The sequence below is a fragment of the Centruroides vittatus genome, unplaced genomic scaffold (assembly GCF_030686945.1).
Source record: "Centruroides vittatus isolate TY-2023 unplaced genomic scaffold, ASM3068694v2 contig_753, whole genome shotgun sequence".
NCBI classification, from domain to species: domain Eukaryota; kingdom Metazoa; phylum Arthropoda; class Arachnida; order Scorpiones; family Buthidae; genus Centruroides; species Centruroides vittatus.
The window spans coordinates 600170-672258 of NW_027122489.1; the positions used below are offsets into that span (position 1 = coordinate 600170).

Here is a 72089-nt window from a genome sequence, read left to right on the forward strand (position 1 = left end):
TTTTATCTGTGATTATGGCTCTGTCGTAGTACATTTCGTGCGTGTCTGTCTGTGGAATGTATTTGTATTATGGTTTGTGGATATCTAATAATTTGTTTGTTTGCAAGCTCTTGGTATATTATATTTGCTACATGATTATGTCTGTGTAAATAAGCTGTCTGTGCCAAGAGCTTGCAACCAGAAGTGATGTGTTGAATAGTTTCTGGCATGATGTGATATTTTCTTCATGTGTCATTTGTGAGCAGCGCCGTAAATAGCCTTTTATGCGCCCAATGCGAGCTTCTGTAACTACGCCCTTGAAAAATGCTATAATCTTACTCCGCTCTGACAATAAAATAGAAATGTCTATAAAAATAAATCTAAAAACTAAATTTTTATCTATAGGTACTGTACCTACTTAGTAGAATTTAGAACATATTTAGTAAAAAAAAAAAACGTTTATTTGAAAATATTTGCCAAAATACACAATAATACAATACAAAAATGACACCAGACATTCGTTAGTAGTGATAGTAATGATCCAAGGTTAAGGCAAAATGTAAATGCAAACAAAAAAATAGCGTCCCTCACCACCCGGTCGCCCCATTGTGGGCCTGGACGAACCCATAATGGGCCTACTATAAGAGGCCCTCTTAGTGCCCACAGGGCGGAAAGAGTTAAAAGAAAAAAAAAATATGTCGGAAGCCGTGCTGTGTAGCGTTCAATCGACAAAATTGCTAGCCCAGACAATCTTTCTTGGTCCATCGTCGAGCGCAGGTACTGTACGTCTTTATCAATTTCACCTTTCTAAATGACCTCTCGCAGGAAGCTACAGTCACTGCATCGTTAAAAAAAATCTTTATAGCTACTAATAAGTTGGGAAACATTTTTTAAATCCAGTTCTACTATAACTTTAAGAAGACCCAGACTTCACTGACATTCACATTTATCAAATATGCGGTCGCTTCAACTTGACTCTTCAAAGTTTCTAATTCGGTCCAAAATTCTGTGGCATTTATATCTGTAGAATATTTGATACTCAAGTCAGCAGCACGTCTTTTTAGGTCTTCAACTGAATATGTAGTTATGTCTTGTACCGTCAAAAAATTGAAAAAGTGGTGGATGTTGTGTAGTTTTTCGAATCTCCATTTGGATTCAGAAATTATTCTATCTATTCATTCATTTATCTGAATTTTGAAACTTTGTTGTTGGGTAATGTCATAGCAAGCGTCTAACCTTTCTCTTAAATGGTGTCTTTTTATTCGCTTTCGTCGCTTTTCAGGAAAATTGTCTTCAATGTCACATTCTTCACAAACTTTTTTTGCCTTTTCGAAAACATTGTCTACAGTCTCGCAGAATATTTTGAATCTGCCTTGTTAATCCCTTGATTAATTCAGAGGCTTTGTCGATAGTAATGGTTTTCGAGTGTAGAGCTACATTCACTCTGTCAATAGATTCTAAAACTTGATCCCATATTTGCAAAGTACATATGAATTTGTAGTTTATTAGATCCATTATGCTTTTAGCTGTAGCGATTGTTTTCGCATTATAATCGTTAGTAGTTAGAACCTTTAGCACACACCAGATTTGGGGAATTTGCATGTTTAAAGCTTTGACGGCCCTAGCTTTAGAGGCCCATCTAGTGTCGGTGTGTTTTTTCAAAGAAATATTTAAATGTTTTATTAAAGTCTCCCATCTGACTGTAGAACTCGAAAAAAACACAAATATTTTCTGGATTACTCCAAAAAAAGTGATCGTATCGGGTGTCACACTAGTAGCGTGTACGCCAGATAAATTCAAAGAATGCACTGCACACGGCACGTAATCAGCATTATCATTAATTTGTTTTATTTTGGCTTGGACACTTATATTTACCGGCCATATTACTATCATTGTCGTAGCCTTGGCCACGAACATCTTGAATGTTCAATCCGTCAACTTCTAATTTCTCTAAAATTTCTTTGGATAAACCCTCGCCCGTTTTTTTCATGAGACTTGATAAAATCTATGAAACGTTCTTCGATTGTAACCTTTTGCTCGGATATTTTTACGAATCTCAATATTTGTGATATCTGTTCTTCAGGCGATACGTCTGGCGTACAATCAAAAAGCATAGAAAAGTATTTTGCCGCACGAACGTCGTCTAAAATTTGTTTTTTGACCTCAGACGCAATAATATCCACTAGCTCGTTTTGAATATATGGTGTAAAATATGAAATATTTTCTTTATCAAGCGATTCGATGTGCGCTCTAAGTTCAGGATCGAATTTTGAAATCATATCCACGGAACTTAGAAAAACTCCAGATCCTTATTTTCCAATATGCTCATGAGAACCTCTGAGAGGTAAATTATTTTCTGCGCAGAACAAAAGTGTGCTAGTACAGACTTTTAAAATACGTCTTCACTTTTTGTTTCTTGATTAATAGTTTTTTGTAAAAATGCATCTATTGTGGTCTTACTTTTTAATTCCTGTTCAAGCATTTTCCACTTAATAAAATTTTCTCTATGAAATGTAGAGTTTTCATGCTCAGGGATACGTGGACTTAAATGACGCCAATCATTAAATCCTTTTTGTGCATCAGCAAGTGCTGGCCTTATCTGGTTAGTCGAAAAAGAACCGAAAAGTATACATGGAAAACAAAATATTGCGTCTCTTTTTTTACTGTACATCAACCATCGCCTGGGTATCATCTCGCCATTGCTCATCTTTTTTGTAAACCAATGCATATGAAATTTTCGAACTGTGTCTTCAGTTGAAGAAATGTTTTTACTACCTTTTCCTTGATCAGGTCCTTTCTCGACAAGGAAACAACGAATGAGGTCAGTTAAGGGTAACCATGAAACGGGATCGTTTGTGTGTACAAACTGACCCAAAACTTGGTCCAGGTCATTTTTGCGCTCCCCTCGGGTCTACGCCCTGTGCCTGGGCACCGCTGGAACCGCCCTAGTTACGGCACTTTTGTGAGTGTTGTATCTTTGAGTATTCATGAGCTGATCCTTTGAGTATGGTAATCATGAATCCTTCCGTCTTCCCAAAGAGCTGTTTGACGCAGTTTTATCTACAAAATACTGGGCCAGGTCTTAGAAATGCCTGCCATAAAGTGCCATTCAAGCCCACGATTGTTTAATGGTGTCCATGCTTTTTAAATGTTGTGTGTTGTCTATATGATGTGTGTAAGTCTAATGGTGTGTTATTTTAGTCTGCTAGAGTTACTGCTTTATTTAAGTTTTTTTTTTTTTTTGTAGAAAAACTTAAACTTAAAAAACCTATATATATATCGCATTCTTTACATAATTTTTTCTGTAAACTGTCGTAATGTTTGAAAAAATTGAAATTTTAATACATGTAAGAAGTATTTCTGAAATATTAGAATATAATATATGTCTAGAATAAAATGTTTCTAGGTTTTATATTAAGTGATGTATAAGGAAAATAATTAAACCGTTCGTTCTTTATATATATATATATATATTATATATAACTTCGTTCATAATATAGAATCAAATTTCAGAAAATTCTGAAATCACAACATTTTCTTGCGTATTATCTCAAAGTTAAGAGTATTCAAATCAACATATCTCAACTTAGTATTTGTTGATATAAAATAAGTGTATAAATATGTAGCTTAATCGTTATTACTAACAAAACAAACAACAAACGATCACACGTAACTGGAGGATTATTAATAATCACTCCTGAAAAACTTGACCATTGAAACTGAAAAATACGATGCATAAAGCGTGATTAACTAGAATTTACAATTTTCAAGCGTGAAAGGCCCTTAAGACTATGACAATACATCAATGACATAACGTAATGATAAAAATATTAATTAACGTTTATTCTACACACGACACAAAACAGCTGACATGGCTTTTAGCCCTTGGAAAGTTTGATATAAAAGTTATACACGAGAATGCCGTGGGTACACAAACACATGCGTTATCAAGTTCTGAAATTTCCGAGCTTATCAGGCAGGATTAAGGAGTAGGGAGGTGGCAGTATAGAGAGAGAATTTTCTTTCCGTAGCTATTCTCAATCATGCAGTTTTTCATGGTTACCAGCGGCGGACTATAGTACAGGTGTAAGAAGCGTGTGCTTCGGGCCTCCGAAAGATAGCAGCATCAGAAAAAGCGAACCTCAGGCACAAATATCGTCTTCATCTAGACAAATTGCCGTTCGTCATATCACAAACAGCTCCGTAAAAAGTTTCAATACTTAATAACTAACCAACAAAATTTCCTTTTCGACTGTAAGAAATTATCTTAAATTATAAATAATGTTTAAAATTACAGTATTTGTGCCTTTACGTACAGTATCTACTATCCAGTCAAATAAGTGTTGGATCTCTTCCCTACTGCAAACGAAAAAAATGTTCTTATCTGCTTGCGTTTGACATAACTGGTATTTTCAGTATCGATATTTTATATAGAAAATATTATATATTATCGAGTATGTATCCATTAGGGTTTTCAAACGAGATCCCGAGATTTCTTAAAAGTTCATTTTTTTCTTATTTTGTCTTAAAGTTGAGGAAATTTTGCTAATAGAAAGTATAATTAATTCATAAACTGTTAGAATACATTTGTATTTATTAATTTTAAGCCTGCTTATTAGTTTTTTAAATTTTTGCTTATTATGATATTTCACAGATTGTCAATAATCAATATGTATTTGTGGTAGGACTCTAAAAATTCTTTACTTGTACAGAACCTGTAACGTGGTTATCTTGTAATTTTATATCCTATCAAAACTTCCTATTTAAGATAAAAATAAATCTTCATAAATCATTGAAGTCGAATTTTTTTAATTTAAAAAAATGAACAAATAAAAGTCAAAAATATGCGATTTTTTTATTATTGTTAAAAATATATCTCTTAATAATACGAAAGAGCCTATTGTTGGTTTATTGTTGCTGTGCGTTATTGGAAGTCGAGTAACAGCACTTAGAAAAAGAAATTTTGCTTATTTCATTAATATTGCGATAACTTCAATAGAATATTGTAAGTATTTCGATCTTCATTAATGTATTAATTCCTGAATATATAAATACAAGAAAGATGTTGAGAATATAAATGAATATTTTTTAATATTCGCTAAATATAGTAAAAATAATTTTTTTAATTCATTGTTTGCCATAATTTATTATTATCCATTAACTTATTTATATTATTTTAATTTTTTATTTATTATAAGAAATAAATAATGTTTATTTTAAATATTATACATTTTATTTTATTCTTTCGTAAAGAATAAATAATCAAACAGTATTATAATTAATTGATTTTTAAAATTTTTTTAAAGATTACAATGCTACTTTGTGAATACCGCCGATTAATCGTTATCGGAGCCATATTGTTTCTATGTATATGGCGTTTATCAAGTTTTGTACACAGTCTGATTGGGATTGTTGTATATATTTCGAGAATAATATATATTCTGCGAAAGAGTCGCCAATTAGACTTAGATCGATCTCACAAAAGGTCGAGACAGAACTTTTCTCACTATCAAAATGTGGATCTAAATCACTCAAATTCCAGTGATTATTATAATCAAACAGAAATATACGATAAAGTAAATAATTGGTTGAGGAATTGTGAAAAATTTGGTTCAACTAAACCAAAATATTCATTTAATAATATTAGTTATAAAGTATCAGCATTAGACTATGTATTAATAACTGCAGGAAGAAAAACAGTTAAAATAGATCCAGATAATTTTAAATCATCTTTATCTAATGATAGATGTGAATTTATATGTTCATTGTTACATAAAGAGAAAGCAAAATATAATCCTTGTGAAGCCAGTACAAGAAACAAGGAAGAGATCTTTAAGAGAAATTAACGGTGCTGAACCAAACAATTCGAAACGTAGGCGAGTAATGGAAAAAATGCAAACGAACAGTTTCATTAATCAGTTTGCTAAACAAAAGTCTCCTACGAATGTGGAAAAAATATCTGAAAGCAATTCTTCAATGACTATTCCAACAGCATTAAAAAAGGTTATATCATACCGAAGAAATCTTCCTCTATATACCTCTCTTCAAACAAATATACAAATTGCACCTATACCTGCTCATTTTCCTACATTAGAAGAACGTAATAAAGATAGGAAAATGGAAGAAAAACGATTGAAATGGTTGTTATCTGGAGTAAAAGAAGCCTGCGAGATGAAAGATTACAGAAAGAAGAATGCACCAACAGAAATTGCAACCAATACTGCTATGACCACAACTTCATTTTCAATTGCGAACTCAGTTCTGTGATTTCTGTTACTGGCAGCTCCAGTGTACCAACGGTTTCATCATCTTGGTTGGTAACAGAAAGAACCATAGTATATATCATGTCTATTTTTACTGTGCCCTCACTAAGAAAGTATGGTTATTTTAATTAATACCAAAACAAAACAATGAACGGTCACTATTCTGAAGGATTACTAATGATCATGCATGAAACTGAAAAACACGACGCATAGAAATCGTGTGATTAGCTTGAATTTACCACTTTCAAGCGTGAAAGACTCTCGGGACTATGAACAACGCATAAATGAAGTAACGCGTGACTCATCTTTCAATCATTCAGTTTTAACACTGAATATTTTTATCAGTTTTTACTGAATACGGCAAAAATTGAATTCGGGAGTATGTACTGCATATAAATAACGTAACGTATTCGTGTTCATTGGTCTAGTTTTAAAAATTTATATTGTTATCAATTTTTACGAAATTCAATAAAATCGAATACGGTGGATATTTGTATTTTATCAATTGCTACGTACATTCAAACAGTAATAATATTCATAACTTTTATCGATGCTTTTGAAAATTACTATTACATATCAATGATTTATTTATGGTGTATATTTTATAATTTTTGAAATTATTCCGCACATCTTTTTAATACGCTTCCTTAGGGGAATCCGTTTCTGTACTTTGGAAAATACTAACTTAATTTAAACAATTTACCGTATTTCCTCGATTCTAAGACGTTTAAAATCGAATTTTAATGTCTTTTAAGCAAAGAAAAATATACTTGATAATCAATTTTATTGAGTAACAAGTTAGAAAAATAAGACGGAATTTTTTATTCATTTTTATTTGTCTTGGAGTCCAGAAAATGCATAAAGTCAGATGAAATGTGTTAGGCACAAAGATGTAGAATCTGTAATAGATAATAATACTTGAATATATTCAGTTTTTCGGCTATTGTTATTTTATTAACCGCATTCAAAAAGTTGTATATTATAGACTGTATAATGCGTATTCGAAGAATTGTTATTTAGATATAAATCAATTAGCCGATACTGCTACACGTTCGTTTATAATTCTTGATTTTAAATAAAGATAATTCTTACTGAATAATAATATTTTATCTATTTTTCCCCTGTATGATTATTACATTTAGACATTTTTAAAACATTTATAAATGAACTGTTATATGTAAAATTAATATAATTTAGTTCATAATAGTAAAAAAAATATATATTATTTTGTTTCGTCTTGTTTTCAAAAATACGTTTAAATTATTTTATTTTAAGTCATTCTATTTACACTGTCACACACAAGATACACTAAAATCAGTAATACCAATACATAATTTCATACAACCTCTGCCTCAGAAGTTGATTATCTGAAGTAGTGTATTAAAAATATATTGAGAAATACAAAACAATACAAATTGAAGAATTAAAACAAATAGTTCATTAAAAATGAAATATTTGTTTTAATTTATGGTATCGTCACCAGAAGACGTTTTTAAAACTAATTTGAATTTTTTTTTACAGAGGCATAGCCTCAAATAGAAAGTCATCTCTGTAAGTGAAGATTGCTGGTGTTGTGTAGCGACTGATTATGAAAACAAAGCTTTTGTTTCTCAATATATTTTTAATATGTAAATTACTGTCGACCATTTACAGGAGTGTAATAATTATTACAGAAATATTTGATCCCTCTTACTTCATTTCTTTAAGCCAATCTGACAACGAATTCCATCATCCCTTTTATAAGTCATGTTCATTTTGTAAGGAAAATGAATTCAAAAACTATAACACTCATAGTAAAAGATCGTGTTTGTAAAATATGTCTCATAGTGCAATGTCTGACTGCCACTCTTGCTCATGACTAGAGATCCCGTCGCAACAAGCCTTCGGCACTTTGCCGCACAGTAGTGCTGTGCGATGCATCGATGATCGATGACAATGAACATCGATTCCAAAATGGCGCCATATATAATTCATGGATCTCTTTTCATAACAGACTACGCAGAATCCTTAGTAGTGTCTTTTTCTACGTTCTAATATTTACTCGTAAATCGTAAATTTCTAAATGTAATGGCAATAACATAAACAACTAAAAATATTAAAGATACACATTTAAATTACAATATCGTACCCACAGCCTATGTGTATTTACATTTATTTAATTAATTAATTTGTTTTTGTAATGTTTTGCCATCTTTTGCAGATAGAACCAAAGCTTTGTACCAAAACTTGTTTCTGGGCTCTATTACTCATAAAATGAGAAAACTCTGTAATAACAGAAAAACGATTATCTAAACAACAGATTAAAGTATGAATACAAAAGAAAAGTGAAAAAATGTAGATAGAACACTCTGGTTCTTACCTCACGATATGTAAATATAATTTATTAAAAAAATTCACATGGATACGTATTAACTTAACTTTGTAAATATAAATGAATAGATGAACAGTTAAAAATACATTTCTATAAATATATAACAATTTATTTTTAATTTTCACAATAATATTCGATAGTGAGAATTATACACATTAATGTCGATATTACGAAAGAATATAATTATGAATATATTTGTATGGTATTCAAATATTTATTTATTTTTTCTACATTAGTAATATCATAGATTGTAAAGGGAAGCCATCGAGCATCAAATCCTGAAACACTAAAACTATAATCTGTTCGTAAAAATCAAATAAATCAATATAAATTATAACAATAAAAAATTTTATTTTAATTTATACTGTATATTATAAAATAAATTATTAAATATAACAAGATACAGTTTACTGTACTATTCAGAGAAAATACAATATAGTATATTGATGCAATATAGTTTTAAATAATTACATAAATATTAATTAATACTCACGTTATTAAAAGTTTAAATCTCTTTATTAAAAACAAATATTTTTGATATTTTCAAGTTTGAATTAAATGATCAATTAAATAAACACAGGAACATTGAATCATTGTTTTGCAATTTTAATTTCATTTAAAATTTGCTTATTCAAATCCTTTTATCTTCTCCATTACTTCCGCCGGTCAATGGCATTAATAGCGAATCATCTGAAAAATATTTAAATAAAAATTGATAATTTTGAAGGAATATATACATTTTAATCAAAACATAAATATAGTATTTGAAATATATTTTTTAAATATTGATTTTTAAATAATGTCTTTGTAGAAAAAGAATCATTCGATATACTGTATGTGGCTTAACATTATACAACAAATCGTGGAAGCTGATGGAATGAAATATATTTTTCTTGCTTAATTAAACGAAAAAATCATTTTTTGGATTACTAAATAAAATCAAATTGTATAAGAAAATTGTACATAATTATGGTGTATAATATGAAATTATTTATTTATTTAAAATTAAATTGTGGATTTGTATTTATATTTTAATCGCTATTTTTTTATATTAAAGATTTTTTAAAAGAAATAACATATAAGTTTCGTTTTTCGTTTAGTGTGTCAAAATAAATTTGTAAGGTTCCAGACGAGGTTTAAAATAATTATACGCTATAAGAGGAAAAGGGAAGTTGCTGTTAAATCGGAACAAAGGTCGTCTAAGCTATGTTAAAGAGAAAGAAGGAAAAAGCTTAGTTGTCAAACAAATTTAACGCGGGGATAAACGACGTGATAGAATGTCGACCCGGAAAGATAGAACTCTGTCAGAACGCTCGTATACAAGCGGTCTAAGTTGAAAAATTGGAAAAAGGGCAAAGGTTGAAGGCAATAACGGAGTAAGACACGAGCGCAGGTTTCATAGTTTCATCATCTCCCGGTCAGAGTCGACGGATGGTATCAAGTAAACTCCCCGAAGCGGACCTTTTTTCTTTCTTTCTTCTTCTTCTTCTTCTTCTTCTTCTTCTTTCTTCTTTTTTTTTTTTTTTTTTTTTTTTTTTTTTTTTTTTTTTTTTTTTTTTTGTTAATATAGAGCCTGTTGGCTTTTTCTCCGAGGCGCACCGCTTAGTTATTAGGCGAAGCAGTTAGATCGGTACGCAAAACGTTCCAAGGCCTTCATGTGTTGACGGGAAAAACGGTCGGCTCGTGGCGAGTATATGGGAGTTAAGTTGCGAAAGATGGACAGGTCCAAGGTCAAGGAACGACCCAATTCTTGGCGGGCCCCCTCGTACTGCGGGCAAACTAGCCAATAGTGAGAAGTTTCAGACAAGCCACAGTGGGGACAATCAGGCGAGACGCGCAGGCGTCGAGAGTAAAGAAACCCGTTCAACCGGGCTGTATCAGTGCGATGACGGGCCAATAGAGTTTCAGTGTGACGTGACAATGCGTGATGATAGATCCAAGAGGAGAAAGGACGGAGATGGTCGCGACCTTTACTACGGAGAATATGGACCAAGTGTCAGTGTAAGTACGAATTATCGATTCCCGCAAATTACGGATGAGGTCACGTGCCATGAGAGGCCTCCACCAGGAGCCGGTGGGAGTGTTATTGCTCGCTGCCTGGTCTGCGACTTCGTTAATATGGATACCGACGTGAAACCTTTCTCGCGACCCGAACAGGTCTCGGTTTTCACCTGGAGACAGGCGAGTGACCAATTGGGAAGCAAGATGAGGGACACAGAGCCAATCAAAAAGGCGGACGGAGAGAGAGAAAACTATCAAAACCCCTAAATCTAATTTCGAAGCGCAATCTTTCGCCAATTGTGTCTTGCAGTAAATCTGTACCGTCCAGAAGACCGACGTCGCAACCGATTCGGATAACATCATAGCCTCCGCAAACAACTACCTAGAGCTTCCACTTCTCCAGTCAGGCCACTGCCCCCAGGCCATCATCTGCTGTCCACCTGGTGATCTCACTATCTACTGTCAAGTGACTCTTTAAATCACGTCTAGCCGCACAACCTCGGAGTCGAACTGTTCATTTAATATTGTGTAAATTACTTTTCAATCACAATAAACTTTTTTCTTTTTTTGTAAGGATATGTGTCATCTCTGCCTACAACTCCACCACTCACATGCGAACAGATCCTAGATCATTACTGACGCAGGATTAACTGACCTTCCCTCCTCCAAAGTCGGCGAACTCACAGAATTTAGTGAATTTATTTTAAAAATTTAAAATAAAAATATCAAAAAGTAATTTCCTAGTATCAATAATATTTTTATTACATCATAATTCAGGCGATTAACGAGATAAATATGATACGTGTTAATTCTTAATTTTATATAATATTATCTTACATTTTTACCGCAGATTTTTAAAATTTATTTCTTAATTTATCTAATATATTTCATTACATAAAAATGTCATTTTAATGTAACTGGTCAATGGCATTTAAAGTTTTAATGATTGAAAATTAGAATGTGGTTTTTTAATGACATAACTTTCTAAAAGTAATATTTATAAGACATGCAGTATTTTATTTTATATATGTGCAGGAATGTATCCAGAAATTTCAGTATGTAGATATTCGCATTCATTCGCATGGCTTATAACTTGTGTAGAGTAGGTAGGTAGCCTATCTACTTACGCTTAGTAAAACGTAATAATCCACAATCACTAGTAACATATTATTGTGTAAGGAACCGCAATGTCGGAATGGTAGCTCCTTTCACATCATATGCAAGCTATATGAAAACCAATATTGGCCCGATGCTCAATAAAAAAAAATTAACAAGAAAAAATTATTAAATTTTATTCTGTACCTAGTGGATGTTTATGTAACCTAGTATTTGAGTCTTATGCGTCTGTTTTACTGTTTCATTTATTTATACATTGCTCATGACGTTCTTTTTACGCTGTTTACCTCTAAACTTGAATGGGATAGCAATCAGCAAAGTGAGAGGTGGAAGACCTAATGTGGGAAACGCTTCCCCATTTACCTCGATTTGGCTACATCCCTGTATTATGCAAAATGAAAATAAAAATCCAGTCTAGTAGAGCGTCGATTATCCGAATAATCGAGGCGGAACAATTTCGGATAACCGATAATTGATGTCACCGTAGGAAAAGAATAAAAAGATAAACCTTAAATAAAATAAAAATATTAATTTTTAATTCTAGTATTTTAGTAAAAACGGTTAAGTCGTAGAAATTTAACACAAACTGAGAAATAACGAAACAAGTAAACGATAAGAAATAATGTAAAAAATGATTTAATTTATTAAAAATAAGCACTAGTCTCATTACTATCTACAGCGTACTGACAAACGTTAAAATTCAAAGTTAAAAATAATTCAGCAATGAGTTGCATAACTTTTTCGGCAAAAAGTTATAATTATGTGTAGCGACACCTGTTATGATATTGTATTTAAAAACTTTTTATATGATTAATTATTATAACACGGTAAAACGCTTAATTTTGAGTGTAGAGATGAATTTTATAAAAAATTGTAAATGCCAATGAGTAAAATCTTCATTAAGTCCGACACCACTCGAGATATGACATACGATCTCCCTCTGTCTCTTCACTCCCTAGACCTTTAACCACCAACATTTAATAGCATAAACGCCCCAATACAGAAATCCCTGCAAAAGTTCAGAAATTTTCGACAAAAGGCAAAGGAGTTATTAAGCTTCAAAGTGGATGAACAAATTCGTTCTTCCTCTCCATACACACAAACTAATATCTATACATACAGAAACCCCCCCCCGACTTTTTGCATTTCTCGACGTTTGACGAATGTCCCACGAGTCCAAAAATATAGAAATCTTAGGAATCATTTTTTGACTGATCATCATACTTCCCCTCTTATAAATCAGTGGTCTCCAAAATGGGGTACGCAAAGTAATACTTGGAGGTACACCAAGTTTCCCTTCAAAATACTGTATTTGTGTCCTGTCCGTAGTCTGTCGAATCTTAATCATCTTCCCAAAAAAGTAGACTCACGATCACTTGCGATCATACACGGGAAGAATTCAAATTGCGGGTAGAGGAAAGTTTAGCAGGAATTACGTATTTATAGTGGAAATTTAGCAAATTTTACTATATTATAGAGGTACAACTTATAATTGTTTTCGTCTTAGGGGTACGCGATTAAAAAAGTTTGGAGATCACTGTTATAAATAACAGACAGGAAAGTAAAATACGTAACAGTAAAATTAATACTGTATTAAATTATAGTACTCATTTAAAAATTATTTACTACAGTTCTTTTGAATACGTCACTTATTTTGCTTTGTTTTGTTGTTGTAGACGGTTTATTTATTTAAAAATCTTTTTTAACTCCGCTAAATCCCATGATCGTCACTAGAGTTGAAAACTCTGCTTCAGGTTGCATTTCTATTATCAACGCTGTTTCCGACGTATCAAATGTTTCACTGTGTCTCCACACAATGAAGAATTTGATGCATTAGAAGCACGTGATTCATTAATTATGAATACAGGTACTGTACTCCTCACTTTACGACCGAGTTCCGTTCCGACGACTACGTCGTTAAGCGAATTGGTCGATAAGCGAGGAGCTTGCGCCGGGAATATAGGATCGTTGTAAAATTATACAAATTATGCAACAAACTTTAACTTTATTCATAAAAAGACTATTATAGTACGCTTAGTGCGCATGTCACCATTTGCCACTGACTGACACAAGCTGAGAAAGGGGATTCCCCAAATTGCAGGTCGAAACTCGATTGGTCGTAAGTGCGAGTGGTCGTTAAGCAGATAGGTCGTAAAGTGAGGAGTACCTGTAGTTTTTCTATTTACACTTAATAAATACAACCTAACTCTAGTGTTGATAACGATATAGCTCAAGAAGATGGTGACAATCGGTATAACGTACAAACTTTGCAATTTCTGGAATTACTTCTCTCTGAAGTCGATTTCGGTTAATCGATTTACGGATAATTAATTTTCGGATAAGACGCTCTACTGTATTTTAATTTAAAATGATTGTAACTTAATTTGAATTTACATTTTACAATTTTATTAACATTTATCAGTAAAAATTGATATTCAAATACTTTACCGTCCATTAATAATACTCGAATAAGATGATTAACATCGGACAAATCAATTGAATTGGACGTTTTGACTTTTTCTTTCATTTGTTTTGCAATTTCCCTCAATGATGATAACGTTACTAACAATTGAGAAAGACGTCCTCTTGAACCACATTGATGATTATATAGGACATAATCTTCTAAACTGCAGATAATTTGATAGCGTATATCCTTAACTGTTTCTACATCAGTTAAATCTTTTGCATCTATAATAAGTTATGGAACAAACTTTAATTAATTCATTCTTACATGTTTTTATATTTTCTTTTGAAAAATTATTTTTAAAAAATGTTTTATTTTTTACATTAAACTATTGACTATTTAAAAGAAATACATTTAATATATAACATAAAGGCATATTTATCATATTAAAGGCTTTATAGTTATAGCCTACACCTGCTTTTATTTTTAAAAATATGATTAAAAATTGCAGCCCGTCATTGTGACGATGTCACAATAAATAGTTTCTCGTTTTTGAAATAGTTTGAAGAAATATTTATTAATCTTTTACGAACTAAGAAAATTTATAGAAGATAGTTTTCTTAAAAAACAGATATAACAACAGTGACCAGAATGGCTCTCGAACGTTAGTAGGGTGGTTTGCGCATAATATTTGATCACCATAAGAGTTTTAAATAAAATCTTTGTACAAGTAACATCATTCAATCTAATACACTGACGTGTATGCAGTTAATAAATCTAATAAGCTAAAACTGACGAAAACAATGGCATTATCTTCTTGGCATCGCCATTATCTCTATGCTATATTAACTTAATATTTATTTTTTGCCATTTGTCTCAATTTGTGTATTGTCGTATTTATGCATGTATGCATGCATATAATTCTAATATTCTTTCCTCGGTTCTTACTAATTTTAACTCAAATGAGGCCATCGAAACACGTCTAGCTGTCTATTATTGGTTTATAATAATAATGATGAAAAGAACTAGTATGACCATTTAGAAATTGTTGATACACGATATAATTATATTACAGTACTGTACATTCTGGATTATATAATAAAATATTGTAATGGATAAACATGGTACTTACGAGGATTGAAGAAGTCAATTGCTTTGAGGAAAGCAATTTCTGTATTGTCTACTTCTAATTCTCTAAAAACATTGACTAGTTCATCCAAAATTCTGCATTTTATTTCGCTAACAGCCAGATCAGTAGTATCTCTGGCTATGACAAAATTATTACCTAATAAAAGAGTATCTTTCATATTCAAAGATCTGACAGATAATCCAAGTATCAAATTTGCTCCAGCATGGAAACGTAATAAAATTAGCTATTTAAAATTAATTTAAAAAAATTAAGACAAAAAATAAACATATTTCGAAATATTCTTTAATTTAAAATCTACATACTTGGTCTTTTTTGGATAATTTCGTAAAAGGAGGGAGTTCCAATGCCCAGTTAACCATGTTGCACAACTGATAAGAAATAGATTCGTGGATTTTTTGTAACGTTGCAAAATTCTGTACGGCTTCAATTTTCTCGTCAAACTTTAATTTCTGAAAATAACAAATTTTAAAAAGGACTAATTAGAACAAAAGTTCTTTAATATGATACATATAATAGTAAACTACGTAAAAAATCAATAAAAATGATATACTGTTTTAATATGGATGTGAATCGAATAAACCTAAGATTAACCGGCTAGTGTTAACTTTATCCGAGTATTTTAGTTAAAGCAAATAACAATATATTAATTTTAAACTTTGTCTGTGTAAAACGATCTTTACCCAAGTCATCAGCAGATAAAGCTGACATTGACCAAAAACGAATGGATAAAATGAAAACTGAACTTAAAATTTAGGCCTTGTTCGGATAATGTGGTGTCCTGTCTATAGTATATAAGTTACTGTTGTTTGGATAGAGCTGAATACAAATGTCGCCTTTTTGTGGACATCATTTTGGTTTAGAAACTATATGGATAATGAGAACGAAGCAATGTTTCCAGGTTTGACAATTTATTGCTAGATTTCAATTCAATTGGTGATGTGGGACAATTTTTTTATTCTCAAAAGCACTTGTAAACTCCTGTACTGCTTATATTAAACATAAAAATAGATATTTTAAGTCTTTTCGAATATACACAGGTCACGTAAAAAAATACTGTGGCACTATCTTTATTGAGACTAAATGCTGCAAAAAAGCAAAAACGTTATACTATATCAGAGGATCTTTTATCTTTTTCCAATTGTATTTGTTATTATAATCAATCTTGGTACACGCCATTTAAGATCTACGTACTTATCTGTTCTTGTAAATCAAGGTATTGTTACTTTAAAGGAAAATCTACAGTTTTGGCTTGAAAGCTATAAGTTTTTTACCTAAATGTGGTGATATTTTGGTGAAATAACTGACATTTATTTTCATTTATCGCATTTTTTATATCACAGAGATATAATAAATTCTAGTTGATTTAAAAACATTCTTCTTTATCCATCTGACCTGCATTGGAAAGATTTCAGATTACCCGGCTAAAGTGAAACCCTAAATTTTTTCGTTTTATACATAATAGGGTTGATAAAGCCCACATATAGATTTTTTTTTAATATTCAAATTGTTTATACTTTAAATTTATATTGAAAAACATTTGTTGTGTTTTACATATTATTTATAGAAAATTTAATTTGTCTTCTTTCAACAGGACATCCGTAAATAATCACACGAAGTTCACTGATAATACTTATAATGGCAAAGTAGTTTTTATCAAAAACATAAAAACATCATTTCCTGTTATTGATATGCATACTTTATGATAAAATTAATAAATTATTCTTTAAATTTTGTTATCAATTATTAATTTGTATATAAAAATGTAAACTTACCGGAAAGTTTCCTCCTAATAATAATTTAAAGTCTATAGAAGGACTCGCTGTATAATCATTAAATGTAATCTTAATTTTATCTCTTTCGTTTTGAACAGCTATAAAAAAAAGTACTACTGTAATAAGAATAAAAAAAAATTTTGAAATTTTCATGAAAGTCATCGAATAGTGGACTTACCTTCAATCTTCATTCCTACCAGATAACATTTTTTAAATCTGCAGAAACGGCATTGATTTCTTCCATTTTTATCTATAATACAGTTAGAATCTTTTCGACAACGATATCTTTGATTTTTTCGAACACTTCTTCTAAAAAATCCTTTACATCCATCGCAACTGTAAGCACCATAATGTTTTCCTGATGCTCTATCTCCACATATAGAACATTCGAAATTAAATTGTTGATTATCTGATGATGATGATGATGATACAATATTCACGTTATCTAAATTAAACATTTCAATTTGTTAATTTTAAAAGATAATAAAGTAAAAAAAGAAATAAATTTTCAATTAAAACTCACATTTTTATTAAATTTTATTTGTATGTTATCGTTAATTACATTAACGCAATAAAGTAATTATTAAGTTAGAGTAAAATAGAGAAATCAATATATCATTCGAGAAAAAGAAGCATAACATTTAATAAAAGCGAGGGGTTTATCGAATGAATATAAAATCATTTAATAGAGTTTTGTAAAAAAATATAAACACGTGCGAGCGCGCACACAAACACAGACGGATATTCGTGCATATAATTTATCAAATATATAGTATATATTATATTTTATTAACACTTTCTTTTAACAGAAGTATTTTAATTCGTCTCAAGCCAATAGAAAGTTGCGTGTGTGGAAATATAACCTATTTAAATTTTTTATTTTTTATATAATTCATGGAGCATATTGCATAGAAAAATATATTTATCCACTTAAAAAAGAGGTTTCCAAACTTTCTTTATAGACGCCTTCATGTTTTGAAAGGTAATTCATTCGGGCCCCTCAAAAATGTTCGAAAAAACAAAATTTTGGATATTAGTGATAATATTATTTACTGTATAACTAAATGAAAAAATAAGTGTATGAATATTTAGCTTAATCGATATTAATAACAAAACAAACAACGAACGGTCAGTACTCGTAACTGGAGGATTATTAACGATCACTCATGAAAAACTTGACAATTAAAACTGAAAAATACTCTGTGTAGAATGTGATTAGCTTTGATTTGCAATTTTCAAGCGTAAAAGGCTCTTAGAACTATGACAATACATAAATGGCATAACGCAATAATAAATATTTTAATTAACGTGGATTCTATATGCGACGCAAAACTGCTGACATGGCTTTTAGCTCTCTCACATTTTGATATGAAAGCTATACGTCGGAAATGCCGTAGGTACACAGACACGTGCGTTATCAAGTTCTTAAATTTCCGAATTTATCGGTCAGGATTGTAGGGAGATGGCAGTACAGGGAAAGAATTTTCTTTCCATTAGCTATTCTCAATCATGCAGTTTCTCATGGTTACCAGCGGCGGACTATAGTACAGGCGCAAGAAGCGTGTGCTTCGGGCCTCCAAAAGATAGCAGCTTCAGAAAGGAATACATTCTGCGAACTTCAGCCACAAATATCATCTTCATCTAGACAAATTGCCGTTCGTCAAACCACAAAAGGCCTCGTAAAAAGTTTTAATACTTAATAACTGACCAATAAAATTTCCTTTTCGACTGTGAGAAAATATCTTAAATTATAAATAATGTTTAAAATTATAGTATTTGTGCCTTTACGTACTGTACAGTACCTACTATTCAGTCAAATAAGTGTTGGATCTCTTCCCTACTGCAAAAGAATAAAATGTTCTTAACTGCTTGCGTTTGACATAATTGGTGTTTTCAGTGTCGATATTTTATACAGAAAATATTATATATTATTAAGTAAGTATCCATTAGGGTTTTCAAACGGGATCCCGAGATTTCTTAAAAGTTCATTTTTTTCTTATTTTGTTTTAAAGTTGAGGAAATTTTGAAAATAGAAAGTATAATTAACCCATAAACCAGGGGTCCCCAACCTTTTTGTACGTAAGAGCACATTCTAGAATACCGGCTGGACGACGGGCACCATTTATTTTTTCAAGGTGAATTTATATTTGGACATAGTTAACAGCGCCGGATTAAGCCTCTAGCGGGCCCTAGACAAAATTTAAATTGGGGCCCCATTTAAATAAGTTGCTTCTAAACAAATCTTATATAATGTCACATTAGCATGGGTGACACCTGGTGCGAATATCGTGGTGTCACCCAGAAATATTTGTAGACGGTGCCAGAGATATCGTGGCGAAGATTACTTCTGACACACCGATAGCTGTTGACCTTTTTTTTTTTTTTTTTTTTAGTTAACGACTGCTGAAATTTCTAGGTCACTCCAAGTTACGGGCCCTACACGTTTCCCTACTTTGATTTTACGGTATTCAGAACGGACCGTTTTACTTCATTTCAGGTATGGGAAATTGCATTGGTGCAGATTTGGCGGAGGGGAAAAAGAGATCGGTCGCATTTCGCTTTCTGCTTTCATCTGTGTTGGACGCCATTTCTACTTTTGAATGGTTAATCATTCAAAGTGAAAAAACTTTTACATAGCATTTTATTGAAAACCGAAATATTTTTATTTTTATCGTGGTCGCACAGTGGCGGGCACACGTAAAACGATTGGCGGGCGCCATGGTGCCCGCGGGCATAGGGTTGGGGACCACTGCCATAAACTGTTAGAATACATTTGTATTTATTAATTTTAAGCCTGCTTATTAGTTTTTTAAATTTTTGCTTGTTATGACATTTCACAGATTGTCAATAATCAATATGTATTTGTGGCAGGACTCTGAAAATTCTTTACTTGTCAGAACTTGTAATATCTAAAATAATTGCGCCGATGCTGTCTTAATCGTCGGAACGTAGTGACGACTAATACTTGACTTCGTGCATTCCTTGTCAACAAAATAACTCTGGAATGAGTTGTCCGATCTTGATGAAATTTTCTTGGACGACTCATCATCACTCAAGGATGAACTGATTAAAATTTCAACTTTCAAAAATGAACCATTTTTGTAGAACTGGAGATAGGGGTTTTTCTTCAGTATGGATCATTTTTGAGAGTTGAAATTTTAATCAGTTCGTCCTTGAATGATGGTGAGTCGTCGTAGAAAATTTCATCAAGATCGGACAACTCATTCTAGAGTTATAATGTTGATAAGGAATGCATGAAGTCAAGTGTTAGTCGCTTTCTGCACGCACGTGTAGAAGCGTCATCTAGTGGTCGGAAAATATGACAAGCATTAAAACAGTAATTTTGAAAGGTAAATGTTATCGCTAACTAGATACACAACAAATATAAAGAATCTTTATAGAATAATAAGTTTAAAAAAGTTTTCTTTTTTTAACTTATTATTCTGTAACATGGAGTAGCAGTGATCAATATTGATGGCTTTACGATCCATTCTCTCCTTCGTCTTCCTATCGTTAGTATGAAATTTCGATCTCTGAATGAAGAAGCTGCACAGAGATTCAAGATTGAGATGAAGTCGCCTCTCAATTGAATCTGAGAAGAATGAATTGAGAAGAGATAAACTCCGAGAAAGATGAGCCGTTTGGTGATTTTCGTCAGCTTCCTCCTGTTAAAGATACTCCTCTCTCCTTGAGTGATTTTTACAATGTAATGTCCCAACAAGGTAGGGACCTTGTTGGGACATTACATTACATTCGCATTTGATTCTTTTGTGAAGTTCATTGTACTTAGTAATTCTCTTAGACAAAATAGCGCAGATAGTTCCTTCACAGATGTCTTACAACATCTAGCTTCGGGTGATTTCTCTGATACAGATCTGAACACTCTGACGACAAGAAATAGAGCCTATTTATCCAGAGATGAACTTGATCAGTTCCAAACGGCTATACCCAAAAAACGAGCAAGTTAAACAAAGCAACGAAGACTACTTGCAGTCAACTGGGTACCCTGTTGCTTATATAGCATCGGAAAACACTCCAGATATTGCCCTGTCTTTGTCCAAAGATGACTCAGCTCTTGGTCTCTCCAAGTAGGCCTATTTGAATCTCTCAGTTAATGCCAGAACCATGCCGAGAGTTAACTTATGGGTGCAAGGAGGACTCATCAATGGTTCACTAGGAACTATACGCTACATTATATATGCTCCTAATGCTTGCCCTCCAGCTCTTCCTCTGTTTATTTTCGTGGAATTCATCTATGGTAAGCTGTTTCCAATAATTCCCATAACACGCTCTTTGAACGATGGCAATATATTGCAATCTCGTAGACAGTTTCCCCTTACCTTAGCATATTCGATGACTATACATAAATCACAGGGATTAACTCTTCCAAAAATCAAAATAGATATAGGGAAAAAGAGACAGCTATCGGTCTTACCTATGTTACATTGAGTTGAGTAAAAAAATAACTGACTTAGTATTTTTAAAGAGTTACAATAAAGATCGCTACGAGTCAATCTGTAAGTCCAAGGCCCGTAGTGATAGTCAGAATTTCGTGAAACGTTGGCATAGCGATTAATTAATGGCTTATTTCGACCTTATATTTGTACCTTTAAATGATCCAATAGAAATCAAATATATTGTTGAGAACGAATGATTCTTTGTATCTTTTTCCCTCATAATCTAGAAAATAAAGGTGCGAGCAGCTTCGTTCCGACTACACGCTGATGCAGCGTTACTTAACCAGTTTTAATTATTCCCAATAGCTTCAATAACTGCATTATGTCAGGTTGTGCAAGGATAGAAACGAGTACGAAGTCTGCAAGTATGAAGTTTTTCTTCATTAACCTGATTATTTAAGCCGAACGAACTGCAGAATTATTGGGCTATGAGCTTGATGTTTCTATTTTTATTTATTTATTTAGAGTAAAGTTTAAGAGAGCTGTCTGTTTTGCTGACAGACTTAGCCCTAAAGAAATGAAAGGAGCGAAGAATAAAAGTCGGAGAGTAAAGGGAAGGATAGAAGGTGAAGTCAGAGGGGATCACATGAGTCGCCTAAACCCGGCGATATTTAAAAAAACAAAATAGCAAAATTAGAATACAAAAATAAAATTTACAATTGTGGCTATCTTGCCAACAACGCGATTATCAAGGTAAACATTTAAACAATTTAAGCTTAACATTTGATAGTATTTACATTATTTACACAATATCAATTCTATTGTATTGATCCAGATGCTATTCCGAATGTCTGCCAGTCTCTTCTTGAGATGTCAGTGTCAGTCTACTGTTCATTGGGTTATCTTTTCGATGGTTTTCGCTTCTTCTTTCCTTTGGTGACGATTTGATGTTTCTATTAAAGCAGACTAGGTAGACAAATCAAGAATACTTGAGAGCAAAAGAAGTACTGCAACGCATCTTGAAAATGAACTTCAAGGCTACGGGTGAAAAAACATGTAGCATTTGTCGTCTCTTAAATGCATTAAAGACGATTCCACTCGCATTCATTGAATTGGAAGGGGCATTTTCAGTAGCGGGACTTTTCATTATTAAAATAATAACCAGATTGAGTGATCGGAGTATTGACCATGTTTGGTTTTCACAATCTTATAAAAATTTACAATAATATTTTGTATTATGTTTTATTTAAAAACACAAAAATTACCTTCTAAATTAGAAGTTTGATCTAAGTTAATTTTTTCAACTCGATTCAAAGGTACATTTTTTTGTAATCAGTTTCCAACAAACTTTAATAAATATTTTCTATTTGTAAAAATTTTTACTAATTCAAAGATAATTTTAACATATATTTTACACAGCATTATTAATTTTATGATTTTGGAATTTGTAGAACGTATTAAATTACTTTTAAAAATAAAAATAATTATATTATTCGATTTCGGGATATTTTTTATATCTTAAAAATAACTAATTATATCCGGGGATCCCGGAAAACAGTTCACTTTTTTCCCGAAATCCCGGGACAAGCAAAAGACCGGAGAATGTGAAACCCTAGTATTCATATATCATATTATTGTTTATGCTATATACAGTAAGCACTTTTTATTGTGATTACTGGTTATTAGACTCGACAGCAAGGATTCATTAAAAACAGCAAAATTCATTGCATTTTATTAGATTATTAGAATTATACCATTGAATATTTAAATTGATTGATCAGAATATTTTATTAAGTAATATATTGATTTGATAGCATTACTTAGAAGGCCTATTTAAAACAAGAGGACCTTAGAACAAGGAGACCTCAAATTACAATATAAACACCGTAAGCACCCAAGTGCTTAACCTGTGGTTATCTTGTAATTTTATATTCTATCAAAAATGCTTATTTAAGGTAAAAATAAATCTTCATAAATCATATAAGTAGGATTTTTTAATTTAAAAAAATGAACAAATAAAAGTCAAAAATATGCGATTTTTCATTATTGTTAAAAATATATCTCTTAATAATAGGAAAGAGCCTATTGTTAGTTTATTGTTGCTGTGCGTTATTGGAAGTCGAGTAACAGCACTAAAAAAAAGAAATTTTGCTTATTTCATTAATATTGCGATAACTTCAATAGAATATTGTAAGTATTTCGATCTTCATTAATGTATTAATTCCTGAATATATAAATACAAGAAAGATGTTGAGAATATAAATGAATATTTTTTAATATTCGCTAAATATAGTAAAAATAATTTTTTTAATTCATTGTTTGCCATAATTTATTATTATCCATTAACTTATTTATATTATTTTAATTTTTTATTTATTATAAGAAATAATTAATGTTTATTTTAAATATTATAAATTTTATTTTATTCTTTCGTAAAGAATAAATAATCAAACAGTATTATAATTAATTGATTTTTAAAATTTTTTTAAAGATTACAATGCTACTTTGTGAATACCGCCGATTAATCGTTATCGGAGCCATATTGTTTCTATGTATATGGCGTTTATTAAGTTTTGTACACAGTCTGATTGGGATTGTTGTATATATTTCGAGAATAATATATATTCTGCGAAAGAGTCGCCAATTAGACTTAGATCGATCTCACAAAAGGTCGAGACAGAACTTTTCTCACTATCAAAATGTGGATCTAAATCACTCAAATTCCAGTGATTATTATAATCAAACAGAAATATACGATAAAGTAAATAATTGGTTGAGGAATTGTGAAAAATTTGGTTCAACTAAACCAAAATATTCATTTAATAATATTAGTTATAAAGTATCAGCATTAGACTATGTATTAATAACTGCAGGAAGAAAAACAGTTAAAATAGATCCAGATAATTTTAAATCATCTTTATCTAATGATAGATGTGAATTTATATGTTCATTGTTACATAAAGAGAAAGCAAAATATAATCCTTGTGAAGCCAGTACAAGAAACAAGGAAGAGATCTTTAAGAGAAATTAACGGTGCTGAACCAAACAATTCGAAACGTAGGCGAGTAATGGAAAAAATGCAAACGAACAGTTCCATTAATCAGTTTGCTAAACAAAAGTCTCCTACGAATGTGGAAAAAATATCTGAAAGCAATTCTTCAATGACTATTCCAACAGCATTAAAAAAGGTTATATCATACCGAAGAAATCTTCCTCTATATACCTCTCTTCAAACAAATATACAAATTGCACTTATACCTGCTCATTTTCCTACATTAGAAGAACGTAATAAAGATAGGAAAATGGAAGAAAAACGATTGGAATGGTTGTTATCTGGAGTAAAAGAAGCCTGCGAGATGAAAGATTACAGAAAGAAGAATGCACCAACAGAAATTGCAACCAATACTGCTATGACCACAACTTCATTTTCAATTGCGAACTCAGTTCTGTGATTTCTGTTACTGGCAGCTCCAGTGTACCAACGGTTTCATCATCTTGGTTGGTAACAGAAAGAACCATAGTATATATCATGTCTATTTTTACTGTGCCGTCACTAAGAAAGTATGGTTATTTTAATTAATACCAAAACAAAACAATGAACGGTTACTATTCTGAAGGATTACTAATGATCATGCACAAAACTGAAAAACACGACGCATAGAAATCGTGTGATTAGCTTGAATTTACCACTTTCAAGCGTGAAAGACTCTCGGGACTATGAACAACGCATAAATGAAGTAACGCGTGACTCATCTTTCAATCATCCAGTTTTAACACTGAATATTTTTATCAGTTTTTACTGAATACGGCAAAAATTGAATTCGGGAGTATGTACTGCATATAAATAACGTAACGTATTCGTGTTCATTGGTCTAGTTTTAAAAATTTATATTGTTATCAATTTTTACGAAATTCAATAAAATCGAATACGGTGGATATTTGTATTTTATCAATTGCTACGTACATTCAAACAGTAATAATATTCCTTTCTTTTCTATTCTTTCGAAGACACAATGTAGTGACTGTAAAATCGATGATACTAAAACAAGCATTTTACATAGAGAAAAGAAGACATACAACAGAAAATTCAAAGAAAGTGTAGAAATCATTAAAAATAAAAATAAGACCTGCATAAATACTAATCTAAGCATAAAAATCAATGAAAACTGGATTAAATTACTATAAAATATACTATAAAATAAAAAACTGTTTTACGATCTGTTACGTCATTTGCATAGCGACAAATATTAAAAATACTAAAAGCGGGAAAAAATAGCAATGGCCACGTGCTATGTTCTAAAAAAATCACCGCTAAACCCCCCGAATAATTTTATCGGAAAAGAAACCTATATAAAAAAAAAAAAAAAAAAAAAAAAAAAAGGAACATTCCCCTGCTAATGCTCGACCAGACATATGCAAATTAAAAATAGATCGTGCTCCGCAGTTGAGGTGGAGGAGTACGAGCTCAGTGTTAGACAACACACCGGAAGACGAATCTCAGGTATGGTTTCACGAATATGATTTGTGAAAGAATAACCCCGTATACTTCTACAGACTGATACTAAACCTTCCTTTTTTATGGAATTTTTATCAAGATTCGTACCCTTGGACTATTACATCCGTCTAAACTACCGAATGAGGTACGGACCAGCTTTTAACGGTATACAAGCTCTTACCAGGATTTAGAAGGTAACAACCTCTAAAAAACTAATTATGTATACTGTCACGATATTTATTTTAAATATTTGTATATAGTCATCTCTCACTTTTTAATGTTTAGTTGGCTGAAGAGGGGCATCGGCCCGAAACGCGTTATGTAATAAAAAAGCGTTCCAACCGAATAAAAAGGATGAAAAATTCGCCCAGTGTTTAAGTTTACGTCACTACATTGTGTCTTCGAAAGAAAAGAAAAGAAACGAAAATACAAAACACGGTTTCCTCAAGATAGAGTAATAATATTCATAACTTTTATTGATGCTTTTGAAAATTACTATTACATATCAATGATTTATTTATGGTGTATATTTTATAATTTTTGAAATTATTCCGCGCATCCTTTTAATACGCTTCCTTAGGGGAATCCGTTTCTGTACTTTGGAAAATACTAACTTAATTTAAACAATTTACCGTATTTCCTCGATTTTAAGACGTTTAAAATCGAATTTTAATGTCTTTTAAGCAAAGAAAAATATACTTGATAATCAATTTTATTGAGTAACAAGTTAGAAAAATAAGACGGAATTTTTTATTCATTTTTATTTGTCTTGGAGTCCAGAAAATGCATAAAGTCAGATGAAATGTGTTAGGCACAAAGATGTAGAATCTGTAATAGATAATAATACTTGAATATATTCAGTTTTTCGGCTATTGTTATTTTATTAACCGCATTCAAAAAGTTGTATATTATAGACTGTATAATGCGTATTCGAAGAATTGTTATTTAGATATAAATCAATTAGCCGATACTGCTACACGTTCGTTTATAATTCTTGATTTTATATCAAGATTTTTCTATTAAATAAAGATAATTCTTACTGAATAATAATATTTTATCTATTTTTTTCCCTGTATGATTATTACATTTAGACATTTTTAAAACATTTATAAATGAACTGTTATATGTAAAATTAATATAATTTAGTTCATAATAGTAAAAGAAAATATTATTTCGTTTCGTCTTGTTTTCAAAAATACGTTTAAATTGGTCATTATTTAAATAATGACTAATAAGTCATTCTATTTTCACTGTCACACAAGATACACTAAAATCAGTAATATGCAAAACGTTTATTTTTATGTGATCTTAGGTTTAATGCAAAAATAAGAATAAGTTCTACATAAATAAAATGATAATACTTTAACATATTATAGATAAACATGACGAATTAAGAAAGAGGAATGACGAAAAGTTGTAATAGTACTATTAATGGTTGCATCAATGGCTATATCGGACCTTAGTTTACTAATTTTATCCATAAGTTTAAGAATTATAATAATATATATATATATATATATATATAGGGGTTCTCTGTTATTCTGTACCAAGTTATGCAAGCTATTGGTAGAAAAATTTTATATGTCAGAATACAGAGTTGATTTATCAGTTATTTTAAATGGAACCTTTTTATTTAAATTCATAAAAATAATTACTATTTTAAATTTTAAGTCATTTTTTTAACTTGTAACTTCCTTATAACTTAAGTTATAACTTTTCTTCTATAATTTATAATTTATCCACTCAACATTGCAATATAAATTAAACTAAGAGCATTGCAAATAGCGTTTATTTTTTCTTAATTAAAATTTTACTTTAGTAAATTCTCTCCATTTAATATTTTAAAAAGATGAATCAAATTATATTTATTTATCATTTAGTTAAGAGACATGTTTGGATATTTAAAAATATTTATAAGGATGTAATGTAAAAATTTTAGAATTAATTAAATCATATCATTCAGTTACGTGTTAAGAAAGCAAAAATATAATAATGATAATAATAATAAATTGATAAGGTAAAAACAATTAAATGATTTTAAAAATATAAATTTGTAAGAAATATATAAATTTAAAAGGAAAATAAATTTTTAATTAATAATTATTAATAAAACCTACCGTTTTGATTGCTCAGGAGGTTTTCTGAATTTAAACCAAGCTGTTGCGTATCGAAAAATTCTGAAGTAGGTTGAAAGTTAACAGATTCATTAAATTGATTTATATAGTCCATAGAAACTGGATATGGTAAACTTTTGTCATAAAAGGGGTAATTCTGAAATGTCTGTTGGCAACTTTGTCGTTGTAGCTGCATTCCATTAAACTCTGTAGGAGGATTCATTTGTGGAAAATCAACAGTTAATTTAGATTTAAGAGCTGGAAATTCCATATTAATTATCAGAATTAGCTGCTAGAAATTTGATGGCAGAGTTTTTATATTTTGAAAATATCATTTCACATTCACACGACATCAATGAAAAATCAAAAGAATCCTCATGTTTTTAATGACAAGACTGTGTACAGTACATGCTTCTTAATATAGTAAAACCTTACCAGGAAATATCCGTTTTTGAAAATACAAGACGGAAAGACACTGACTAATATGTTGTTTAAATAATAGCGTGTGAATGACTAATAAAGTCTGATTAAACAATACGAATGTTTAAATATCTTCGACATTGTGTTCAAAACTCTAATGTACTGTATACATGTAATAAGATGCAAAACTTTTCTCGCTTTAGATATATAATTACAGCGATTAATAAGAATAATATCAATAATTATATGGATAATCATCCGTAGAGGCTCAACTGTATTAATGTAGTAATTATTGTGTCATTAAAAGTTACATTTAATTTTTCGATTCATCTGTAGTAAGATCGAAAGTTTATCAATAAAACTTTTTGTTTTTATTAAAAACTACAAAGAGAATAAAGATCAAGAACTTATTTCGGTACAGTTTTTACAGCTACAAATAATTTTCACAGTTTCTTTAAAACAGTAATCAAGCATTAAAAGCACAAAAATAAAATCCGAAATAATATGTATATTTATACAGTACTCTTCAAATCTTAGCTTTGTTTAATCAAACCAAAAAGTTAGATATGATAAAATCTCTCTTATAATGTTATTTGCTTATTTAATGTACACACTAACTTTTGAGTTACAGTAATTAGTTATCTAAAAATATATATTATAAAGCAAAACCAAAAAAGAAGCTTATTTAAAATTTTAAAAAATAAAACAGTCCCTTCGATTCTTTCAACGGCCCTTTATTATTAATGGAAGAGATAATTAAATTACACTATATACATTTCGAGCTGTTTTAGTTTACAGATTTTCTTTATTAGTACAAGAAATAATACAAGAAATTTTTAGATAATAAATTGCTTGATCCTCCTGTCAGATATAACTAGATACAGTAATTAGATTACCGATTAAATAAATTATTATTTGAAATAAAATAAATACATAGTATTTGTCTTTTAAAGAGATGATACATTTTATAAGTGCATTAATATATGAATTTTGTAAACAGGAAATTTTAAATGAATTATTTTGTATAATCTCATGAGAAAGTGACTAATTCCTATTATCTCTTGTTTTTTTATATCCATTTTATATCCATTAAATCATATATTAGAAGGAGCGACATTGTATTACAGTAAATAACATATATATATATATATATATCATTTGATTATTATTAATAATAATTTGCTAATTGTCAATATTTTGATTAATTTAAACGTTTACATCATCAGCAAACAGATAGACTATTTTAAATAAAACTATTCAAAATATCATTCAATTCAATGGTATATTTAGAACAGACAACTGAATTAAATTATGGTTCCGAATGAAAAATAATTTAATTCTAACTAATAAATTCAAACTTTACGGCATATTTAAGATTAAGGATATACCTCAAGGGTTCCGAAACCGCAAGCTGAGTAGGCTACCGTCACTCGCTTTTTCCCTGCTAAAAATCAAAATTTTAAATGTAAATTAGAAATATAATCATTACATAGTAACTTATATATATTTATTTAGGTTTTTTATGTAGGAAAAGATGTAGGTGTTGTTTCAGAGCTTAATAAATAGATAAATTTAATTTAATATTGTTTTTAAGCCAGGGTTTTTCTTACTGTTTCTTTCGTAATCCTAGTAGGCTATACCAATGATGTACAATCTTTTTTGGATGCGGAATTCGTAGGCTTCCGACAGATCGCATACATTTTTTCTTATAGAGCTGTGGTTTTGAGCCTGCTGAGTATCAACAGTTTTATTTTTTTACAAAATAGTAAGAAGCAGGCTCGAAGCAGGTTTCGAGCTTGTTAAATTAATATATGCTTGCGATATGTAAACTAGTAATATTTAGTTTATTCTCATTTTTTTTTATTTGCCAATATATCAACTTAATTGGGATTGTATCGATTGGAATTGATAACACGAGGCAGAAAACAGGAAAATAAAATCATATGGGCCATATGCGGTCCGGGGACCGCGGGTTACTCACAAATGATTCACATAATAGAAATAGCTGCTCTAATTTTCTATCTCTCGCATGTAATTAAATATCTACGAAATAGAAATGTTCAAATATAACTTTAAAATCATCAATTTGCTCTAATCTGATATTTTATGACAGGCAAAATGCATTATGAAAATTCTAAGAAAAACAATTAGATTGATACATCCGATATAATAGTATAAATGTCTTGTATCGAGTTTTTAGGTTTTAACATAAATTAATTAATAATTAAAAATATTTACCATATGTCACGTAGAAGCGGATCCAGAAGAACTCAAAGAAAACCTAACTCAAAAATTTTTGATTATTGATTTGATTAATTAATTAATCAAATCAATATATAATATATTTGATTAATTAATAAGTATCTTTTTATTAACTCGTGTACAACGATTGTATTGTAGAATGTCCGATATTACTCTAATACACTCTAATAAGTACCATATTTGCAACCATAATAACCCTAATAAGAACCACACAACCGTAATAAGTACCATCATAAATGTTTTTAAAAACAACGTTTTGAAGTTCGAGAAAACAAGTTTTAATTTTTGTTTTCCTGGCAATGGAAAGGACTTAAGCTCTTTTAAACTAACTTAGTTGTAAATGAAGCTTATTTTAAAAAAAACTACCAGAAGAAAATAGTTTGAACTAAGACCGTAGTCGAGTTTATACTAGTGATGTAACGAATAGTATATTCGACCTCAGCCGAATACCGAATATTCGGCCAGGAGCGTGGCCGAATGGCCGAATATTCGGCCAAACTATTCGGCTTGATTAACGCGGGTACAAAAATTGGCGCGCAAAAATTATGACAAGGATCGCGCACCCTGCTCTCTATTTGCCCGCTGTCACTACGAATTTTTCTTTCAGTAGGTCTAAATTATTTAAATTAATTAATTAAATTATAATTATTAAAGTTAATATTAGATGGAGCCAAACGTCTACCTCTAGTGTCAAATTGGTTTATAATTTATGTCCGATATGTAAATAGCCCGATATGATTCGGCAGTTGTTGGTATTTAAATGTAAGTTATAACTTATAAGTTATTTTATTTGCAATCGATCTTTTTAACTCTTTAATTAAGCACTAAAATTTTGTTTTTACTACGTATTTGTAGACTGAGTAGTACCCTAAGGATATACTTTAGTGGTGACATAATATGGTCTAGTTTCTCCCCAGATGTGGAATAGTTCAAATATATTATTGGGGGTTTTCTATTTGTGACGTTTTGTGATATTTTGTTGCTATCGTTTTTGTAAATATTTTTAAAATTAACATGATTTCAAATCTTATCTCTTGCATATAATGAAAAATGCTCGTTCTTTGTTTTATATATAAAATAAATTATATATTAGTTACTCATCTTCTAGAAATAGTTAAATAATTCTTTCTTTAAATACGATAAGTTTCAATAAAACGTTTCGTAAATCATTTTAAAACATCGTAAAAAATATTAAAATATACGCGAATACGAATATAACGTAATTAAACAATAACATTAATGCCCGATACATTCTAACCTACACGCAATCAATGCCATAAGATATCGGGCTAGATAAAGGCTATAATATTATTTAATTACGAAATAATTTAATACTAGAGTTAGACGCTATTTCTTATTAACTTTAATAAGAAATTAATATAAATTAAATTTTAATATAATATAATAATAATAATATAAATTAAATATTAAATTTATTATAATTTAATTTTCAGCATTAATAAAAGTTACCAAAATGATTAATTTACTGTGTTTTTATTTCTTACTCCTGTTTTGAAGTATTCGGTATTCGGCCGAATAGTGACTAAATATTCGGTATTCGGCCGAATAGTGATTTAAATATTCGGTATTCGGCCGAATAGTGAAAAATAGGCCGAATAGGCCGAATACCGGGTAGTAACCGAATATTCGTTACATCACTAATAAAAATGAATGTATGCTTGTCTGTATGCTGTCTGTTTGTCCTTCATGAATTACCACACCATTTATCCGATTGCCATGAAACTTTGGGAAGTTGTTTAATACACTTCCGCGAAGGTTTGTGGCATATGTGAAGACCACCATTTCCCCCCTTTCAAAAATATCTTTATATATGAATTAAGTCTTTTATGTCCAACAGATGGCGCTAACTCTGACGACCTAAGTTTGCTTTTCTGTGAGGCATTATGCTTTTCTGTGAGAATGGACTAAAGCAGATCATTTTCTATCTATCTATATAAATAAAATATAACGTTCGTTTGTTCCTACCGATTCCTTTGAAATTTTGACACAACGTTGCATTCGAATACGCGCGTGTTTTTATATAATATACATGTCGAAATTCTCCCCACTGGGGGAGATGGACAGGATTAAGGCTTACCGTGAAGAACTCGGCTTCTATTATACTATTTTAGATGCGTTTTTGATTGCGTTTTAACAGGGTACGTCAAGAGAATGTACACTAAGAAGGGATTTTTCAAAATTCTCCCCACGGGAAAAGTGCATTTATAATAGATACATTTTGAGCCACAACAACGCGTGGCCGGGTCAGCTAGTTTGACATAAATTTTAATATTTAAAATTAAATGTAAATAAATAAAATATTTAAATTAATATAAAAAAATATTTTAGTTTTACTTAAAAATTTTTTATAAAAAAGATTTTTCGAATATTTGAAAAACAAATATATATATTAATGAATTCCTTCTTTGAAACTTAAAATTTATTTCACATATTTTCAGGAAATATTAAAAACACGTTAAGGATGTTGATCTGTTATAAAAACTTATAAAAATTCTATTAAACACCTCTAATGACGGCAGACTGGCCGAAGCGGTAAAGATGTCAACCTGCTGTTCTGAAAAAACAGGATTCGAGTCATGTCAGGAATTCTAAGGATTTTTCATAAGTCTCGGATACGTCAGCTCCTGTTCCTCACCATCCTGCCTCCATTGTGGACCTGGCCAAATCCACGATGAGTCCGGATAAAATGCCCTTATTGTCCACAGAACGGAGTTAAAAAATGCGTAATAAAATCCCACGATGAATGAAGTTTTACCTCGAAAGAAAGAAAAATATTTACATTGAATGTAAATATTTTTTTAAATGGCGTTTTCTGCTATTACTTAACAGAATATTAATAGAACATAAATCTGAAAACATATATCTTTTGAAAAAAATTTACATTATATTTTATTAAAGATGTATATTCATAACTTAATTTGTTTATCTTAACGATAGCCAATAATATTTTTATAGACAAACTGAAAAAGTCTTACTTGTACCATAAGGACAATATCCGGACCACGATTTCTGTGATCAAAAAGCGTGAAAAACTTTCCTTCCTTACTAACTTTTCCTGGATAAGATTGCTAATATATTATTTAATACTTTCCATTAAAATGAATGATATATTTTTTTAGTTTTTACCATGAAATAATTGTATTTAAAAAAAAAATATTTGTATTTTTCAAATTCAGCATTTGAAAATATTTTACAAAGTTTGCCTAAATGGATAAATTTATTTAATAGAAATTTTGATTTTACGAAATAAGACATTTCAATTTAAAATTAGGAAATTAGTAAATTAGGAATGAATCAAAATTTAATATGTATAAATAATTAGGAAAAAATGTTTTGCATATTTTTCGTAAGTACGAAATGACTGAATATTGCTATAAAAGTAAAAGCAAAACTGATCATAAATTCTTTTTGCTAATAAACTATTCATAACGCAATACAGAGTAAGTCAGCAGTGAAGCCAGATTTACAGGCAATTATCAATTGAAAATATTCATTTCAATTGACAAAAGTAAGTTTTCGTAAAATATGATTAAATGATTAACGGAGTCATAAAAATTTATCGAATTTAAACATATTCTATTTTCTTCAATTCTGAAACTGATCAACATGCAGAAATCAAAACCTGTAAATATTAAATAAATTCGTTATAATAGAGAAAAATGGAAATATCAAAAATCATTTTAGTAACATGATCTTGGTAATTTTATTTGTGATTTGAATTTTAAATACACTCTAAACTCTTTGTATTTTAAACTTGTTCACAATAAAGAGAATTTGATACATTATAGAGATAAGACATTATAGTATAATAAAATATGTAAATAATAATAATTTAAATAAAGGGATGGCGCTGGAATTAGAGTAACTAGATTATCATATAATCTAGTTACTGTAGCTGGAATAAGATAGCGTGGCATAAAACGCTACCAGGAAGTGCTTGATGTAATTCCACTAATGAAGCCTCGAGTAAAGACGGATTTGGATAACGTTTTAAAGGTTTAAATAAATTTACTTATTGTGTAAAAGTCGTAGTGTTTTGTTCTCAAAGTTGGTAAAGATTGAGTGCTTTAACTTGAAGAGGAAATTTTTTTATATTTAAAAGAATTTTTCTTTTTACTTTTTTTTAATGCAAAATAACCAACTTCAGCGAGAATTTTCGGCTCACCAATGGTCAAGTGGTTCCGTTCCCTGAACACTGGACCAAGCGGTTCGGTCGTGGGTTCGCGCCTCACTCGGACGGGCTGGCCACGTGGAGTTTTCCGGGTTTTTTCCACGTCTAAATAGGAGCCAGTTTCCCTTAAAAAATCCTCTCTGAAGGCATTTCCCTAGGCAGATCGCCCAAGTGTTGCGTTGCCATAACTTAACAAAACAAACATTGAGAATATTTATAGAGTATTTTGTGTTGTATGCTGCAATGATATAACTAACGTGACTCCATTACATATTTAAATATGCTGTCTAAACTGCAGATTTCTTCCCGAATCTATTGCCGATAGAACACAAAATGTGTGAAAATTTAAATTTTGACGATATATTTAAGGATTTCGCTGAAATCAAAAAACGAAGAATAAATTTTATGATATAATTCGTTTTAATTAACACTTTTCTTAATTTTAGTCTTTGAATTTTTTACAACTTTGTAGGCTAACATTTTAAATCTATATTGTTTTATTACTATATTTATTTATTTATTTATTTTTTTGTATACGTGGATTAAGGAAATATTTTAATTTTAAATTTATTTATTAATATTTTTAAATAAAATTGTGACAAAAATTATATAATGTAGCTACATTTTTGAAGGGCCACGCATTTTATGATTGACCAGAATCCCGCGGTTGTTAGCAGCGGCCTTGACTGCGAGTATGCGATAGACAAGCGTTATTATCCTAAGCGTATAAACGCATGTGATAACCGACAGCGAATGACAAGCGAGGATTAACAAACACATTTTGTTAGTTTACAAACTATACTTTTATTCGCTGCACTATCGGGTTCTTTGTACATTGGATCCCAACGTGTAAGCGGTGAAACTACAAAATCCTGAATACATAAAACAATACTATTAATATTACAAGTATCCTTATATCTATACTTAATCTACTTACAAACTAGAAGAAGGAAAGAAGAGAGAACATAAGTACAGAATAAGGGGAAGGTGGAAATACCCGGGTTTCTGCTCTGGGTGCTCCGTGATAGTGGGCGGGGTTACTGATGTCTCTGATCATCCACTCCTATCAACGAGGCTTTCCTTGGCTCTTTCTTTAATCTATTTTAGTAGATTTCTATCGTTCACTTTGTCGATAATCCACTGCCGAATCAGTCCCACAAAATTGGCAGATCGGTAAGAAGTTCTTTGCCTACTTTAACAGACTAGATGGCTTCTCCTCCTCGACCTCACTCGTCGACCCTCAATTCCTATCTTCCGTCGTTCCGCTTTAGAGCCTGTTCTCTTCGACCTTCCTCGTCGAGAGCCGAGATCCCTTCTGCCCGTTCTTTTTCTCTCCTTTCTTTTATTACTTTGTTTTTTACAACGTTTTTTTTTTCGTGTCGGAGGCATCACTCCCCATCTGATAGTAAAGCAATTAGTAAAGTAATTAAGAAGGAAGTCTTTTCTTTAGTCGACAGGAAAGGGAGAGAAACAAAAGAAATTTTAAGTCTAACTTAAATTTATAGAATTATTAATTACAAAAAAATATACATTAATATGGCCAACGGCCACATGCGCAAGTCCTCGCATGTGTTTTGTTCATACGTCGACATATACTGTACATCTGGATGTAACAAATACATGTTTCGAAACATCGCGGTCATGGACCAATGAGCAAAGCCAACGCATTTAACTCGCAATATATATAACTGAATTTATACGTCTGTTTTCGACTATATGATCTCTAAGAAAAAAATCGTTCTATTGGTCGATGGAGCGTGTTTGAAGGAGCGAGTTAGCGCACGAGTCAACTCGACAGACTCGCGCGTACATCTCACGAGAATCGAACGCCACCGGGCATAGTTATTATGGTAACTGTGACGTTTCGCAGCAGTGAGAACCGACCTTAAAAACGTTTGTAAAAATAAAAAAAAATTTAAGCTGGGCAAAAAGATGTTGGTAAAATTGAAGTGATAACTTTAGTTTTATTTTCCACTTTTTTCGCAGTAATTTATCTTTTGGAAATGTGTGCATACTGACTTTGATGAAACTTTAGACTTACATTCAAATACACAGCAATACTTATTATTTACCATTGTAAGTTGAACACTTTCTAATTTTAACAAACCACAGACTTTATACCCATAGCAGCCGCCATTATGTAGTTCGCGCTAATACCGCTAGGTGTCAGATCTATCGTTGGCACAAGCGAATAGGTTTAATGAAAGTCTGGCTGCAAGGTATATAGAGATAAGGTAGCGCAACTCGCTCTAGCGAGAAAAATGCCACTGCGCATGACGTCACCATCGAGAAACTTGATTCACTACCGCTCTGTAACATGTTGCTGTTTATGTCAGAAACGCAATCTTAGAGAAACGAATGCACCGCAAAACTCAAACAACGGTTAATAAACTTGTACGATTGTTAATATGGTGCTATTCAAAATCAAATTAATTAATTAAATTACGCCTGTAAACTTATTCTACATAACACGCCGCAATTCACTCGTATGAGAAAACTAATTAGAGAAAAAGTATTCTATAAGCAATTAAATCGTTACTTTACCTCATGGCTACTCTTCAGGCAAATAAACATGAAAAAATATGAAAAATAAAAAAATAGGCAAATAAACATGAAACAATAAAAAATAAATGTTTTTCCGTGATATTTCCCGAGTAAAGAATAAAATTTTTTTGTTATAAATATGTTTCTTATATAAAACTAAAGTTTAAAAAAAATAATACTAATGCTTCACAAGTAACAAAATGCATTTTTGCTTTTTTATTCAATACAAAATGAATGTAGGTATTACAATAGATCTAGATATTATATACATACTGGTTTAAGCAAAACATTGCATCAAGAGAGCTATATATATATAGCTCTCTTGATGCAATGTTTTGCTTAAACCAGTATGTATATATATATATATACAGTCAAACCTGTTTTTATGCGGTGGATAGGAACCGCATAAAAAAAACGCATAAAAAATCGCACGAAACTTCACGAGTGGCTATAAATAATAGTTTTCGCAACACAATTAAAAAATATTTTTTTATGCGGTCAATAGGGACCGCATAAAAAAAGTCTCACATAGAAAATACTGTAACTCCAAACCGTACGAAATAGAATTTATTGACAACAGATGTCAGCACTTGACTGCATCGTCTCGTCTATCGTCTGTTTTACATATTTTTGTCCAGGTGGTGTTTTTTTTTTTTTTTACTTAAAAAATAAATTATTTCATTTCTCGCATATTCATGCAATAATATTACTATAATAAGTTCATTTATGCTATAATAAGTTTATTTAGCTATAATAAGTCAACGTGAAACATGACGAATCGCACGAGACTAGTCGCCAACTATACCGCACAAACCTGTTTTTATGCGGTCTTTTCTGTGCGATTTTTATTTGTGCGATTTGTTTTGTGCGATTTTTTTTTTGGTGCGGTATATGAAAATTTCAATCAAATTGGAACATAATTGACTCCTGTAAAATTTTTAAAAACTCTATTGGTTGTTTTCTATAACATTAGCAGGTTTTTTCATTTTTTATTCAGAAAAATTTTTTTCTCATACGTTTATTTCGGTCCCCTCTTATTTTAATAGCATAAAAACCATAAATATTATGTTATATTTGAACAGATGCGGTAAGTTAGCTCCCCTCCAGCTTTAGACTGCAGGTGTGAAATTTCAGGCCTTGTTAAATGAAATAACACTTCCTGCAGCTATATTTATCAAATAAAATCATTATTTAACGATTATTTTTAACTTTTTAATGTTAGATTCGTATTTAAGTGGAAATAATTAATCAATATAAAAATTAAAATTCTTAGAGGATTTTTTTCCCCATTAGGTGTTGCAGAAAAAGGCCCAAGGAGTTAAAAAAGCAATTTCTAGTTATTTCGTACGGTTTCGAGTTATTTTCTACGTGAGACTTTTTTATGCGGTCCATATTCACCGCATAAAAAATATTTTTTAATTGTGTTGCGAAAACTATTTTTATAGCCACTCGTGAAGTTTCGCGCGATATTTTTATGCGTTTTTTTATGCGGTCCCTATCCACCGCATAAAAACAGGTTTGACTGTATATAATTATACATTTTTTAGTGTCTGGCTGTGCAAGCATATGAAGCTTGCCACTTTCTTGCCTTTTTTTGGTGTTGTTTGGCGGACCTTTGGATTTTGCTTTCTGCATTTATATAACGTATCCTTATAAAAAGTCTTGTTCTGACATACAATTTTATTACTTGAGGATGCAAATGTGGAAACTTTTTTGATAAAATTTCGCAGAGGCCCTTAACGACATTGCTCACTTTGGAAATATTGTTTCCAATAAACAGCGAAAATGTTACTTCCATTTGCTTTACAGTGTTCGGTCAGCTATCTGTTGGCATTTTTTTTTTTTTTTTTTTTTAACTCTTTCCGCCCTGTGGGCACTAAGAGGGCCTCTTTTTCAGTAGGCCCATTATGGGTTCGGCCAGGCCCACAATGGGGCGACCGGGTGGTGAGGGACGGGGCCCGACGTATCCGAACGGACCACCCCCGAAGAATTCTTGGGGATTATTCGACCCGTTCGGATTCGATCCCGGGTCCCCCAGCAGCGGTAGGCTGCCACCTTTACCGCTCGGCCATCCGGCCGTCTATCTGTTGGCATTATCAAGCCACCTCGAGACAATTTTTCTATCCAGTCATTGTTCAATTGAGGTGAAGAGAGTTTCATTTCTTCACTATTATGACCAAGAGAAATATCAATTTGCTTACAACGATAAGCAATATAACCTGCTAAGTAGCGCAGTCCCTGTTCAGAACATTCAGCTGTAGGTACTGACAGACAAGATGGAGACATTTCTAAAGTCATTTCTTGCACCTCTGAGTCCTCTTCAATCATCTTAAGTGCTTCTTCCATACTAAGAATTAATCCAGTGAAAAGATGCGATGTAAGGTATTCATCAGCATCTTTGTCAATTGCTACTGGACATGAAGAGCTTAATGTAATGTCAGTAACATTTCTATTCATGATCATAAGACGTAAACGATTCTTAAATTCAACAGGGAGGGGGTGGTCATATGTTCTTCCTAATGCACGAATCTGAGAAAAAAATTTTCTAAACAGTCTTGATTAAATCTTGCAGTTAAAATGTACTTAATATTGTAATTTTTACCAAGGTCTGTGTAGCAGCAGAGGAGTGAACGAATGGACATAAGGAAGCCTTTCTGAAATGGTAACAAATGTGCTCTTTTTCCCAACTTCATATTCTTACAAATAGAATAAAATTTGCAAAGTACTTGTTCTTGGCCTTCTGTATGCATTCCAAAGGCACTAGCAATTGGACGATCATCAATTTTAGGGATTCTTGAATTGAGGATGTCAAAAGTATCGTTTACAAGTTTTACAAAATCAGAAATTTCCTGGTCATCAGGTAGAAGGAAAAATATTGCTTGAGCGACACGATTAGAAAATAACTGGCAAGCTAGATTAACTTTTTGACGTTCTCTTCCACGCACATTCACATGAGCTTGTGTCAGTTTTGGACATAGCTTCATTTCCCCATTATCCAAGGATAATATTTTCAGAAAAACATCTTTATTCACATGTTTTCCTCCTGGTAAAATAATGCCTTCATCTAATACATGATTCCTCAAAAGTTTAATCAAATGTGGCACATCTGAATAGACCCATATGTGCTTTCCTGGATGTGTAGGATTTTCAAAGCATGTATTTTCATGGTCAACTTTGAGATAGTTCCATACCTTTGAATTTTTTCCTCCCCGATCACACACAACAGCAACAACTATAAATCCTGCACTCTGAACTTTAGTTATTATTTCTTTCAATAATTCACCTGTCATAGTGGTATCAAAGTCATAATAAACAGGCTGTTTCCAATTCCCACACAGGGCACGAGCCATTACTACCTGTACCTGACTGTGAGGTCCAAAAACTTTGTCCATCTCTTGGTCATAACAGAGTCTGGAGTCAACATTCATTTCATCAAAGCTTAGAATGCAGAGAGATTCTATAACTGTGAGACTTTCAGATTTCATCTTCATTATTTGCAAAACATCATGAAGTACTCCTGGATAGCAATGAAAAGATGAAGAAACCCATCTCCTTAAAGTAGAAAGTGCAGGTAAAGGTCCAGGCTTTTTCTCATATACATATAACACTTCTTAGACAAAGAACGCAGGGTCAGTGCTTTTGCTATATCTTCTTTTGTCCAATGTGGCTTCATTTTTTGTGTTATAAGACAATCTATTTGTGTTTTGGTAAATATTTTTTTCAAAATATTATTTATTTTCTCATTCACTTCTTCATGTTTTTTACTTTCTAATAATTTTAATTTTTGATTTTTCTCAGTAAGAGCCAAATGTAATAATTTATTTTTTCTTTTCAGAGTAAATATTTCCCTCTTCAAGTGATCAATTTTAGCATTTGCTAAATCCAGTTTTTTTTGCTAATTTCACTTCCAGAGAAGGCTCGCTTATAGGTTCAGTTTCAGTACCTATGTCAATTTTATTCTTTTTTGGTGAAAGATGGGACAGTCTGTTCAGTGCACGTTTCCGATTTTCTCGCTGTGTATATCTTATTGTTCTGTCATGCATTTGCTCTACTATCTCTGATGTACATGGGACATCCGAAGATCTAACAGGAGCTAGATTTAAAGATGGCACAGCGTCAGGTTTTAAGCGTCTCCTGGAAGGTATATTTAAGAGTTCTGCTTTTAGATCTCTCTCTTAGTCGTCTTTAAGGAAGTGTGCACTGCAAACTGTTGCATTTTCAACATTGACTTTGTCCTCTCGTTTGCAGGCATGAATCCACTTACTTCTAAGAGTAGGATACTTTGGAAAAGAATGATAAATTACATTACTTCCTTCACTGCCACGCAACAGTTTGGCATTATTCAACTTGATCAATGAACAATAACTAAAAAATTCACACGTCAACACACTACTACTTAACAGATACTTTAAAAATATTAAATTTCACCTTATACTTGTATTCCGAACACCCATCAAAACTTAATTTCAAGTGTAAACGAACAAAGATCACCACGGTATGTCGAAAGCTCACGTGTTTCTCGGAGCGTGTTTCTCGATGGTGACGTCATGTGCACAACGATTAAAAGAGAAACCTACTGCGCACGCAAAATGAGCACCCCCTGGTCTGGCTGCACGCACGGCAACTAGCAACGGAGGTGCCATTAATCGTTTGACTGGGGGCTGCACGCTTGGCGTAGTGTCGTCGCCATCTCAACTGAACCACTAAATGGCATTGGATATTGTTTACGTGTGAATCCCACTTCTGTCTGTTGAGGAATGACGGATATGGCGGTATTCTTGATAATGCAACGTACCAGCCTTTTTCGCCGAGCATCATATCGGCCCCACACAGGCCATTGTGGCTTGGGGAGGCATGATGCTCGATCAGTGAGCAACTCTGATGGACATTTCGATACTCTGATAGAGAACCAGTACGTCACACGAATTATGGGGCCTGTGGTTGTGCCACTGGTGCAGGTCGCATCCGATATGGTGTTCCAGAAAGACAATACCCGACAGTATGACGCACGGCAAACTTTCACCAGCCTGAACGGAATTCATATCCTTCCTTACCCAGCAGTCTCGCAGAATATCTCTCATCTATGGGACTTCGTCTGACGTGTGGTGAACCGAGCACCACCGCCACATACTGTAGATGACATGCACGCCGCAGTGGACGCAGCTTGACAAGGGATACCTCAGGCAACCGTTAATTGCCTTATTGATAGTATACTGGCCTATATATACAGTATATACTGTAGCCTCGCCGTATAGCAGCCTATATAGCGCGTGTGGATCATATTTGTTACTGAACAAATATATGTATATTATGTTACTTTATACATGTATTTTTGTTAATCTGTATATACTTTATATATTTATCTTTGTTAAATGTATATTATGTACTTAATATATGTATCTTTGTTCTTTTAATTACTTGCATATGTCTCTTACCTCTACCGGACTTGCAATGCGCACGCGGTTATACGCATTCCTTCGTAATGTTGACATTTTGAGGAGAGTACTTACTGCAAAAAAACTCGTAATCGTATAGTCATTATTAATCATTATTAACTTTGATTTATTTCGAAATATTTTTTTCACTCGACTTTTTTAACGCCGATATAATCAAAAACAGATAGAGAGAATTAAATAAATACAATACAGCAACGTTCTCAAGTACCATCTTTATCTGACAGACTGCGTATATTTTGACTTTCAGTATAAGTGACGTTGTCTTTTATTATGAGGAGTAACCCAACTCTGAGGTTTTTTTAACTTTTTGCCCTGTGGGTACTAAGAGAGTCTCTTTTGGCAAGCCAATTATGAGTTCGGCAAGACCCACAATGGGGGCGACCGGATGGCGAGGGACTGGGCCCGACATATCCGGCCGGACCACCCTCGAAAAATTTTTCAGGTCTTCCAGAACGATAGGTTGACACCTTGGCCGCTCGGCCATCCGGCCATCACGAACGGTGCTTAAAATCCGGACATCTGGCCACTCTAATAATATTATCTAAAAAATTTGATAAAAGAAAAAATTATGAGAATCTGTTTATTTACTGAATTAATCTTTTAACAAACTGACTATTTTACCAATTAATTCATTCAACGATTTTACTTTTAAAACAATTAAATCCATCATATTTTAGTTTCTTAACTTGAACTATTAATCGATACCTTTAAATAATGTAATAAAATTTGTTATCATCAACAACATTTCATTTTTAAATATTTAAAAATTTGGTTAACATTTAAATTTTAGAGTCATATTTCTTTCGTTTAATAAAGAACTTGTGACATAGATATCAGTTTGACTCATATTCGAGATGAAATACATTTTTTATTATAATATTTATTTTAATTTTTGTAGATGGATATATTTGTTATTTATATACAAGGTTTTGTATTTAGATTATTTATTTATTTATTTGGTTAATTTTCGATGGAGAGTTTAGCCGTGAGATGGCGGGATGTTATCATCATGGTGTCTCACGTCGGCTGAAATGACAATCTGTTCTAACAATATAAATGGAATTCGTTAAAGCTTCCAATTGCTTAGTTATTCTTATTATTGCTTATTTATTATATGATAACTGGACGCTAAAACAAATAATTAGAGAGCGAAAGCAAAATATTTCTGAAGATGGAATATATTCATCAGTTTGGTGTCGTGGAAGTAATAATACTAATCGCAAATGTAGATTTAAAAATCTCTGTTATTGGCCAAGAAGTAAAGAATATATATTTTTTCATCATGAAAAATCGATTCTGAGTGGAGTGCCAAATAATCGATTTCCAGTTCTAGTCGATTTATCTTCTGTTGATGATCACAATACTCAGTATTTCACGTTTGTAGATCTTCCTCATTCAGTATCTAATGATTTTAAAATTGAATTTATTAATAAATCAACCTTAATATTTAATAGATTCAATCCGGACAATTTAATGCATGTTTTTCATGATGATTTATTACCTGTTTATGCAACATTAAACGAGATTTGCGACAAGATAGATGACTGTAAGGTTCAGTTGTTTTTTTCCGAAAACAGAGGTCCTGGACCATATTATGAGTTGTACAAAATATTTAATGTTGCACCTTTAATCAGAGAACTGAAATTGGATACATTGTATTGTTTTAAAAATGCATGGTTAGGATTAAATAAAATGACAACTTGGTATGATTATGGCTTTAAAGTACCACAAGGGCCTCTAATGGATAAGGACTGGACAATGATGTCAAGAATAATTAAGCAGTTTTGTGAATATTTTATAAAGTCTCTTAATTTAAGTAATTGGAAAAATAATAAGGAACAAACTGCAGTGTTAATAGTTAGAGAACAAAGCCGTCTAATTTTGAATGAATACGAAGTGATTGAAACTATTAAAGAGACTACGGGACTTTCCGTTCTTGTAGTAGGATTAGAAAAATATTCGGTACCAGAAATAGTTAATATCATTAGGCATTGTGTTTTAGTTATTGGAATGCATGGTGCATTGTTAGTTTTATCTATGTTTTTACCACCTGGCTCTATTTTAATAGAATTATTTCCTTATGCAGTAAACTCAACACATTATACACCATATAAAACTTTAGTTTCTTTACCAGGAATGAATATTATATATCAGTCATGGCAAAATATGGAATTAAAAAATACAGTAACTCATCCAGATAATCCAGTACATCTTGGAGGAATAAATCATTTATCACCTGAACAGAAACAAGCTATACTATTTAACAAAGAAGTTCCACAACATCTTTGTTGTTATAATCCTGAATGGATGTTTAGAATATATCAAGATACTATTGTGAATGTATCTTCGTTAAAGTACACGTTAAAGTCGGTTTGGGATAATCGAAATTATGACTTAGAAAAGATTTTAGTAAAGAATTCTGAAAACATTGTGAAATTATTTTATCCTGGTCAAGTTCGCCATTCAAGATGCAATATAGTATCAACAGTAGATAATAAAAATGCAATTAAAATTACCTGGGAACCTCCTTGGAATTTGCAATATATACCTTATGCTTTAGTGCAATATGAAGTATGGATATTATTAAATGATACTGAAAATGTGACAGCTGTGATAATGAAAGAGACAAATTACATATTTGAGAATATTATAGATAATAGAGAATATCTTATTTGGATCCGATGCCATGCCGATAGTCAAGTTGGACCTTTTAATACTTATCCAATTAGTTGCAATACTTAGTTTTTAAAATGTAATAAATGAAACAATTTAAAGTCTTGGATAAATGTAATACTTGAGCTATTTGTTCATATTGTAAAATCTGCATTAATTATGTATCTACTCTAAATGCTTTGTCTGTAATGGCACCTGATATTCTGTTTTAATCCTGCCTTTATTTTTTAAATATAAATGAATATTTTATTTATAAAATAAATATTTATTTTTTATTAATAAAATGCTTTAACATCAAATATCAAATTATTACTGTAAAATAATTGCAATAGAAGAAATGAAGCTTTGTTTATAATAATGAGTACACTTCTTGTGAGAAATCTCTCATTTAGTAATAATATTTCATAGATTACATTCTTTGAAAACATGTAAAATAATTCTAATGGTTTTAGAAAATATTAATTTTATTTTAAGATTTAATAACAATACAGTAACAAAATATTTTATTCAGAATTATTTTCTTTTTCTTAATTGTAATTAAATTATATAAATGTATGATTTACATTAAGGAATATATATATTTATATATACAGTATTATGATTAATCAGTCTAATGTCTTTAATCTAAAAGACATTAGAGAAACTTGTCAATAATCTTATGTTTGAGGGATTTTCCTTTTCATATTAGGCTCTATTTTGAAGCCATCAAGTATGCTGCACTTGAGCATGAAGTTATTCCTGTTTGGATTGATTTCATGTCTTATAATTGAAGTGTAATTAGTTTTTAGTGGGATTTTATTGATGTTATTCAAGTGAGGATATGACAGGTATGTTCTTTCATCTTTGGTGTCTTGTGGACAGGCTTGAAAGGTCACAATCAATCTGGGGTTTAATCTTTGAGCTATACAGACAATTTTGTTTTACTTTAAATTGGTAAATTTCCCAATGCTTTCAGACCTTTAGAGAGCAAAATTCTGTCCAGAATTGATGCAATCATAATTTGAGCACAAGTCCTGATAAAACTGTCATTATTCGTTTTATTCCTATGTATATTTTATAGAATCCTGTCTTTATGATAAAATCGAAATTTTCTCCTACTCAAATATTTGAAAGATTCTTGATTCTAGACTTTCATGGATCAGGCATCATGATTTGTTGCTTGAATAAAACTGGATTCATTTTCTAATTATACAAAAAGTGCTGATGGCAAAATTTCTGCAATCTCATATCATCTGGGTATTTATTGTATAGTTGTCATTGTATTTATTCTACATTGTTTTTTTTGTGATTTAGTTTTTTGTTCACAGAAAATGCCAAATTAAGCTGCAAAAGTTGCAGCATACTACAGTGTGCTTTCTTCAGAGTCAATGATTTCACATTGACATTCTGTTCAGCCTTTTTTATCTTGTTTTCTTTTTTGTTTTTTATTTGGCCACACTGAGTCTAAAAGAAAATACTCAAATATAATAAGCAATTGTGCTTTAGATCTAATTGTATAGATTGATGAAAAATCTCTTCCAATAGAGAATGATGATCATTTCACGACAGCAACATATTTATAGTATTTGTTTTTAAGTAAACAGATTAGAGTACTGTAGAATTTCAAGCCTCCGTACGTCAGAAAAAAGTGGAGATTAACTTTTCGTGTATTAACATATATAGTACAAATAAGAAAAAGAATGATTTTATCTGACTCCACCGGTTTTAAGATAACAGTTGTTTTGAAATAATTTTTATCCTTTACATTATTGTATTAATATTTACAGTAGTTGTAGTAGTAGGAGTAGTAATGACAGTTACCTGCTTCGGCTTAATGTTAAAATTTCGTCATTATTGACAAGATGTAATTTTCTCAATACTTTTAATGATGTTTATGTTTTTAATTATGCAATACGATACCATCGTAATAAATGTAGGAATTAATCTATTATCTTCGTGAATTAAAGAAAATATCATCGACAACGTAACATGTTGATTGTTGGTAGCCCAGTCATTCGTGGTAGACGGCTGAATGAAAGGTGTCAGCTTACCGCTCTGGGGGACCTGGAATCGAATCTGATCGAGTCGAAAAATTCTTAAAATTGGTGGTCGTTTGGATGTCAGGTCCCGTCCTTCGCCGTCTGGCTGTCCTATTGTGAACTGAGCAGAGCCTTACCTATTGAGAAGGAGATCGGTTAAGTCGGTCACCGATTACATCCACGAATAGAGTCGTCGTCGTACCGGATAAATGATACTGGACAGTAAAGACGTCCAACGGTCGTTGTCACGAGTTCATTTTACAGAAATATATACAAGAGTTACAATTACATCGACCGTATTGCTAACCGCAGCATACTAAAAAGGTCTTAAGTGTCCACAATGCTGAAGGTAAAAAAGACTGCTAAATATCAAAGACATCGTTGAATAGTACTTCTCTAATGACAGTTACCTGGTATTGTTATTTATTTTTATAACTAATTTTTTAAATTTTAATGTATTTAATTAATTTATTATTAACAGATCACACTAACAAAAGTTAATGCGATCTGTTGATAATTGGACCGTTTATTTTGAAAGTGGTGTAAGTCCATTTTTTGAAAAAATTGAGAAATCACATAATATACATACAATTTAGTGTGAACTTTTTATTTATAAACAATTCACACTTAGCATTTTATTACTATATTATTTTTATATTCATTTTATTATTATGCTTGTAAAATATGTGCTATATGTACCATATGCTTTGATCAATTAAAAATTCATCGATAAAGGACATTGCATAACCATTGATTATGAAAGTGGTATAAGTCTATTTTCTGCAGTCTAATTAAGCATTTGGGCTGTCCATAAAATACATTCATTTTTCTTGAAATTTTTACTCCCCCCTTCTTGTCCCAGTTTATCCAAGTTTTTGTAACCCCCTTCCTCCCTTCAGTGTGAGACATCATTTATGGACAGCCCCTTACAACAGAGGAGTAAAACTATGAATTTTACCAACAAATGTACAATTTGATGGAATGGGAAAAAATCCATGTAATGAACCTAAATGAAAAGCAGTATCTAATGGTAAGCTTATAATAATGATAAACTTATAGTTTAACAATAAGTAAATATTTTTAATGTTCAGAATAAACTACGCTATTTTATTTCTTGTTATATATAAACAAAATCAGAATAAAACGCAATGCGTTTCAAGTGAAATTGAGTTTTACATAATAGAAATTTAATGAATTTTACAGTTCAATAATTATGAAAGTGGTGTAAGTCCATTTATGGCCCAGAAAGAATATATTAGTTTAGTTAGATTCACATAGACGTCTTTATGCAATCATCTTACATATTTCTAAAGTCATAGAAACATTGTCAAACTTAGTACACTTTATTTATATTTTTGAATCAACTAAAATGCAAATGTTTAAACATCTTAAATGATGTTTTGAAATAACAGAGAAGCTTCACGTGGCAAACACGGGAGTCATATGAACGAAAAACTGTAGTGAACTTTTGACGAATGAAAATTATTAGAAACTACAGTAGAGCACCGATTATCCGACCCCAGATTAACCGACTTATCGGTTAACCGATCACGTTCTAGTCGGCAATTCAAATGTCCATTAGTGATGTGGTGCTACAATATTTGGTTATGTCTTGGCTACTTTAATATTATTTTTGTTAAATTTTTGCATGTTTTAGCTGGCAGCACTGGCTCGACCATGAAAGGGAGGCTAGTATTTAAACCATGCTTAATTTTTTTTATTTTGTCTTTATTTTGTGGAAAATAAAGAAATAATTTTTCACGATACAATAGCGACGATTATTATTTTTAAAAAACTTTTTGTTAGGCTTAACATCGTTAAAAACTCAACGCAAAGCGACGCACAACGGAGAAAAATTTCAACATGGGGTAGGTTTTTTTTTTAACTCTTTCCACCCTGTGGGCACTAAGAGGGCCTCTTTTAAAAGGCCCATTATGGGTTCGGCCAGGCCCACAATGGGGCGACTGGGTGGTGAGGGACGGGGCTCGACATATCCGAACGGACCACCCCCGAAAAATTCCTGGGGATTATTTGACCCCGGGTCCCCCAGAGCGGTAGGCTGTTACCTTGACCGCTCGGCCATCCGGCCGTCACATGGGGTAGGTTTTTTTTTTTTTTTTTTTTTTTAACTCTTTCCGCCCTGTGGGCACTAAGAGGGCCTTTTTTCCAAGCCATTATGGGTTCGGCCAGGCCCACAATGGGCCGACCGGGTGGTGAGGGACGGGGCCCGACATATCCAGACGGACCACCCCCCGAAAAATTCCTGGGGATTTTTCGACCCGTCGGGATTCGAACCCGGGTCCCCCAGAGCGGTAGGCTGCCACCTTGACCGCTCGGCCATCCGGCCTACATGGGGTAGGTTAATAGCAATATACTAATACACTATACTGATGTATTTTTTCATACTTTTCGGTTATCCGACCAACCCAGTCTCCAATTAAGTCGGATAATCGATGCTCTACTGTATTTCATCGGTTTACCGCTTGGATGCAGGGAAATACGAATTCGGTTAATCTGTTGGTTTATTACTAATGCACTTACGTCGAGTAATCATAATAGTGATGTTGGAAAAACAAAAAATAAAAAAATTATTAAAAATTAAACTGCACAATCCATTATGGTAAATAATTCACGGTCGTTTTTCGTTCGTTTTTCGTTTTTGCAGTTTATTCCGGATATGGAAAAATGGATAAAGTTTCAGAAAGAATAAACAAACTACAATTAAAATTATTTCATCAACCCAAATAGTGCTGTTTTTTTCCCAAACTAATCACTACGAGCAGGATAAGTTTGGGAAAAAACAGCACTATTCTACAAGTCTTTTTAAATGTGGTTAATATAATAACAATAGCCGAAAAACTGAATATATTCAAGTATTATTATGTATTACAGATTCTCCATTTTTGTGCTTAATACATTTCATCTGACTTTACGCGTTTCCAGCACTCTAAGACAAACAAAAATGAGCAAAAAATTCCGTCTTATTTTTCTAACTTGTTATTCAATAAAATTGATTATCTAAATATTTTTCTTTACTTAAAACAATTAAACTTCGATTTTAAACGAGGTCTTAGAATCAAGGGAATACGGTAATTTGTTTGAATTAAGTTAGTACAGTAGAGCATCGATTATCCGACTTAATTGGGGACTGGAGTTGGTCGGATAACCGAAAAGTATGAAAAAATACATTATTAGTATAGTGTATTAGGCCTGGTTTAAATACTAGCCTCCCTTTCATGGTCGAGCCAGTGCTGCCAGCTAAAACATGCAAAAATTTAACAAAAATAATATTAAAGTAGCCAAGACAACTAAATATTGTAGCGCCACATCACTAGAGGACATTTGAATTTGCCGACTAGAACGCGGTCGGTTAACCGATAAGTCGGTTAATCGGGGTCGGATAATCGATGCTCTACTGTATTTTAGAAAGTACGGGAACGGATTCCCCTAAGGAAGCGTATTAAAAGTAATAATTTCAAAAATTATAAAATATACACCATAAATAAATCATTGATATGTAATAGTAATTTTAAAAAATCATCGATAAAAGTTGTGAATGTTATTACTGTTTGAATGTACAGTACAGTACCAATTGATAAAATACAAATATGTGCCGTATTCGATTTTAATGAATTTCGTAAAAATTGATAACAATATAAATTTTTAAAACTAGACCAATGAGACACGAAAGTCTTTCACGCTTGAAAGTTGGAAATTCAAGCTAATCACACGATTTCTATGCATCGTGTTTTTCAGTTTCAACAGTCAAGTTTTTCATGCATGATTAGTAATCCTCCAGAATAGTGACCGTTCATTGTTTTGTTTTGGTATTAATTAAAATAACCATACTTTCTTAGTAACGGCACAGTAAAAATAGACATGATATTTATCATTGTTCTTTCTGTTACCAACCCAGATGATGAAACTGTAGCTACACTGGAACTGCCACTAACAAAAATCACAGAACAGAGTTTGCAATTGAAAATGAAGTTGTGGTCATAGGAGTATTGGTTGCAATTTATGTTGGTGCATCCTTCTTTCTATAATCTTTCATCTCGCAGGCTTCTTTTACTCCAGATAACAACCATCCCAATCGTTTTCTTCTATTTTCCTATCTTTATTACGTTCTTCTAATGTAAGAAAATGAGCAGGTGTAGGTGCAATTTGTATATTTGTTTGAAGAGGAAGATATAGGGGAAGATATCTTCGGTAAGATACACCCTTTTTTAGTGCTGTTAGAATGGTCATTGAATAATTGCTTTCAGATATTTTTTCCACATTCGTAGGAGACTTTTGTTTAGCAAACTGATTAATGGAACTGCTCGTTTGCATTTTTTCCATTACTCGCCTACGTTTTGAATTTTTTGGTTCAGCACCGTTTATTTCTCTTAATATAGATCTTTTCCTTGTTTCTTTTAAAGCAGCTATTACAGTACTGGCTTCACAAAGATAATTTTTTGCTTTCTCTTTATGTGACAATGAATATGTAAATTTACATCTATCAATAGATAATGATGATTTAAAATTATCTGGATATGCTAGTTTAACTGTTTTTATTCTTGTTGTTAATATCATCTTTAATACATATTCTAATGTTGGTACTTTATATGTTATATTATTATTATTATATCTGATATTATTAAATGAATATTTTGGTTTAGTTGAACCAAATTTTTCTGAATTCTTCAACCAATTATTTACTTTATCGTATATTTCTTTTTGATTATGATAATCACTGGAATTCGAGTGATTTAGATCCACATTTTGATAGTGAGAAAACTTCTGTCTCGACTTTTTGTGAGATTGATCTAAGTCTAATTGGCGACTCTTTCGCAGAATATATATTATTCTCGAAATATATACAACAATCCCAATCAGACTGTGTACGAAAGTTGACAAACGTCATGTAGATAGAAACAATATGGCTCCGATAATGATTAATCGTCGGTATCCATAAAGTAACATTGTAACTAGGGTTTCTCAAACGGGATCCCGGGAGTTTTTTTAACCGGGAAATTCTTCTCATTTCGGGAAATCCCGCAAATTTCTTAAAAGTTCACTTTTTTCTTATTTTGTGTTAAGGTTTAGGAAATTTTGCAAATAGAAAGTATAATTAACTCGTAAACTGTCAGAATACATTTGAGTTTATTAATTTTAAAATTACTTATTAGTTGTTTTTAATTTTTCCTCGTAACGGCGTGTCACAGATTGTAAATAATCAATATCTAGCCTATTTGTGACAGGAGTCACAGGACTCTGAAAATTCTTTATTTGTCAAAACCTGTAATATATGGAATAATTGTGCTTATGCTGTCTTAATTTTTAACCATGCCTAGTAGCTTCAATAACTGCGTAACACCAGCTTGTGTATATTGGGCAAGGTTACAAACGAGTACGAAGTATGAGGTTTTTCTTCATAAACCTGATTATTAAAGCCAAACGAATTGCCGAATTATCAGAATATAAGCTCGATGCCGGCATATCCGGACAGACCACCACCGAAAAATTCTTGCTGAGTGCTCAACCCATCCGAATTATCAATAGCTAACTGTCAATAGCCAACCGACAACAACGTGTAAACATTTGCACGTCTCCTTTATCCCGTATTGCTTTAGAACCTTTTCTTGGTAGGCTGGTTACTGAAGAAGAAAAATGGATCCTCTATAATAATGTGACGAGAAAAAGACAATGGATGGATCGCAACAAGCAGCCAAAACCGACTGCAAAAGGTGGGTTGCATCCAAAAAAAATTCTTTTGTTTGTTCGGTGGAATATGTCAGGTGTAATTCACTTTGAGCTGTTAGAACCTAATCAAACAATTACAGCTGAAAATGCATTGTGAACAATTAGAGCGTTTAAATGAAAAATTGAAAAAAATGACCGTCGTTAGTGAACAGAAAGCAGGTTCTCTTGCAGCATAACAATGCCAGACCACACGCTGCAAAAATAACTGTACAGAAACTTGAAAGCTACAACTGGAAAATTTTACCTCATCCATCATATTCGCCAGATATTGCTCCCAGTGATTATCATCTTTTTCGCAGTTTGCAGAATTTTTTAAAAGGGAAAACTTTTGAGGATGAGAACAATGTAAAAAAAGCTATTTCTGAATATTTTGATTCAAAACCGAAATCATTTTACGAAGACGGGATTAAAAAGCTACCATCAAGATGGCAAGAAATTGTACAAAATAATGGTGAATACATTATAGATTGAAATAAAATTTAATTAAAATTTTTTGCTGCTTTTTTTGTAGATAAAAATACGCATAAACTTATGGACTGACCTGATAGATCCCAGGTTCTGAGAGCGGTAGGATGCCACCTTAACCGCTCGGCCATCCGACCGCGATTGTTTGGTTGTTGAAATAATAATTTGATACAAATCCATACAAGAAGCTAAATGAAAAAACTACTATTAATAAATTATACATTTTAATTTTCAATTTTTAATAATAATAGATTTTTTTACGAAATTTGGCTGCGTTTAGCAGCGATTTTTTTCTGTAGTGTAATCGTGAGGAGGCACAGTTGGCAATACTCGTCTTTATACGTGATCACGTGACAGTGTTGTTGTCTGCTATTAGTGATGAATTACGCTTACTTACCTGCAGAAGTATGTGGAATTTATAATCAAAAAACAAAATTAATTATTTTTTTTCATCTATTATTTATGTTAATTTCACGTTATTGACGTTATAAATAATGTTATTTACATAATTAATTGCTTTTAATATATTTTGCATTTATCTAGTTTATAAATTTAGAAAGCTTCAATAACAAAAAGTGAATACAGCAAAGATTTAGATATTTATTCATTTTAATTGTAAAGAGTGTATGGAGTGTATCATTGCAGAAGCATTTCTTGTATAATTGATATCCAATTACTGAAATTTTATATATAATTTTAGTAATTAAACGACAGATGTGGACATTTTAATTATTAATTACATTAAATTTGTTACTGTCTTTATCTGTTATAGCAACATATGAATGTATTGTGGCCCATGTAAAATCGGTCCCTCTCACTGGAAACGATACAAATGAATTTAGGTTAAGGACACTCGTTAGAAACTGTTTTAACATTATTGAAACGTACAGATGCTGAAATTGACGTTCTTGTGCATCTATGCTTCTCTGTGTAATCAAGTTCAAACTGATCTTATGTAAAATACTGATGTCAATAGCTCCAATGCTTTGTAAGTGTTTTCCTTCACTTTGCATATAAAGTAGTTCTGGAATTGATCTCATACACTTTCCCTTTTAAATATCCCCCATGAAATTTACATCACTAATGTTTTATCATCTCAGTGAGGCCAATTTTAAGCAGAGTACCCTTAATGTATTATTCCCATTGCTTTTTTTTTTTGTTTTTGTATAAAAGAATTTGATTATTAAAACAAAGTGATTGTCATTGGTATGTTTTACTAGTTTAAGATATATTTGAATTGTATGATTCAGAGAAGAAATCTAATCATTACTATAATGCTATATCCAACATTTAATAGTAATAGATGTCCAAAATTAAACACTTCAAAGCAGTTATATATTCGACTATTCAAAACTGGGTATATGTTAATAAACACTGCACATACAACCAATATCCAGCAAAGAGAAACTACAAAAAAGCAAACTTTGCCTCCGACCCAACTTAGATGTATATTTTGACTGAGCATGCCTCCTATGGAGCACCTCCCACAAAGAATGGTGTAGATATTTAAAACAATTAGAAATTTACAAAGCCATGAGAAAAAAATACAGCTGTCAGTTTTAGAGATATAGACTCCTTCCCCCAGTGGAAGTCAATCTATGAAGTTTAATCTTACAACCTCCCCCTTCCTTTCCTTTCTCTCTTTCTCTTTTATGTCACCCCTCTTTTAACACATGGACAGCAATCACCTATTCCTAGTAATTTTTCTTTCCATACTGTTTGTTTTAACAGCTGAATTCAAACTGCAAAGATCAGCCAGACCAGTATTAAAGGGAATCAAATGTAGCATCTGTTTCTTGCTTAGTTGACATCATTGTGTTTGATTCAATATTTTCCTCAATGGTGAAGAACTTATAAATTGTGTTGAAGTGCTTCTGATGAGTGAGTCTTCAATTTAAACACAAAGTTCCATTTTGGGTCCTAGAGTCTGAAGATTTTTGGAATGTCATTGATAGAGATGGAGCCTGACCCAATCTTGACAGCAACCCCAAACCAACAAAGTTACAAATGACAAGCTTCCTGGAATTCTGCCCATATTATCATCACTTCATAGAAAGTTTTGAGGCTATTGTCTAATCATTAGCTTCACTCCCAGCCAAGACAGAAAGCTTCACATGAACTCCAAACAAAAAGCCTTCAATCAATTAAACACTGTGCTAACTTTTGAAATGGCTAAGTTTTTATTATAAAGCAGATTGATATACAATGTTTTTAGTTTTTAGCAATATAATTTTGTTAACACTATTTGTCATTCTAAAGGAAATAATGGTTAATGAACTTTCTTGAAAACTCCCAGAAGATGTATACAAGCTGGTGCTGAAAATTAACATGCAAGTTCACTTACAGAATGATTTATCTGCCAGTTGCTCAACAACTGCCTTCTTAATGATGGAAAAATATCAATCCATTTAAAAAGCAAACTTATTATGTGGTATTATTACCATTTTAATTGTAATTCCTTTTGTAATGTAAAGTAACCCTCAAAAACTTCTAGGTACAATGCACATTTTTTACTAGCTCTTAATAATATTTAGTAGTGTTCTTATACTTCATTGGTTAGATACATAAGCCATCCTGTTATAGACTGAGAACTGATTTTTTTTTCGACAGAAAGTGGTTGTTGACCTTCTTGATGAGAGGATGGCTTTTGAAAAGTTTGGTTGTATTTGCTTATATAGTCTTCAAATGTGTAAAGAACAGACAAACTTTATTTTTTAGGTACTTTCTGTTAACAGGATGCCAGTTGATATGTACAGCAATGAGTAAGATTCGAGCTCTGAAGGAGGGGTTTTGCACCCCCAGAATTTTGACCGTCCTATACAAGCAAAAAATTCAAAGAAACCATACCTGTGCACATGACCCTTCACAAGATATTCATCTCTAAAGGTCAGTTTTTAACATGTATCAGTATACTGCCTATTTTCCATGCTCTGCATGTAGTCATGCATTTTGGGGCTCACTATCACTCACACCTCAGCACCGGGTGACTACAAGCCCCCACACTCTTCTAAAACTCTTCATCATTAAGTACTCCACAAACAGTGGAATAAGTGGGCTACTTGAAGCCAGCATAGTCATGTGGACTAAATACTGTAGTTAAACACAGTCTTAGCAGAGCAACACATCGACATTATCAAGCATCAGATTAAAGTTACAACTGGCATCCTATTAACAGAAAAGTACCTTTTATATATATATGTACTGTATTATATTAGAATGACAATTATTGCATTATGTGTCTTAACCATCAAAGTTCTCTGAGATGACATCAATATACTGCATATATACAGGGGATAATATAGTTTTCAAGATAAAGATTCAAATAGAAGTGTATAAAATTATCAAGTAATGCATTTTGTCAGTAACCGACAAAAGGTTTTTCACATTTTCTGAAGATATTCTTGATGACTAGACAAAGGAAAAGCTGTTTAATGAAACTTGTATTGCACTTTAAAATTGATATGTAACTCACTCCATTGAATAATCTTCACCCCTTTTAAATAATTTTTTAAACATAAATATCTAAATGTTATTCACACAAAATTATGGTATTTGAATTATTATATACAAACTGTTGTATATGATGATCATTATATTTATTTTTGTTTAATACAAAACAGTAAAACAAACCAATATCCAGCACAAAAATGTAAACAGTTAACATTTTCACTTGTGTTTAATGGGCATCTTCAGACTATGACCACCACAGCTGTTTAAACAACAGTTATTACTGTACAGTACATGTATTAAGAGGGTGATGTATGAACTCACCATTTCTTATTTTTGTTTTGTGTAGGTAGATAAATATATATTAGATATTGTTATTATCTACAGATAGCTGATTAAATTTATCATTTAAACAAACTGAAATATATTAATATAAGCCCTCAAGTATATTTGTCTGATTGATCTAAAAGCAATAGATTATTCAATTATATTAACATAAAATGTATTTAATTATGCATCATTAAATGACGGCTAGTTAAATATATTTTTTATATACCTATGAAATAAAAATGATTACTGGATAATTTATTAAAGAAAAGTGCAAAATAGAATTTATTTCATTAATAATGATAAACATTTGAAACATTAATCAATATTATGTTAGAATTAAAATGAAGTTATAGATCTTGGAGATAAATATCAAATCAGTTTTATTTATTAAAGATAAGGAATTTATCCACAAATTTATATAAAATTATTTTAGTTACCATATATCTAGGCAGATAAGACGAAATATAAATTTTCGTCGAAGTTTTATAGTTTTAGCTTATATCTGTCCTATAAGACGACCCCCAAACTATCAACAGCCTATGAATTTAGTTTAGATCAGCGATCATCTGAATAATAATACTGTATAGCATATATGGAATTATGTCATATTTGTAATTTTTCAAATGAACAAATTTATTTTCTTGCATCTGGTAGCACTGCCTTGCGATTGTTGCAAGCATTTGCAATGATTCGGCATTCAGGTAATGACCTTGACTATTCATAAAAATGTCGTATGAGCTATTCTATTTTGTGCACATACCCCACTCTCTAATAGTAAATAATTACGGTTTGGCCATTTTTTTATAATGGTTTTAATTTATATAAATTTCAATCTAATTCTTTTGTATCCGTCCTATAAGATGACCTTGGATTTTGGGGGCCTTTTTTTATGATTCAACTATCGTCTTATCTGCAGAGATATACGGTAATCAATACTACTAGCATTATTTAAATAGACATCTGCAGAGAGGGCAAATAGCACACTTGTCCCTTGGGATTGAGTAAAAAATTCCACAAATTATAAAGTAATTGAGATATGTATCCTTACATCCTTGACCATAGGACACTTTATCTTTTTTGCATTGATGCAATACTATATTCTATAATCTATTTGTGAAAAAACTTCAAACATAAAAATTTATTGATATGTCTCCAGACTTTGCTTCCCCTGGAGTTTTTGATAACTAACTTAGTCCAAATTATTCAGTTCTCTCTATTTTTTCCTTGGATTTATAAATTATGATGTATAATCATTTATCTCTGTCATCACTCATGATAGGGATAATTGATTATACATGATAAGCAGAGAATAGGCAAAAATATTCTATATATACATATACATATGCAGATAATGTAGAAATTATATTGAACATCTCCTTAATATTTAGTTTGTTTTTATTGTCATTGATCAGAAAATATAATAGCTTTCTGTAATAGTTCATCACTATAATAAACAGATTTTTTTTTTATAATTTAAAGACAAATTACTTATAACTAATGTATGCTTGTGCATGTTTTTTTCTTTAACTGCTATGATGTTGAAACCTTGATATAAACACAATTTTGTCAAAGTGTATTAAATTAAGATAATATAAGTACAAACTAGATAGTGAATGAATATTTAATTTATAGATATAAAAAGATTAGATCTAATCCTGGATTGGCATCTCTAATTAGATCATATGATTTCAATGCTGGAACCAATTTCCTCTGTTTCAGAAGGCAGTAATGCATATGCCAAATGACTGCCAGATAAAATCTGGCAGTTGTTTGGCATATTACTAAAATATTGGGCTTTGGGGTGTTATATAGGCAATAATGCACTTTAGATTATCATCAGGAATGGAAAAATATAAACTATTACATAGTATTTAAAGAATTGAATAATTTATGTACATCCAATTCTATTTTTATTCAATTTTGATTTAACATGGTGTAGAAAAAAAATTCAATTCTCTTTTATACACAATTTGTTTTGATCCAACATGTGTCAATAAATTTGCATTTTTTAAAAATCTCCAAAAAATGCAGATTTTTAAAAAGGCAAAAGGCTTTTTTGGAATTTATCCTGTTGACACCAATTACCTTTTTTCCACACCAATTATGAGTTCAGCCAGGCCTTCAATGGGGAACCAAGTGGTAAGGGATGGATTATTACAACATTATCTTTCAAAATGTATGAATAAGTCATATACAGTCAAACCTGTTTTTATGCGGGGGATAGGGACCGCATTAAAAAAAATAGCACGAAACTTCATGAATGGCTGTAAAAAATAGTTTTCGCAACACAATTAAAAAATATTTTTTTTATGCGGTCAACAGGGACCGCATAAAAAAAGTCTCACATAGAAAATAACTCAAAACCGTACGAAATAGAATTTATTGACAACAGATGTCAGCACTTGACTGCATCGTCTCGTCTATCGTCTGTTTTACATATTTTTGTCCAGGTGGTGTTTTGTTGACTTAAAAAGTAAATTATTTCATTTTTCACATATTCATGCAATAATATTACTATAATAAGTGCATTTATGCTATAATAAGTTTATTTAGCTATAATAAGTCAACGTGAGACATGACGAATCGCACGAGACTAGTCGCCAACTATACCGCACAAATAAAAAAATCGCACAAAAAAACCACATAAATTAAAAATTCGCATTAAAAAAATCGCACATAAAAAGAGCGCATAAAAACAGGTTTGACTGTATTCTCATAATTTTTGAAATCATCAGTTTTTTGAAAAAAAAAACATTCTTAATAAAAGTTTATTTTTTAATAGACACCCCAAAATTAGAAAAAAATTGAGGATTTCATTTGAAATTTTTAATTTGAAAATATTATTTATTTAAACATAAATGATAGTACTTTCAACAAAGTAATTTGTCATCTTCAGGCAAAATATTCTAAATAGAACATGGAATGATTTCCTTACAGTAATTCAGAAAATGGAATACAGTAATTTCCAAAAAATAATGTAAAAAAAGTTTGACTAAAATGTAGAACATAAACTAAATAATTAAATTAAAATATAAATACATAACATAATTATTGAACAAACTAATTAAAAAATAGACATAAAATAAAAACAAAATTTGTTTTTTTTTTCAATTTATGAGAGGTGTGACACAACTAACAAAGTGTGAAGTGCAACACAGTAGGTAGGGGGTTGCATCAGACACATACTAATATGTTACTATTTTTCTTTGCTGTTTTAAAAAGAACTAACCATAGGTAAGGTAATTCAAATATGGAACAGTTACATTTATTATTAGTAAGGATGTGTATTGACTCTTAAATAAATAAGTTGTGATCCATACAGTGTCGAATTAAGCTGATCTCTTCTCACAATGGCTCAAAACCATGTACCAATACTCCTTAACTAGTTTTGTAGTAGTTTTAGTTTTAGTTTTGTAGTTTTAGTAGTGCATCTATGTAGTATGATAGATATAGCCTTCATGTTCAACCTGTTTGTGAACATTTTGTAAGTAGCCCCAATGTTCACAAAATTAGATACTGTAGAACCTAATTTTAAAAGAATTTTGTAGATCTTTGAACATTCTTATGGAGGATTTGTCTGCCTTCCCCCAATCAGGTTGTACATTCACATGTATGTGTTTATTGAGCTCCAAGGCAAGTCAGCTGTAAAGGGGCTCTTACTGCCTCAAAACGAAGGCAGTTATTCTGTATACCACTGTATTTTGGCTATTTGAACTTTTTTGTGCTTAATAAATGGCACTCGGCAGGTGCTCTGAGATGTCATATTTCACACTTTCCTATCTACCTTTCTATTCTCTTCACTCTTCTCACTTCTACTATAACTCTTGATCTTTCCTTTTCCAAAGCTATACCTTTTGGTGGAGGCCTTCTTATCCTTTATTAAATGTAAATGTAAATGAGGATCATGGCAATCAAGATCCCCAACTGATAGCTATACCTAGAAAGCCAGTCTCTATTCTTAAGACTGATAGGTTGGTTAGCTAAAAAATCTGAATCACATATGTGGGTGTTTCTGGGACACATTGGATGCCATTTACAAAAATAAACCCATATATTAATGAAAGGTTGCTTACACAAAAACACTTGAGGGTTTGTTGTGTTAACTAGGTCAGTCTCTGTAAAGGTCTGAAATCCCACAGTTACATTGATGTTCGTTCTTTGACAAGTTGTCAGTCCTGGACTAGTTTTTCTCAACATAATTTTTTATTAATGGAGGTACAGTACATAGATAGATGGAATGTTAATTGAGACTTTCTATGTTAAAATTGAGACTCAAAATTCATTACTTGAAGTTGTTTGGAGTAGCATGTTGGAACTAAACAGACAGCATAAAGAGCAGAACTTGGCAAAAGATCTGATTTTAGGAAAAGAGTTCTTTGGATAATTTGTATCTTTGAGGATAAGCAGTACTTCTGAAAAAAACAGATCTTTGGGGAAAAAACCTCATGTCCATGAGACATGGGTTTGTATCTATTCTGTTCTGCAATTACCAATTCCAATTAGTCTTGGTTCTTCATCCTCACTTTTTGATTGTAGGTTACCTGTTTCCAAGTGTAACTCGATCAATTTAGGTTGCTGGAGAGGTTTATCATTAAATATGACACTTAATCTGATTCTGTTACGATATGTACTGGTGGCGACACCAGCGGCCAATGAGAGTAGCGGTCATCAGTCATCTGTCATACAACTTGCCATGTGTGTGTCTGTTTGTAATGTATTTAATAGTTTATAATAAATAGTTCATAAACTTTACTAGTCTTAAATACAACCAAGATCCAACATTCTAACAGATTCCAACTGGCAATGGTTGATCTTAGGACTTAATTGTTTATTCATTCATTTATTATTTATTTTACAAAATATTTCTCTCTCTCTCTCTCTCTCTCTCATTCTCCATGCAAAAATACCTTAAAACAGCAATTGTCAGCCGGTGGTTTGTTCAGACCATCAGTGGGATGAGAGAAATTTGGACATTGATCAACTCATGGTTATGTGAAGTATTATGAAAGAAATGCAAAATGCTTGGTTTGCTTTCACTTACTCAGTGGGAGTTTTTTTATTTGAATCTAAAACCAAACATGAAATGACTATTATCAATAAATAATGATGTGAATGCAGCTGTTGTCCTTTGTGGAATGTGAATTTAATTTAAAATATGTTGCATTATTTATTGTTATTTTTGGCTGGAGTGGTTTTATTGTTGGTTCTAGTCCAATTGTTTTTTTTCTGTCAACAGTATACAGGTATACCTTGAGTTACGTTGTTCTCAATTTTACGTCATTTGTCAAAAAAGTATATGGAAAAATAAAAATCAAGTTTAAGTCATTTTATTCGACTTTACATCCGTCCACCACAAATATTGAAGTCGTAATATCACTAGAAAAGCATTAAAAGCACATAAAATTATATTGAAATATGTACATTTATAGTAAATGTTAATATAATCATCATAAATCCTAGAGAATGAAACATGAAAACATCTGTGTTTCTGTGTTGTCATCTTATTTAGCGGTCTTTAAGTGCTCATTATTGGCATTTTCCACCGTAGTTTCGACTTACGTCATAACTACACAAGTAAATTCGACTTATGTCGCCTCTCTTGGAACCAATTACCGACGTAAGGCAAGGTATACCTGTACTGATGTTTACTTTTCATGATACTTTCGATAGGGAAGTTATCAGTGATATTTTTATTAACTGTGCAGTGTGATATTTAATGGCATTAAAGAGATTGAGTTTAATAACAACCATTTCTTGTTTGGTTTTAGATTTGAATAAAAAAAGATCCCCAATGAGTAAGAAAAAGTAATCAAGCATTTTGCATTTCATTTCCAGTACTTTGCATAACTGTGATTTGATCAGAGCTTCTAAGACCCCTGCCAGACACCAACAAGGAAAGAAACTAGAACTTAAAGTGAAGAGAAGTTCAAAGTTTCAAGGAAATATGATAGGGACTACTAGAAATTTGACTCTATTAAAGAACCTGGAAGTGAGCTAGATCCACTGTGACTTTGTGTTGTGTGTTCAGAGAGTTTATCCAATGATGTCATGAAACCTTTGAAACTTAACAGGCACTTGCAGTTAAAACACCTAGATTTAACTAAGAAACTAGTTGAATATTTTTAAAGGATGTATGAAAATAATCAAAAGCAAATAAGTTCATTATCAAAAATGACTGTTGAAGATAGCTAGTAATGGCTTATTTGATATCACGTCAAATTGTGATAAGTAAAAATCCATGTACAATCAGAGAAGAATTAATCAAGCCTTGCCTGTGGGGTAACAGTCTTTCCAGAAACTGAAAGTAATTCCTATGTCTACTAATACTGTTGTGCAGAATTGAAGATATGGCTGAAGATATTGAAAATCAAGTGATTGAAATGTTTTCAAATTTCAATCATTTGATTTTCAATATCTTCATTCAACATTTTATTCAATTCAACTCGACAAATCAACAGACATAACTAACCAGTTTCCTTTGTTTTGTGAAATTTGATTATCAAACAGAGTTAAAGGAAGAACTCCTCTGTTTGCTTAACTTGTGGAGTAGAACTGCTTCTGAAAATTTCAGTGCACCTAATGGTTATTTCCTGAGACATGTTGAATGGAAGGAATGTGTTGGGATATGCAAAGATGGTGCCATAAACATGACTAGGCATCATTCAGGAATTATTACAAAAGTGTAAAATGTTGGACACCCAGACATCTTGTTTACTCATTGTATTATACATCATGTACTGTACAACTTTTGATGAAAAGAATGCCTCCAAAACTGCATGAAGTACTCGCTGATGTAATTTTTGCATTGTAAATGAAATGCAGCACAAAGCACTCAATTCCCAAATATTTGAGGCACTTTGTGAAGAAATAAGCTCTCAATATATTCATCATCATCTTCATGTTTAGGTGAAATGGCTGTTGAGGGGCAAAATACTAACCAGATTGTTTGACCTGCATCAAGAAGTCATTCTTCCAACAGTAAAATAATTTGAAATCCCAAGGTCTCTTGTCTGAAGATGATCAGCTAGCCAAACTTTCATACTTGGAAGATCAGACTTTTTTCACTGTTAAACAAGCTAAACACATCCTTCCAAGGACAGCTTACAGACATGTTACACTGCAAGGTAAAATGGATGCATTTCAAAAGAAAATATTACTGTGGCAAATATGGTTGGCAGATCTGCAAATGTTCACAAATCTTGACGAGTATATAAAAGAGTGAGATGCCAGCCTGACAGCTAATAACCATTGTTCAACAGTACTTACAGTCACTCATAGAATCTTTTCATCATTATTACCCAAAGGAAGAGGATCCTAAGCATGCCAATGTGTGGGTAATAGGTCCATTTTCAGTGAAAATTGAAGATTGAAATTTTAACATGAAAGAAAAAGAAAGCCTAATCAACCCATCATCCAATAACAGTCACAAACTGAATTCCATTTGTCCTCTCAAGACATTATGTTTGATATCTTGATGACTGGGTGCTCACATAAAAAGTGAGTACCCAGTGCTCAGTGAAAAAGTCATTATAATTTTAATTCCATTTGCAACAACAACCTATTTGTGTGAAAAGACATTCTCATCTGTTGCAGTAATGAAAATAAATACTGCTGTCTGTTTGAACACTGAGTTGAGAAAAGTCTGTATTCCTATGTCTGGGAAAAGTGGTTCATATTCAGGAAGACACCACAGGTGACGTGAGGGCACATAGAATGTGTGCAGTAAGTGCACACAGTGCAAGACTACAGTAAGGAGGCTTTGATTCCATCCTGTATGCATTCTATTCATTTTTGCATTAGTATACTTTCTTCGTCTTTTAATTATACATTAACTCTCTAAACACAAAACTGGCCAAAATTGGCTTAATACATTAAAAACAAAATTAGCCGATGAAAAAGTTGTTTGACTTGTTTTTCTATACAAATTTCCTTAGTAACCTGAGGGATAAAACAAAGTAGTCTCCAGTTACAGTACCTAGAAAGAAGAAATTTTCAGAGCTTAGAGTTAAAGGTGTTTGTGTAACATTATTAGTATTATCACAAGTGCCAGTTTTTGAAGTAGTGAAAAGATATTTAATGTTTTTGGTTTAGTTTTTGTAGTATCAATATTATTTGGTAGCATAATATATTTGATTCTTTCTACATTTTGATATATTTATTTTTTATGAACAACTATCAAAGTTCAAAATTTATTATATTAGATTATTTTTACATGTTTTTGATAATTAAAAATAATTTATTAAAAACTTTTTACTTTTCATTTAAAGTTATTAATATGTAATATTTATTTGCAGATTCTTGTCAATATATTTGAATATCTTCACCTATCAGATCGAATCTGTGCAAGCCAAGTTTGTAAACAATGGTATTTTGCAACTTTAGATCAACGTCTGTGGCAGAAAGTTGCTATAGTTCTTCATGACAATGCAACATCAAGTATGAAAATTTTAAAAAATAGTCATTGTGTTTTTAATCATCTTGTATTGAAAGAAATTGATCTAACTTCTAATTCACTTGAATTTTGGGAAAGTATTGGACCAACAATTCAACACTTAGATTTTCATAGTTGTGATATATCTGAAAGATTGTTTGTTGATATTTTATCTGAATGTATGTCATTACAATCTTTAGGAATCAATGGTTGTAATGGTCTTTTTATATCAGGAATTCTATTGGAAAGACTTAGTGATCTCTCACTGTTAGAGACAAAATTACAAAATATTACTGAATTAAATTTAGGATGTAATAGATATTTGTGTGATGCCACTTTTAACAGAATAATGAAATTAGTTCCAAAATTAAGAAAATTATCTGTTGCTGGTTGTCAAATATCCTTTCATCCAGGTATTTATAAAAGATTTTATCCAAAAGAAGAAGATAAAGTCCCTTCTGGGTCAGTACTTACTTTCCAAAACATTTTAACATTCATTAAAACAATGAATAAAACTTTAAATAGTTTGAATTTTGGAAGGACTTTGATTGATAGTCGAGCATTAACAATTTTAGTAAAAGAATGTGGGTTAAGTTTGAAAGAATTATATTTAGTTTCTTGTGAACAGCTTTCTAAATTTGGTATTACGGCCTTATGTGAATATCAGTCTCAATTAAAAGTTCTTGATCTTAGCATGAGTTACCAAATACCTGATGAATCTGTTTCGGCAATATGTGAAAAACTTTTGGAACTTCAAGATCTTAGTTTGCGTCGTTGTCATAATTTGACAGATAGAAGCGTAAGTGCAATTTCAAGATTAAATAAATTAAAGAGACTTGATCTTTCATCATGTGAAAAAATTACACCATTTGGTTTTAAGGAAGCTCTATGTACAGAATCATTCTTGTATTTAGAACATCTTAATCTCAGTTATTGTAATATTACTGATGCCATTACTCTCATATTTGTGAAACATATGCCTAATCTTTTGCATCTAGATCTTACATCATGTTTTAACATTACAGATTTAACTGTAAATGCTATTGCAAAATATTTATTGAAATTGCGAACATTGAGATTAGCATGGTGTAGAGATATAACAGATAATAGTCTTGCAAATATAAAAGTTACAAATGAAACTGATGAGTATGATAAAAATATAAATTGTACATCATCTAATAATTTATCAACAATAGATAAATTAAATCAGTATTCTCTTATTGAAACTGAACATTCTTCTTTGACAAATGTTAAAGGATTGAGAGAGTTAGATATATGTGGATGTATAAAAATTACGGATCAAACTCTTAAATTTGGAATTTTATTTTTAGAATTAAATTATTTAAATCTAAGTTTATGCCAAAATATAACTGACAAAGGACTTATTTCTATTGGAAAGAGCAATCCAAGCTTAGAAACCTTCATTTTAAGTCAGTGTTTTAAGGTAAGTAATAATTTTATAAAAATCATTATTAATTTGCTTTTATAAAATAATTTATAATAATTTGTGAAAGTAATAACTCCATAAAACAAGCTTGGTAACCATAAGCTTAAACAACAAGAACTACAGTTTCAAAAGTATTTAACATTATTTCTTTTTTTAATAATAATTTTAACATTTTAAAATTAAAATATTTAACAAAATAAAAAATAAACATTATCTCACAGTTTGTACATAAAAGGAAGTACAGTGGGTGATTGGTTAACGAACATAATCCGTTCCAAGACTTTGTTTGCTATCCGAATTTCTCGTTAACCAATTGTTGATTTATCGTAGATTTTTATGGGAATTTGATTAATTCGTTCTGGATACCCCAGAAAATAAAAAAAATATATACTTTCTTACTACATTTATTTATATGTAATAATAAAAATGCATATATACACAGTCTTGCATTTTTATTAGTCATGTTTTTCCAGTTAAAGAATCTGTCTAATGTCAATTGCTTTTCTCTCTCCAGGATTTTTCAGTAGTAGTTAATAGCATTGTAATTTAGAGAACCCCAAGTCTATTAACCTCAACTTGGTTTGGATGCCATTCTAAAACTGTTGATCTTTTGAAGAAGCGGGAGGATGTCAGAATTGCTGAGAATCAAACAAACTGTTTTCAATTTAATCATTTTTCTGGAATGTTTACAATCGTTCTATAATCAAACCAATATGCAATAACAAATTTGAATTTATTGGTTTGAATATTTGGTTAAAAAATCAAAATATATAAAAATATTTATAACAGTGTCAGAAATGTTATCAATTTAATACACCTAAGTGCTCAATGAAGACTAAACATAGTTAAAAACAAAATATTGCATCTAAAATCGTACAGTAGAAGGCCATTCTTCAGGTTAAGCCTTAATCCTCTCCCTCCTCCCCCCATGGGGAATTTCCAAAAATCCCTTCTTAGTGTACGTTTTCATGACGTACCCTAACTATGTACCAAATTTCACCTCTAGGTTCAGCAGTTTGCTCTGGGCGATGATGAATCAGTCAGTCAGTCAGGACAAGTAATTTTATATATTTAGATTAATATGAAATTCAATTGTCTAATTATGACAAATTAGGTGTGAAGTTTGTTGCTGCTTGTTTAAAATAATGTTTATGAATTCTTAGCTCTTTTCCACGAAGGATGACAATCGCACTCTCAGCATTATTTATTGATGTATTGACATTATTATTTATTGATAACTCATTTCGTGTTTGGGTTTTATTATTCGAATCAAAAACCAAATGAGTGAGAAAAAGCAACCAAGCATTGTGCAGTTCTTTCATAATATTTCGTGTAACCTTGAGTATTATCAATGAAAATTTCGATGAAAATAGAAAATTATATATTGTTGAACATAAAATTTTAAATTTTGAAACATTCATTTAATTTGGTTCCATTAAATTTCTCAAAAGTTTCCTTTTTAGACAGATCAATCATATTTTTGGAAACTCTACTTGAAATTCCAGAAACAGCATTATCGATGGTTGATTCTTTAATTAAAGAATCAGTTGCTTCTGACTCTTTAGCAATGTCTCTTGTTTACTGATGTTTGAAATGAATCATTTTCATCACGCAATCTCACTTCACCAATTTCTATGCTCTTATTGTAGTCATTCGATTAATCTCTTCTTACTAAAAAAACTTAACTTTTCTCTAAGATTCAGAGCTTCAGCTTTCTTCTCTTCTGCCTATTTTCTATCCAGATCTTTCATTTTTCTGGCATTGAGTATCGTGATGAAATTTTTCATAGAAAAATCTTGTAACTTCAATCATATCAATCATATGGGTCTTTATTGGCATATCTCTGAAGTCCGATAATTCGCAATGTTCTTTATTTTTGATGTCTACAAAACCTCAACGAGTCATCTTTCTGTAGAGTTTATTTCTACTGATCTCGTGCTGCTTCTCTCTCCCCACTACAGCAGAGGGTATTTTGGACCTTATTTTATTGTCGAATCATTGATCTTGAGTTTCTTCGACATCTTTCATGTGGTAAACAACTATTCCATTCTCTTCTAAACATTTACTAATAACTTGCTTGAAGACTATTTTCTCAACCGGCATCATAGTGTCACCCTTTGTATAGATGGGAACGACATTGACGATTTTTCCCAATCTCTTCATACATTCAATATCTAGAGGAGTCAGCCAGCGTCCAGAAGGAAAAATGAAGTAGATGCAGCAGTGAACTCTTCTATCTGGTATGGTTGTCTTACGAGCTATGCATTCTTCTTCTTCCAAATAGTTTTCATATTGCTTGTATATATATATACACTACTATAGGAACAAGCAGTTTTCATTATTAATTTGATCGCCAAAACCGAATAGTGAGGTGTAACCGAACACCTGTCACCTCCAGAAGATAGGAAACAGGTTTAATTTGTTGTTTTGCGATAACCATAGATTCCCAATTCTCTTTCATCTTTTGAATAATTTTTACAATTGACATAAGCTGTAAAAAGAAATTTAAGCAGTATAGACGTGCCTAGCCCTGATTTTCCAACCAGCCAAGATTTTTAAAAACAATGAATTATGATAATAGTACAGGAATCTGCATCATAGAATCATTTGTCTTATTTTTTTCTTTTATCCAAGCTTGAGCTCAGGGAGTTTTCTCAATTTAGGATAATCTAGAGTAAAACAAAGGCGTCATCAGGGTAGTTCCACCAGAAGCAGGTGGCAGCACTGATCATAGCACTGACTATTCATTACTTACATAAAATGAAAAGAAACTTCAAAAATTTGATATAACCTTTTTGAAAGTTGTAGGAAATTTATAAAAAATTTATTAATTAGATTTTCAAAATCCTGAACTGTACAATACATTAACAGAATAATAGAATAATAATTACCGAATAATTAAATAGAATCAGTTTTTTTTTCTTTTGCACTAGAATTGTATCTGCTTTTTTTTTTTTTTTTTTGAGAATTTTTGGAAAAGAAATTTTCTCACAGAAAAAGCATTAAATTTTTAATGCTATCTGGTGTGCATAACTAAAGAGGTTACAATAAGCCTTTAAAGTACTGTACATTTTTGTAGATCACATCATAGAAACCCTCTCCATAAATTTCCTTATAAGGAAATTTTTTAACAACAGAATTGTAATTTTGATTGGAAAAAAGTACTTTTTTTACAATTAAATTTTTTAGATTACAATTTTGTTGTGTGTGCAAGTAAATGACTGAACTATCACATTTCACAAAGCAGTGAGGCTTATGTTCATTGAAATTGTCTACCAGTCTTTTCTTTTCATGTATATATAAACTCAATTTATCAGCAACTTTATCATACATGCTTAAATTACACTTTCTTGTGTATATTGTGATTTGGTTTAACAAATCGTTTTTATCTTTGATCTTAAAATTTATAGATTATTTGACATGTCACAGATTTAATGACTTTAAATTGCATGAATTTCTTCACAAAGATCTCTGGAGGAGAGATAAAAGATGCCTGCCTGTCATCTATTATATTATTAACTTCTATTTCTTTTACATTGAAATTAGTTGTTCTATTCAATTTTTAAAATGTTGCACTTGAAATTAATCATTTTTTTAAACAAAGTACACTTTTCATAAATATTTTCAAAGAACATTATTTTCATTTCTAATTAATTTTAGACTCAAGTTATTAATTATACTATTCATTATTATTTAATAATCTCACTTGGCTTGTTAGCATGATGTATAATGGCTAAAATGAGTAATAGATTCTTTAAGACTGAAAGATAATCTGAAAAATTCAATATAAAATTTCTCACTAACAAAATATTTAAAAAGCTTGTTTTTGTTTCGAAAAAGTAAAAATTAATTAGAAAACTTGTTCATCTTAAAGTTCTAAAAGAATTTTATTATAAATCATAGTGAGTAAATGTGTATTAAAATAAAATATAAGTTTAATGAAGCCATATTTTATTTTACAGATAACTGATTTTGGTATCTCCAATTCATTAAAATATTTACCAAGAATAAAATATCTGGACATTCAGGGATGTAAACTCATCACTGATGAAACATTAAGGAATATTAAAAAATATGCTTTGAATATTAGATATTTAGATATATCTCATTGTGATAAGATGTCGTTAGAAGAGGTCGAAATCCTAGAAAAAGATATGAGGACTCTTCACACCATTCATAAACTTAATGTAATTTATAAGCAAAATGAAGATAAGTGTGATTACTTAAATTTTTAATAAGTACTGTTTATTGAAACTGTATTGCATTTATTGCTTATTGCTTGATTTAAAAGTTAAAACTATAATTTGAGACTAAAGAATAATCTCACTAATTTAAAAAATTAATGATATCATTATATTATTATTTGTGATATGTAATTAAAAAAGTGAAGTACAAATTTTCAATAGAAACATACTTGACATGACATTAATCTAGCAATTTTTATTGCTATATTATGATTTTATTAGGAAATATTTTCCTTTCTTTATCATAAAAACTTGTGCTTTCTAATATATAAAGGTTATTTATGCTAAGAATAATATTTAGATTTATGTAAGTGTGAGAATTACTCTGTTTAAGGTGGAAAAATAAATTTGGT

General features: G+C 31.2%; 3 protein-coding genes across 3 annotated transcripts; 2 read left to right on the forward strand and 1 right to left on the reverse strand.

Annotated features, from left to right (window-relative positions):
- Positions 1–9042: 9042 nt before the first annotated feature.
- LOC136981336 (hepatocyte nuclear factor 4-gamma-like) lies at positions 9043–28561 on the reverse strand. The gene is made up of 7 exons (XM_067277654.1): positions 28066–28561; positions 17235–17501; positions 17057–17154; positions 15587–15733; positions 15267–15507; positions 14179–14418; positions 9043–9303 (listed from the first exon to the last, which is right to left on the reverse strand). The coding sequence occupies exons 1-7, from the start codon at positions 28331–28333 to the stop codon at positions 9245–9247; spliced, it is 1320 nt and encodes a 439-aa protein (XP_067133755.1). The 5' UTR covers positions 28334–28561; the 3' UTR covers positions 9043–9244.
- A 15372-nt stretch (positions 28562–43933) lies between these two features.
- Positions 43934–45944, forward strand: LOC136981345 (protein O-linked-mannose beta-1,4-N-acetylglucosaminyltransferase 2-like). The gene has a single exon (XM_067277662.1). It carries the CDS (start codon positions 43993–43995, stop codon positions 45676–45678), a length of 1686 nt encoding a protein of 561 aa, XP_067133763.1. The 5' UTR covers positions 43934–43992; the 3' UTR covers positions 45679–45944.
- Positions 45945–54140: 8196 nt separating this feature from the next.
- Positions 54141–71818, forward strand: LOC136981337 (F-box/LRR-repeat protein 14-like). Its single transcript, XM_067277655.1, has 3 exons — positions 54141–54242; positions 65909–67489; positions 71455–71818. The coding sequence occupies exons 1-3, from the start codon at positions 54216–54218 to the stop codon at positions 71725–71727; spliced, it is 1881 nt and encodes a 626-aa protein (XP_067133756.1). The 5' UTR covers positions 54141–54215; the 3' UTR covers positions 71728–71818.
- Positions 71819–72089: the final 271 nt, after the last annotated feature.

What these genes read in the sequence shown, in the direction of transcription:
- LOC136981345 (XM_067277662.1), top strand. Translation starts at nt 43,993, where the DNA reads ATGGAATTCGTTAAAGCTTCCAATTGCTTAGTTATTCTTATTATTGCT.
- LOC136981336 (XM_067277654.1), bottom strand. Translation starts at nt 28,333, where the DNA reads ATGGAATTTCCAGCTCTTAAATCTAAATTAACTGTTGATTTTCCACAA. An exon ending in AATTGACTTCTTCAATCCTC is followed by an intron (nt 14,419 to 15,266) that starts GTAAGTACCATG and finishes AACTTATTATAG; the next exon opens with ATGCAAAAGATTTAACTGAT. An exon ending in TCGAGTATTATTAATGGACG is followed by an intron (nt 9,304 to 14,178) that starts GTAAAGTATTTG and finishes AATATTTTTCAG; the next exon opens with ATGATTCGCTATTAATGCCA.
- LOC136981337 (XM_067277655.1), top strand. Translation starts at nt 54,216, where the DNA reads ATGAATTACGCTTACTTACCTGCAGAA. An exon ending in ACGCTTACTTACCTGCAGAA is followed by an intron (nt 54,243 to 65,908) that starts GTATGTGGAATT and finishes ATTTATTTGCAG; the next exon opens with ATTCTTGTCAATATATTTGA. An exon ending in TTTTAAGTCAGTGTTTTAAG is followed by an intron (nt 67,490 to 71,454) that starts GTAAGTAATAAT and finishes TTTATTTTACAG; the next exon opens with ATAACTGATTTTGGTATCTC.